This window comes from Scleropages formosus, chromosome 6 (assembly GCF_900964775.1).
Source record: "Scleropages formosus chromosome 6, fSclFor1.1, whole genome shotgun sequence".
Classification (NCBI taxonomy): domain Eukaryota; kingdom Metazoa; phylum Chordata; class Actinopteri; order Osteoglossiformes; family Osteoglossidae; genus Scleropages; species Scleropages formosus.
This window is the reverse complement of record NC_041811.1, coordinates 10207687-10268634: the sequence shown is the minus strand read 5'-3', so window position 1 is coordinate 10268634 and position 60948 is coordinate 10207687. Positions and strand designations below refer to the sequence as shown.

General features: G+C 43.3%; 2 protein-coding genes and 1 long non-coding RNA gene across 5 annotated transcripts in view; 1 reads left to right on the top strand and 2 right to left on the bottom strand.

The window, feature by feature from the left end:
- Window positions 1-8619: 8619 nt before the first annotated feature.
- LOC114910763 (uncharacterized) lies at window positions 8620-26706 on the bottom strand. Of its 2 annotated transcripts, none has more exons than XR_003797774.1 (3): window positions 26610-26706; window positions 17606-17673; window positions 8620-8680 (listed from the first exon to the last, which is right to left on the bottom strand). It is a non-coding gene; the product is annotated as an uncharacterized LOC114910763 (long non-coding RNA). The 2 variants fall into 2 exon arrangements; XR_003797775.1 differs by lacking the exon at window positions 26610-26706 and adding an exon at window positions 26200-26435.
- A 26737-nt stretch (window positions 26707-53443) lies between these two features.
- On the top strand, window positions 53444-56804 carry LOC108927207 (rab9 effector protein with kelch motifs-like). Of its 2 annotated transcripts, XM_018740333.2 has the most exons (8): window positions 53444-53657; window positions 53736-53796; window positions 54067-54221; window positions 54403-54558; window positions 54954-55115; window positions 55239-55388; window positions 55788-55937; window positions 56200-56803. In XM_018740333.2, exons 2-8 carry the CDS (start codon window positions 53744-53746, stop codon window positions 56418-56420), a joined length of 1047 nt encoding a protein of 348 aa, XP_018595849.1. In that variant the 5' UTR covers window positions 53444-53657; window positions 53736-53743; the 3' UTR covers window positions 56421-56803. The 2 variants fall into 2 exon arrangements, with proteins under 2 accessions (XP_018595849.1, XP_018595848.1); XM_018740332.2 differs by lacking the exon at window positions 53444-53657 and having other exon boundaries at window positions 53708-53796; window positions 56200-56804.
- Window positions 56805-56816: 12 nt separating this feature from the next.
- The window catches only part of LOC108927206 (endoplasmic reticulum chaperone BiP-like), a 4572-nt gene continuing 440 nt past the window's right edge, over window positions 56817-60948 (bottom strand). Inside the window, exons 2-9 of the mRNA XM_018740331.2 lie at window positions 60510-60640; window positions 60102-60333; window positions 59844-59978; window positions 59629-59741; window positions 59055-59445; window positions 58249-58486; window positions 57950-58117; window positions 56817-57835 (exon numbers count right to left, since the gene is read on the bottom strand). Coding sequence (XP_018595847.2) covers window positions 57267-57835; window positions 57950-58117; window positions 58249-58486; window positions 59055-59445; window positions 59629-59741; window positions 59844-59978; window positions 60102-60333; window positions 60510-60640 — 1977 coding nt within the window. The 3' untranslated portion in view covers window positions 56817-57266. The remainder of the gene's footprint in view (window positions 57836-57949; window positions 58118-58248; window positions 58487-59054; window positions 59446-59628; window positions 59742-59843; window positions 59979-60101; window positions 60334-60509; window positions 60641-60948) is intronic.

The following is a 60948-nucleotide window of genomic DNA, read 5'->3' as shown; positions in this document are numbered from 1 at the left end:
CGTCTGCTACATAAATAAATGTAAAATTGTAAAAATGTAAATGTTGTGGGTTGGTTGTGTGCTGGTTGGAGGGTGGTCAATGGGTGGTTGCAATGGGAGACTTTTGACGAATTGAGTCACTGGGACTGCGCCGTGAGCATCGAGGGGGGAGGGTCGGGGATGCCAGATCTTGCTGTTGAGCGTTCTGGAGGTATCATGGGCTCAGTTCGATGAAACGCTGATGAAGGAAGGTGCCCACTTGACAGCCCCAGAAAAGTGCTCGCAGTGATCCCTGGTGAGGAGAGTAGTGTCCGTAGCTGGTGTGCAGGTGTATGGAGGTATTCTGAAACGGTTTAGGTAGTATAGATAGATCAAATAAGATGGTTGGTGGATTGAGATGGTTGGTATGAGTACTGAGAAGAAAGCAGGCACAGTTGATATAGTTAGTAGTTTGTGTCCACCCCCGTAATTTTAGCAGAAGGGTTTTTAACATCTTACCCTGTGTATTATTGTATTATGACAGATTCTTTCTTTGTTCAGCAACTTGATATTGGTAATGCAGTTTCAATGGTAGACCCCTGCAGTGCATCAAGCCCTTTTTCATCACCCACTTATGCTCCCCCACCACTTACTCTAGAGCACAGCCACTCCCTAAGGAGCAAAAGTTTCGAGAAAGCTATAAGTTAACTGAAATCACATTATGCTTACTTTAGTTTCCTTCTGTTTAGACTCCCAAATCAGAAAAATCCACATGCAAAATTTTGGTCAGGGTGATCTTCATAAATTGAGCTGACCGCTGAGGACAGTGTGCTACAGAAAAAGCAGTAAAAGAAACAGACAAGGGCTCACCTGCACAAAAATGGGGAAGATGAGTATTTTGGGCGCCAGCTTGACGTAGGTGCCGTAGTTTGCGTGGGGTAGGTGGGACCTGACAATGGTGCAGTTCTGGTAGTTGGCGTAGTTGCAGTTCTGTTGGTAGCCAGAGGGGGGTGGTGCTTTGGAGGTCTTGCTACTGGTGGAGCGTCTCAGGAAGGTGGTCCTCCCATGGGGGGCGGTGCTGGGTGGAGGGGCGCTGGCCTGCTGGGGTCCGCTGGTCTGGCATGTCTGATATACCCTCCCTGCTGGGAAAGAGCGCTCTGTAACCAGCAGGTTGTGGGTTCTGGCTCTCAGCTGTCGGGCTGCGCTCGTCACCTTAAAGAATGTGTTCATGTGCCACTGAGTTGCTTCACCAGCTGGATATGGATAAGTATAAACCGAAATAAATATAAAAAGTTGGGCTGATAACACTACATAGCGTTCATCGGAAGTCACTTTGGAGAAAAACGTCTGCAAAATAGACAGATGTAAATGTAAATTAAACAAATTTTGATTTGATCAAAATTATTTGATATTCAAACAATATAGATGTTGTAGCACATGAGTAAGAACACCATGGTTTTGAAAAAATAAACTTTGTTACTTTGTTGCTTTCATTACTTTGCTAATGAAGGTGTCTCAAAGCCTCAGCTTGAATCAAAATTCACTTTCAGCTCATCTGTCTTCATTAATAATAGAAAACACATTAATTTATTTTAACTTACATTTACTAGGGTTACATTTATCAAACTTCAGCCTCTCATGATTTAGGCAACTATTCATTCACTTTGATGTAATTCAGGGTCAAGTATAAAGTGCAACTAACAAGAAGTCTGAAAAATTAATAAAACATAAAATAAAACATTGAATATGGGATCACATTACTCCAAAGCTTTACCAAACTGTAACCTTGGAAATGTTTTTTTCTGATGTATATTTTATGCTTCCGCTTTGAAACAGTCTGTTTTTTTTCCAGTCGACACTCAGCTGAAGAAGACGTGGACAGCAGAAGGCTTTCTTTCCATCTGTTACATCAGGGACCCCCTTGTTGCCAGAAGAAAAAGAACTCTCCGGAAGATTTAGGAAGTGAGTGTTTTATCATTTTAAAGTCTTCTGTGACAGTTTACCGTGAGCCTGCGGGGGTGTAAATGGTCGTGTGACTCCTTGAGCAATGCTGCCTTTGGTTTGGGTCAGTTCTGAAGAACTCTGGAAAATAATATCGTCGGAGCCACAATGCTATCAGGGTTTAAGGCCTGACCTTTGGATGTACAGGGCTCAAAGGAGCACAGAACAATTTCCACATGGGACACATAGCAAAGTCTTCAGCAAGAAAACACTCTTCTGAATAAGTCAGCAGTGTAAAACTATTGTCTTTGTGTCTGAGACTACAGAAATCTTTCCCCTCCTGGACCATAAGTTTAACTAATCCAGTTAATCCATTTTAGCCTGTGTGAAGTGTGTATGTTCTCTCAGTGTTTGTATGGATTTCCTCCAGGTGCTCTGGTTTCCTCCCACAACTCAAAGACATTATTTTCAGGTGGACTGGGGAACCTACAGTTGACCTATGTGTTTGTGTAGTTGGAGCGTATGGATTAGTAAATCATAGTAAATCATTGTTAGAAGCTTAGTATATACACATTACTGTAAGTCATTGTGGGAAAATGTTTTTAATTACCCGATAACATTAAGATTGAAAGCCTTTCTGTCTGATGCGAACTGAAGATGTGTTGCATACAGTGCTGTTTGAAAGTATGAACCCCCCCCCCCCCCCCCCCCCCCACGTCCCTTAATTTTACGACAAAATGGTTATTTAATGAGAATCAGCCTTTCTCATGTGATATAATACGTGTGTAATGACCGATTCCATATGTTGCTGTAGAGGAAATCGTGTGTGTGGTAGAAACACACAAGTAGTGCAGGTGCAAAAATAAGCAAACCCCACCAAGTTGCACTGGTTGCACCAAGTAGGTAAGTAAGATCAGGTGTGTAAATCATAATCATCTATCAATTTTCTAACTTCATTTTAAGATTTAAGATATAGATTCTATAAGTTTAATATTTTATACAAGAATAATGACCATCCCTGTAGGGTTCACATACTTTCAAGCAGACAGCCAGAATAAAGTGAGGGTTCAAATGTTCAAGTCCTGTCAAGGAAAACTAGGCAAAGTTAGTGTCGAGAACTTCCAGTGGAGTTAGCAGGTGCAGAGACATGGGAACAGCGACAGAGAGTGCAGGACAGATGCTCGGTTAATCTAGCGCTGAGACGGGCTTACCGAGCGTGCCGATGTTGTCCTGATACACAGGTCGTAATATCTGAAAAGCAGGAACACACAGGAGAAGAGAGAATTAAATTGTTGACAGGAGTGTTCAATCCGCAGCCCCTATCTCCACCAGATGTCAAGTCATGTATTCATTTACACGGGAACATTGCTTTCCCTCTCTGCAGTTATTAGCTTCCATTCTGCTGAATCATTTAACAGCTGCACATCAATGCACCGCAGTGCTGTCCTGTCATCTTAAGATGCGGACGACTCCTTTCTCGGTCCACAGGTTGGAAATGTCCTTTTTTCAAAGAGCTTTCAGCTAATTTTCTGTGTCGTGGTGAAGACTGAAACATGCCGGATGCTTTAAGTGCCAGAAGGTCTAAATGCATTGCTTTGAACGGTGCCTAACTAGAGCAACGGGAATTAGAGAACCACAGTGACGATGCACAAATGCAAAAACACAGTATACACTGGTTTTCTCAACTGATACCAGAAGTCTGCTATAAAGAGATTTGATCATAAATCCAAAGTCACTTTTACTGCTTAAAGCCAATAAAAGCCTGATAATACAGATTTCCCTCCATTTATTTTCAGGCTAAGCAAAAATTACAGGTGTAGCAATAAAACATTTTTAAAAAAAAAAAACTTTGTGAGACTTTTTAATATTTGTATTACCCTCAAGCTACACGCACACGGACGCATTTTCTGAACTGCTTGCCCCATATGGGGTTGCGGGGAACCGGAGCCCACCCAGCAACTCAGGGCATAGGGCCAGGGGACACACCTAGGACGGGACGCCAGCCCGCCGCAAGGCACCCCAAGTGGGACTCGAACCCCAGACCCACCAGAAAACAGAACCCAGTCCAACCCATTGCGCCACTGTGCCCCCCACCCTCAAACACCCTTCAAATTAAAATATTGTTTCTAGTCACCAACGCTAATGAACACCAGACTTCAGCAGTCAACATTTAAAGTGAGTTGAATTAGGACTTTTCTGTTTGGGTGAACCCGTCCTGGGTGTGTCCCCTTCCCCCTCCGGCCTTCCGCCCTGTGTTGCCGGGTAGGCTCTGGCTCTCCGCGACCCCGTATGGGACAAGCGGTTCTGAAATGTGTGTGTGTGTGTGTGTGTTTGGGTGAGTTTTACTAACACCTATGGACTGGTGATGTAAATGCAGGTGATGGTTCCCTCTAAAACACAAGGTTTAGGGAAAGATATCCATTGCAAGTCGCTTTGGGGAAAAGCATCTGCTAAATAAATAAATATAAATGTAAGATGAAGTGAAGTGAATGTAGTTAAAAACACGTAAATAAACTGGTGAATCTTCGTATCCTCAGAAGTCATAATTTGGCTGTTGGTAATGCGAGGATTCAGTGTATCGACATAAAAGCAATGTTGCCAGCCTCCAGAGAAAAAATTAAATTTGTATATACTACCCTTTCAAAATGTGCCTTGCTTTAGCGCAAACTAACAAAAACAGCCTGCATGCTCTCGCTCCATCAGGAACTATTTAACTTATTAACCAGTTTTGTTAAATGTTTCATGCTTTTGGCAGTTCATTAGTAGATTTCACCATGTAAATACTGATAAGTACTAATGATCTAATATTTGTCCTTTTCTGAGAATAAATATTGTTCAGGCAGACATGTATGTAGTCTACATCCCATCTGCAGCCACCTTCATGATGATCTAACAGCACCACAATCCCTGCACTTCTCAGCAATTCATCAGTTATGAGGCTTTAGGCTTTATTCTCATGGAAATTGACCTGATACACATTTAGGAGGGATTTGATCTTATTCACTGTAAGGTCAGAAGGTTACAAGACGTTGATCGCAATTCCCTCCCTTTTCCCATAATTCCCAGCATGAACCAGGCTGACTTCATATTTCCAGAAAGAGCTGCTTGGGTCACCACGTGAGGACCAGTTGAAGTCTACTGGATGGCATGATAATTGTGTACACTGTTTTATTTATATAACGCTGATTACTAGAGTTTACAGTCAGCACCTGTAAGTGTCTCCCCACACTTGTGACACAGTGGGGGTTTAAGAGCTTGCCTGTGACATGAAACCCCCGACCTATGGCAAGGCTGCCCACACCACGAGTGAGAGCACCTTTATGAAAAAACACCTCCAGCTTTATGCCCACTCATCTCTCTATGACCCCAGCAGGGTGTCATATATGTATTTGTACCACTCACCTGTTCCACTAAAATGTTACTAGGGGAGTCGTGTTGTGAAAAGGAAAACACCCACGAACAGTAGGTCAGGTGTATGGTGACACCCTGGGAACAGGCCAGGGGACCACTCCTCTTGAGCGGTGGAGTTGCCGGGTAAATTCCTTTAAACTATTTATGGTTTCAAGCTTTGGGGTATGTTTTTAGTGTTTTAAAGGTTCTGTCATGCAGTCTTTATATTTCCCATGAGACTGCTGGGGTGTCCAAATCCAGGCATGGAAATATAGCTGGGGTCATTTCCTTTTACAACACGGCTGTGGTAGTGATGTCCATGTCCATGATGGGATGTAGTATTACATTATATTACATTACATTCAATTCCTCACTATTTCTCTATTTTTAATTTAACAGAAAATGGGTTGTCTCTACATTCATACAGAAATGGCCATTGATCAGCAAAGGGGATAGTTGAGACAGCCCTATAATGATCCACCCCGACTGTTTCCCAGCAGAATGAATGTTAGTAATTAATGTTGTAACAGTGCTGGCTTTGTGGTGCCCCGAGGAGCACTGATCGACCTGTGGTTTGCAGAGACCAGGTCAATGGGTCAGGTCTGCTAGTGCTTAAGGCACTTTTTGCACACTGTCACTACCCTCGTGTGTCCAGCAACACACAGCACCCCAATTCTCATCAAGCTTTGCCTTTCATCACTGCTCTCGAGATGTCCGCAATGAACTGCTGCGGCTAGAGATGTGCATTAGCGATGACCAGCTACAATTGCATTTATATCCTTTCAGCAGATGTGTTTCTCCAATGACACTTATAGCTCAGGGTAAACAGAAGTGTACTTCTCCATGATTTACGGGTGCAGACACGCAATTCTACAAGCACTTTTGTTTGATGGATGTCATCGCTTTTCTTGCCGCACATGACACGAGTAGCCGTGTATAGAATTGATAGGAAATGCAGGGATCTGTGACAGATGATACAGTGCAGGTTTATGGAGCAGTTACAAGATGGGGAGAGCTGGTCCAAAAACAGGTGAGTTTTAAGACTCATCTTGGATGGTGAAAGGGATTCAGCAGTTCTGAGGGAGAAAGGGCGCTCATTCCACCACACTGAAGCCAGAAATAAGAACTAAACTCTGCTCTTTTCAGTCCTCGCCCAATGCACTGTCAGCTGCTATAAAATCGGTGTCCTGCAGAAATGATGATCAGAAAGTACCAGGTGACCCTTATCCACAAACAAAGCAAGCTTTCAGTCAGATAAATACCCGGCCTGTATTCCTACAGCATAAGGCCACAGCCTTAAATCACTCCTAAAATTACTGAGGTAGTTGGATTTCTTTAGAACAGGTTATAGGAGGTCGCATGGACATTTAACTGGTAGACATAGAGTATGGTGTGGGTACCTGGCTTCCAGGGTTGATGGGGGCCAAGATGATGTAATTCTTGTCACCTGATGTCGAGGTGACTCGGGTGCCCTTGAGAGTCTCTGTCCTCGCCTTGATATCCGAATCGCCCGGCCGTTCCCCCCAGAGACTCCTCAGGCCACCCCCGCCCCCACCACCCTCCGATCCATTCACCAGTACGCGGCGACTCTGCCGATGGTGGGTGGGAAGAGGTGGTACCGGGGGGGTCTTGTCCCACCGCCGGGTGGGGGGTGATGGGGGATCACGGACAGGGGGCTTGTAGGACGGCCTGTGGATGAGGCCCTCGAAGGCAGGCTTGGCGGCAATGCCCGTCCGCCACACCACCACCGTGATCTCAGTGTGGCTGTTCCTGGAGTTGGAGAAACAGGTGAAGATGCAATGGGTGAACTTAACTGGCTAACAACTTCTAGGTAAGTAAACTTTAGCTAACCAAACACTGCTTATTCATTAGGCAAATTCTCCTGAGCGCTTGAAGGGCCTCTGCCTTCAGTCTGGGATTCTCCAAGGTTGCAGATCACAGTGATGTCATAGGTCCCTGATTTAAGCAGTCCTTCTTCATTCTCTTCCAAAAGCCTTGGTTAGGTGGTCTTCCCGTTTTATCAGGTGACCTTCCTGCTCTTCTTCAGATGTTCCTCAGGCACCATTTACTGTCTAGTTAACATCCATCTGTTGTCTTTCTTGCTATGTGACCTTTCCATCTCTTCTTACTGCAATATCACGTTTCCAAAACTTCAGTGCCCCCTGATTTTCTTTTTATTCATGAGCGTCTGATGTGGTCTATGTAGTTTGTGTCAGAAATTCTTCTTTCTCTTGGTTTCTGGGTGGTGAAGATAACTTTTCTGTTTAGCTAATGTGGTTTTTGATGTCTCACAGCCATAAGTTACAGTAAGGAAGATATGGTTATTGTGCAGACAGGGTCTGGATTTAATGTCTAATATCTGGTTCATTATTGCATTTATGCGGTAATCCAGTGAAAAGACTTCCAAACAGTTCCTTTTCTTTGGCCACTTTCTAAAACGATATCATTATTCATTCTAATTAGCTTATCCAGGTACAGATTTTTTTTTTTTTTTATTTATGTAACTGTTTAGGTGTATAGTGCAGTTTATAGCTACATAGTGTCTGTGTGGGATGTAGTGTATATAGTGTAGTTCTTACATGTTTTATTTCTCATCCATTTAGTTTTTTCAGTGTGTGTATTTCCATTCCAAATGTTTTCAACATTTTGGCTACTTTTATGTAAATTTCTAGCCCTCATGAGTCCGAAAAAATCAGGACTAGGCCAGCAGCAGAAAATAACGTGTTTAGCGTTTCACCCTCTGTGTTGCTGCCCCTCTTTAGGTCAAGTTTGTTTTAGGGTACCATAAGAGTTTACTGTAATAAAATTGGCCAGATCACATCTTCTGGTTGACTTCTCTGTTTCAATCAATATTAAAGGGATTGGAGAAAAGTGAAACCAAAGCAGAAAATAGGCAATCTATGATATAAAAAATATGCAAATACTGGGAATTTTCCCTTACCACAGTTTCCACAGCCAGGTGAGCTGATCTGGCCTCAAGTGGTAGGTATTTCAGCTGGACAGGTAAATGTACAACTTGGGGTGTCCAGGTACAATCCCCCGGCATACCTGATCGCATGGGCCAGGTCCACGCACTTCCACTGCTCCACAGGTTGTCCATTGAGCTGCAGAAGAGTGTCCAGCTGCCGCAGTCCAGCACGCTCAGCCGGTCCACCTGCGGAAAGCAGACGCAAAAGACGGCAAAGGGGTACGGTCAATATCCCTTCCATGCCTTCAACTCTCAATTAAATGAGGACAGATATATACAAACTCAAACACAAACGTTCTTGGGCACATAATGAGCGACATGTGGAGGACTAGGAGGCTTGCCTGGATCGACAGCCTGGACTCGCACTGGGGAGTCGGAGCAGATGGTGAAGCCGTAGCCGTCCTTTCCTCGAAGGATGGTCACCTGGAAGGAAGAAGACGTGTGCATTGGTGCGCTGCAGTGCCACCCACTGGCGATGACCTCCTACTGTACCCAGAGCTCCACGTGACACGCGTGGCTCGACATCCACATTGCAGGCGCACACCGGCACCCATAAAGATCGCAGATGACTTGTATCTCTGTCCCATGTCCCCGGAACTTTTTCCCAACTGACACCCCCTGCACTTTGTTTCTGCAAGGCAGAGCAAGGCGTCTGTCCTGTTCCGCTCTCCCACCTTCTTTCCAACAAAACAAACCGAAAAAACACAGAGTGAGGGCAGTTGGGCTACTTCCATGGGTAATTCCCATCCCCAATTGCGAGTGGACTGGATGCCAGGACCTGCAGCCACCACCCCTTCGCGGTTTGTCTCGTTGGGGGTCCCACATGAGCGGCCAAGCGGAACGCTGCAGGCCTGAGTCATGTCAGATTTCGGGTACGGATCCAAAACAATCACTGCTTCCACTCTGCTGACAGCCACAGCATAGATTCGGTAATAATTAACCGGAGTAAACTGAACAAACATTTAAATCAATTGAAATAAGTCTCTTTGTATTAGATCCAGGTAGATGTAATCCTCTATTTATCCATCAGCTCTGATAATTCCAGAATATGGATTTAACAGCCAAGCTTTTTTCAAACTCACTTCTTGGTACTTTCCTCCTGTCATTTAGTTCTTAAATTCACTTACTTATCAAACACCATTTACTAGAAGATTTTTATTGTTACGTATTCATTTAGTTCACAATTTATTCCAGAATAATTTACAATGTGAGGTTTGTACACTGAGCTACTTACAATGATTTATCCATTTATACAGCTGGCTGGTTTTTACTGTACCAATACAGGGTATGCAGGGTGATCAAGGGTCTACAGTTCAAGCCTTCATGCTTGAAGTGAAAGGCAGCGGTTCTAATCACTAGGCCACCTGCTGGTCTCTAGAAGCTGAACATGAGCCTCGGCATTCGAAGCACAAAATTCGCATTTCAGTTTGTTGTTTCTGAAAACATTTTTAATTCCGGCACAGCCTCAATTTCTTTCCCAGGCTCCGATTCTTCGTTCCTGCAGCCAATGTCACTGCCATGCACAATTCTGCCGTCTTCCTTTACTCACTGTAAAAAAGTAAAACGGAGCGAGTCGGGCTGTGAGCTGCAGAGCTGCACAACGCAACAGACAGAGACACAAAGACACGGGAGGAGCTCCGTGTTGCACAGCTTGCCACGCCACCATGCCAACGGCACCATCTGAAACCCCCATCTGCTGACCGCCGCCTGACCTGCCAAGAGCCACCGACCCGCTCTGCGGGACTTCCTGCTGGGCGTTACGGGGTTAAAGCACGGTATTACTGCTTTAATTCATTCGCTCAGTGGAAGCCCAGCGCTCAGAAAAAGCCAATATGGGACATCCAGCAGTCCAAACAATACGACCTCTCATGAGCCCATCTCTCAGGACTGTAGTTAAACATTCTGTATTGTATCCACTCTTTGCGCTCTTGTTGACCGTCTCTTTGGGTCTCACTGTGTTGCCATGTAAGCTGCTCTCTGCGTAAAAGATGTCTGCCAAACGCATAAATGATAGTGAAAATTAAAAAATAATATATCTAGTTTTGCCCTGCCGTCTCCCAGGGGACACTGTAGAGAACTGTCAGGCTCCCCTTCTTGATTTCTCAAGCCATCTATTCTAACGACAGTGCCCGCCATGTCCCCCCGCTGCCCTCTCGAACTCGCACTGTGAAAATCACAGGAGGGGGGCTTGTTTAATATGCCCGCTGCCTGGCTACATCGAAGGGCCTGTGGTCAGTTCGCAGTCGGCGGGCGGCATGGGAGAATAGGGGGCTGCCCTGGGAAACTGGGAAAACTGGCGGGCATCTTGGCGCCGTAGAGGAGGGGGGCGGCAAACTGGACCATGGGGTGGCCGGCACCCTGCCGAGCGTGAGAGCCGAACAGCATCAGCGGGCAGCTTCAAGAGGTGGCATTTGCACCAAAGGAGCGGAAAACGTGTCCGAGCACCATGGATCTGAGCTCTGAGCTTCCCATGTGCTAAGAGAGTGACTGTCGAGCTGGTGTCAAACCAACAGCTCTCGCCACGGAACAGCTGGTTGGGAGCGGCCATTGGGATGGTTCGGCACAAATTATTCACGTTCGGTTTTGACCGGTTTTCAGAAATTCTTCATTTACCCTCTGATCAGGCGTCAAGGTCCTTTGTTCACAGTTTGGCCTTCACAGATCTTCAGTCCACAGTGAAACTGGAATTCACAGGTCCTTCATTTACTGTCTAGTTGGCCTTCATACAATCCTTTATTTTCTGTGTCACAGGTCCTTTATTTAAACTGATTGGCTTGTGTGGGTTATTCAGCGTCAATCTGACTGGCTTTCACTGATTCTTTGTTTACAATCTCAGTGGATTTTGTAAATCCTTCATTTAAATTGATTGGCTTTCAGAGGTCATTCAATTTCAGTCTGACTGGGTTTCACTGATAGTTCATTTACGGTCCCAATGGCCTTCACGCAGCCCTCATTTTGAATGCTACTGGCCTTTGCAGACCTTTCATTCAGAGTGTGATCGGTCTTCACAGGTCCTTGAATTACAGTCTGACCGGCCTTCACAGATTCTTAATAGATCATTCATTTACAGCCAACTACAACTGTGAAAACAGGACCTGCACTGATCCACAGCAACAGTTACTGCAGCTCAGAGGATTCCCTAAATGATGCAGGTCACACTTCAGGTTGAAGCATTACTGTTGAGATTTGAGTATCTAGCAGTGTAAGTCACCTTGGTGAATAAGGTGTGTGGGCTGATAACACTACATAGTGTTCATTGGAAGTCGCTTTGGAGAAAAGCGTCTGCTGAATAAATAAATGTAAATGTAAATTCAGAGGTGTGCATCATCGCAATGGCTGTTCGTCTCTGAAAGGGATGTAGTCACAGCGGCATCTGAAAAATCCACCGTTTTTCAGGCTTTATATGTGATGCATCAGCTAAGCAAATAAGTAATGTGTGGCGTTATCGTCAATCTCAGAGTGTGCTGACAGCACAGTACAACTTTAGAGATCATTCTCGGAAGTCAGATTGAAGCAGGAGACTGAAGACTGCAGGAAAGGATTTCCCTTCACATTTCCTTTTTATCCAGACCTCAGCGGACAGGAGACTGTTCCACTCAGCAAAGTCTAAATAATTTCCACTCGCCTTTATTGTCATCTCAGCATTTTTCCAGGCTGTACTAGACTTGCCTGTACAATAAACAGACATAATTTTTCAGTTCAAGTTCAGACGTGTTTCCCCTTTGTGCCCCATGTGAGATTCCCAGTAATGCGTTTAATTGTTTTGCCAGTTTATCTATCACAGGAGTATAATGTGGTGACAAAGCGTCTAGGCTCCTACCACAGTCAAGCTTGTGGTACAATTCCTCGTCAAGAAAACAGAAATCCGTTCAACAGTGCCATCTGTAATCATATCAACACACACTGTTGTGGAAAAATCCCTTCCCAAGACAAATCAAGGAGTGCAGTAATTCCTTTAAAAAAATTGCTAGATGCATGCACATGATAAACACAGAAAGTGCAGTGATTTGCTGAAGGTGCTGAATTAGACTAATTAGATGTGAGGGATGGAATTTATTTCTTGTTCCATCGCACTTTTGTAAGGCGGGGGGTTCAACATCAAAATGCAGCACAAATTCTGCTCTTGTTCTTGGCATGAATAAAGGAACAGCTGGAACGAAAGTAGGCTGGAACGCTGGGTTTTTTGGGCAATTAGCCATATATCTCTCAAGCTGTAAGTGCCAGGCTGCTCCATCTGATCTCAAGACTCAATCACAAGTCCTGCAGCCCAAAACATCTGATCTTCAGGATGAAATATCCAGTTCCCCAAGCGGGAACATTGTATCTCCAGGGTGGAAAGGAAGGGCTGACAGAAGGAACAACGGATCTCTAGACTTGAACACTGGACCTTCAGGGTGGATATAAGGAAAGAGGGGTACAGTAGACATACATCATAACCCCAGAAGAAACAGTTTCTTTCCACCCAACTTTGAACTAATGTTCACACTCCACTCAGGTCCCAGTGTACCACACCTATGCAACCAGAAACACACAAATACCCATACAAACCAATGATAGATAGATAGATAGATAGATAGATAGATAGATAGATAGATAGATAGATAGATAGATAGACCCCAAGTATATATTTAGTACAACCACTCTACTTTAATCTGTCTTCCTCAATACACACTACAAAGCAAGAGTTTCCCCTGCACCCACTTTTCAGCATGCAGACAACATCTCGAGAGCAAGACCTTTTTTCTAATCGCAGCGCCTCATTTATCTTGCTTGTCCGTCTCCTTCTGACTCTCTACACAAATTCAAACAGCAGCGCAAATGGATTAACCACGGAGTCCTCAATTCTCTCGGTTTGAATGATTAAGGGCTGCGCATTCTTTCCCATCAGTAACTAACAGAAAGATTCATCACAGACCCCCCAGAGAATGCTGGGGGGTGAAGCATTTCCAATGGAAAAAAAAATTAAGCGGTTAATGACAAAAGTCTTTGAACACCTCTGTCAGTGATCCGGCACAGAGAAGCACAGCATTTCACAGCACTCACGAGAATCCATTTACAGGTGGTGCCTTCAGGACTATCGCATGGAGAGTCCAGTCACAACATGCCCTGGGATCCTGAGCCAAACCGTGTCACTACAAAATTTTGTAACTTGTCTAACTGTCCAGACCCAGTAGTGCAGAGTCTCTCTCTGCCCAAACCCACCGTCTAGCATTTCTCTCTGCCCCAACCCTGTAGAGGGTCCTGCACATCTCTTCATGTCCCATCTTGACCTGCTTTGCCCTGGACCAACCTGCGGCAGTGTCCGCTCGATGCAGGTTCGGCAGAGCCCGTGGATGGTATGCATGGTTCCGGTCCGTGTGCGCATACGCATGTGTGTTTGGAAGGGCTGCGTGGTGCCCACAGTAGATAGTGTCCAGGAGCCCAGGGTGGTAGCCAGTGCGCAGTGTGAAGATCACAATGCCCCTCCTGCCTCTGTCGGTTCACGAGAGACTGTGCGCACAGGACCGCTCATGGGAACCCAGCTCAGCAGAAGAATGACAGGAAGCGACCCTTCAACCCCCCGCCCCCACCTCCAGCCCCTGGCTGGGATCTGTGTGCCTGAGCTCGATAAGCCAACGCACTTCCTGGCAGAGCAGCACCAAGGTGGGAAAGAGGCTACTACGTCTCGGGAAAATGAGCACTGCAGCTCCCCGCCTCCATGACGAATTTCAGTATGACTCCTATAAACATGTACACTCAGAGGGGGCATTTACACCAGCATGCCTCCACTGCTGTTACCCCACCATCCAAAATCACAGTCTTCCTGAACAGGCGTAGCCCAAACATCTCTGTTGATTTTCCTTACTGTTGCTTTCCACCTTCTCATTCTTTTTCTTCCCTCACTCACAGAGGAAGTGCTTGTGACGTGCTTGTCACAAAGGTCTTTTTATTGTTTTGAAGTATTCTTACACGTTCTCCCATAAAACGAAAAATCGAGCAAAGCGTCAACAAGAAAACAAGGCAAAAAATAGCATTCGAAAAGTCCCGGTTCAGTCGGCCGGAGCCAGGAAACGCAACTCCCTGCAACCCTGAAACATTAAGTAGAGTTATTTATCGTCATAAATACAGTCACTGTATCAAATCAATCAGCGTGAGACGTTGACAGTGGTAGTAATTCAGGCCCTGTCACAATACGGGTTCCGGGTTGACAGTGAAGAGCTCGAGGCCTTTGTATGTGCCCACCAGGACCTCCAGAGGGGCTCCACTTATTTCGACCCCAAATCAGACGGCAGGTCCAAAGTCTGGCAATAAAAGTGTGCCCCACTCGCTCAGCTACCTTTAAGAAATAAAAAGAGCCCCCTGGGAAAAGGTGCCTGCTTCTCGGTATAGGACCCAGGCAGGTGGATTAATTTAACACACAGAAATCTCAAGGCTATGACCCTTTCTTGTGGCTTTAGAAGGAAACCAGTACACTTTATACATGCACTCTAGTATTCTGGGTATATAACATAAATCTGAATACGTTATTCTGGTACTGGACAGTTAAATGGCCAGAACAGTTGCAGGGCTGCGCATTCGGACATGAATTGAAGTCTGGCCTAGTCTGTGTAGAATTTGCATGTTCTTCCTGTATTTGCAAGGTTTCTGCCATGTGCTCTGTTTTCCATCCACAGTCCAAGGAATTTTCAGGAGAACTGATTCATCTAAATTGCCCTAAGTGTGTATGTACATCTGAGAATGAATGTGTGTGATTGTCTTATGATGGACTGGCATCCTGTCCAGGGTGTACCCTACCTCACATCCTATGCTTCCAGGATTGGTTCTATATTACCACTATCCAGCATTAGGAAAAGCAATCATCATTACTGAGGTTAGATTCTTATTTCAGTGCTTCAAAGGCACAGCTGGTAGTGTAGTGGTTAGTGCTGCTGCCTTTGAATTCATAGGTTATGGGTTCACTCCCTACCTCTGGCTGTAGTACCTTTGAGCAAGGTACTTACCATGAATTGCTTTAGTAAAATCACCCAGCTGCATCAATGGGTAAATAATTACAACCCTAACATCATCAGTCACTTTGGAGAAAAGCATCAGCTAAATGAATAAATGTCATGACTAATTTATTAGCATTTTCTTTAAACATAATTACCAGTGATGTTAATATAATTAAGAGAATTTCAGTGTGCTCAAAAGGTTTCCAACATTTACATTTACATTTATTTAGCAGGCAGGTTTCTCCAAAGCGACTTCCAATGAACTCTATGTAGAGTTATCAGCCCACACATCTTATTCACCAAGGTGATTCACCAACATATGGCATATCTGACATTGTGACTTGCTTTGTCTTATTTCTTTTAGATTTATCACTTCAGTATTAAAGTTCTGTCATTGTAGCCGACTGTATATCTGAATATTCCCCTGTACAACAACATGTGCATAACCTTCTTTCTTCTTCTTTAGTCCTTAGCTGGCAATTTGGGGGGCAGGTCGCCCTCTCAACCAATACGCTGCAGTAGGTGCCGCTGGATTCCGTATGTCATTCACGGTACGCTTCCACTTCTGGTGATCGGTGGCAATAATTCTAGCCTCGTTGATGGTCGGTCGCTGGTTCTTTAGGTCTTCCTCAACATGTTTAAGCCATGTTTTCTTTGGCGTTGCTCGTTGAACCCTCCAGTGGACAGGTCGCTCTTGCCAGAGGAGCTTGTGTGGCAGCCGATTGGTGTTCATTCTGCATACATGGCCAAACCATCGCAGTCTGCGTGTTTGGATTTCCTCTTTGATTGAGGGTTGATTGTCGCACTTTTTCCGACCTAAGGAATGAATTTTCTTTTGCTATGAAAATGAATTAATAAGCTGCATTATAATTTTTGTGAATGCTGGACTCCTTCGGATGGCGCAGTTCCTAACTGACTTTATATATAGTGTGCAGATGTGTACAGGTTAGCACTTGTACAGGTGTACAGGCTACCGCTAGTGTTTTTATATTGCTGTGATCTAGCGTTGCTAAGGGAAATTGAAAAAAAGGAAAAGTGGTTATCGATAATGAGTCAATGAACAAATGAAAGGACAGTTGGAAACCTGTGGCTTAGTTCATACCGTGGATTAGCTTGATGCTAACAAGCTCTCCTCCCAGTTTGAGACACTGCCTTTCACAGCTCTACATTGTTCTGATGACACACACTGTGTGCTTCTTACAACAAAAGTTCTCCTTCCACAGCAAATTTTGAGTCACTTTCCTCTAAAAAAAACATTTCTGGAATGAATGCACCACCAGCTCACATCTGTGCAAAGCGGGTGTCGTCAGCACTTCCCATTCGCAAGTTTGTGGTTGGCGGTCATCTGCGATGGTTGAATATTTGGCTCCAGGAAGTTTAAATTTCATCCCCGTGTGAAAACACCCAAACACCAGACAAGCGCCATGTCGCACTCCGTCACCCGGACGGAATGAAGACGTCAGAGGGTTTTTGAGAAGATTAACCCCCGCGCTTCAGCGGCTGAACTTTATGGAGTAACTGAACAAAACCCCATTCAGGCACGTGCTCACCTGCAAATACCTCTCGCTTAGTTAATGTCACTAGCAGGAGTTCCTTTGCTTTGGACTCACTGTGCATTGCGCAGTTAAACCAATTATGTGTGGAAGAAGGGCAGTTTCTGGAAGAGGTGAAATCAGATGGAACAGAGCAGAGATCAACTTCCCTGCAGTAGCTTTGCAGGACTTTCCTATTTCCCTTCTCTCATTTTCGTCTACCGAAACATCCCAAAGACTGCAGAATGATGAAAAGGGTGTGCTGTGTAAGTGGGATCCAAGCCACTTGATCTGCATCCATATTTTAGAACTATCTTTTAGTCCTTCTGCATACACCTGTTGCAGCTTCTCCTCCTCTCACACTTTCCCCTGGGTGCTTCATATAAATTCTTCAGGAAGCTTCTTGTTCTTATAGACTTGTTAGACTTAGATATGCTGAGCCCTCTCTAGCGGTTTATAGTCATCTTCCCCTGGGCTGAACTGGTGTTCAGACGAGACTTAGCAGGCAAAGCCCTCACATGGAATCATCCTTAACAGCCAGCTCTGAAGAGGCTCAGTAACACATCCATTTAAGTTCTTGTGTGGAATTGTCATGAAACTTCCGATCTTTGGTAACTCATTCCTTACTCCAGAACAGCAACCTTAGGTTGACAAGTTAGAAAAGTTCACAGGGCCACAGTTGGTAATAAAAGATGCCTAGACATGTCCAAGGGAGAACTCTCGGGACTGGTTGGACAGAAATTCATGCGATGCCCTGGCTCACCAAAACATTCATATACACACATTTACACACTCTCAGGGAGGCAGCAGCAAGGAACTTGGAGACTAAGCACTGAAGTACTCACCGTTAAGCATTGCATATTCTCTGAGCTTGTGGTTGGTGAAGCAGCACCATGGTTTGGCAACGCGGCTTCTGAAAGAAAGACAAACGAGTCACGGGCTGAGACGCTGCCTTGGGAAAACATCTCCTCCGGGATGGAGTTTGAGGATTTGAGCACCGGGAAGAGACCGCGAAGGGAGAGGCTTCTGAGGAACTCCAGCCAAAAGAGGGCAAGCAAGAAAAAATTATGCGTGTGTGGTGGGATGGGGGGGGGGGGGGTGGAGGGACTCCTCTCACTCCATTATCCCTCGTCCATAGGCTCCCGCAAGGTTGCCATAGAGACTCCTCCTTGCCCAGGCCACAATGTCCCTTTAAACACTCCTCATAAAGGAGCCTTTCAGATGGGACACAATGCTTCTGCCTCCGGTCTCGCGCACTCTGCCTCCCTCCTCATCCTCCACAGCACCACAAGAACCTCCCCCTTTCTGATCAAACTTCATCCCATCACTGTCAACCCCCCAATTACAATGGCCACAGCTCCACAGCCCCACCATTCCACTCCAAAGTCTTTCGCCCGGAAAACGTGTGAACAGGGTGGCTTTCTTGCATCAGACACCTTTGATTTACCAACCTGGTGAGGAGTTACTTTAATCACGTTAACTTCAGACACACAGTGAGGAATTGTGCCCTGTCACCCCCAACGTTGCTCGCCCAGTCCCGCCCAACCCCACCCCCATCCGCATTTTCGCACAGGGAAGAGCAGTTTGCCGGGGCAACGATGCAACATCCAACGTGTTCCAAAGAGTTATAGTTTAATTAAAGAGCTGTGGCTTAAAAGGGTAGCGCTGGCTCAGACAGCAACCCGCATGGCTGCCAGCCCAAGGGCTTTCTCTCATGAGCTGTAAATCAAGAGTGAGTCAGGGAGCTCCTGGCAATGAGGAGGCAAAGCAGCTGCATGACAACAGACGAGGAACACCCACCCTGCCCTCGACAACCCCATATAAAGAGGGGAAAGGACACGGGGGGAGCAGGCCAGGGACTCCGGGACTCTATCCACTACTCACACTCAGCCTCATTGCAGTCCAGAAGTAATCCAAATTCACTTTCACTGGAAACAAAACAGGACAAAGGAATGACTGCCACCAACACAACGAATTGCACTTGACTCTCCTGGCTTCTTGACGGACTACAACAAATAAACACTTAATGGAGAGCAAGAGGTTAGGGGTGTGGGGGGGGGAGGCTCGAGCAGTGCTTTACGTTCAAGCGGAAATCTCTCTCGGCAGAAAACGCCTTGCACCGCCAAGATGTCAGCAGGCAGAATGATGACGAAAACCATTGAATAAATTGAAATGAAGGCAACATCCTCTGCTTTATCCAGCTGCCAGTGCTACAGAAGGGGCAAATCCTCCCGTGCCAAACATGAGGAAATACAGCAATTCGATAGATGTTGCTTTGGTTTTCTCTTCAGCAGACTGATGACTCATCTTCCTAAACATTCAGTGTGTCATGTTAGATATGCTTCACTGCCCTGGTGAGCAGAGCATGACTGCGTTCACTATGAATGCACTAATGTAAATAATGAACGTGCTAATAATAAAAAAGTCGTTACTTCCAATGTTTGTCACTCCAGAGTCTTCAAGGCTTTGTAAATGAGACTGTTCCGATTCTGACAAAGGGTTTCATGAACCTTTATTCAACAGTTTGTGAATTTAAACAATTTTCATAACATTGCAGTACTGTGCACTTGTACTGTTCATAGCAGCTCTACCATTTCTTAATCTGGAGTACAACAAGTGGCTTCCCTAAGTACTTGGCTTCTAAGTACTTCCAGGATTTTAGCCAAAATATAGAAAATGCCAGTATTTGAAAGAATCTTTATGAGAAATGTATTTAGTGCCTTCCTGTGGAACCTCTAGGATTATCGGCCATGGCTAACTAAATGATGTGGGTCAGGTGCTGCCATAGCATTTAAATGGACAGGAGCTCCTTACACTGATGCGGACACTGATGCTACCCAAAGCTCCTGTTTTATGTCCTTATGTGTTTTTCCTCTTTGTTTTATATTTGTAATCAACACACTCCCCATGTCCACATTGTACCCCATCATCCCTGGTAACTCCCTGAACCCAGTGCTCCCAAAGTGCCAAACTCACATAATGTAAAGAGGCAGAAGTAACCAGGATTTCAGTTTTACACAGAAAAATAAGAACACTGGGGCAAATTTACTTGATGGAGAACAACCATCAACGGTCCACCGTTCCGAAGGGAAGGGCAAACAGAATGGGTTTGACAGAATCACACACCCCCTTTGTGTCCTCGGGCCTGCTACTACACAACAGCTTGGATCAGAGGAAGAACGGCCAACAGTTGGAGCAAATCTTGGCTTTTTTAGGTCAAAGTAGCCCTAGATCAAGATGGTTTTGAGGAACTTGTTGTCAGCTTACTCTTCACAGGTCAATTTTCTTTACGTCAGTCTACTCCCACGGCTTGTCGCTGCAAATTTAACTGGCGATTAAAGAGGTAAAAATAGTCGTATGAAAATTTAAGCTTCTGAATGGTTGCTCACGCAGCCTGGAGAAGCTGGACTGATTGCTTCTTTACAATTGGGCGTACCAAGAAACCTCGCTAATGCAAAGCGATGGAATGAAACAATATCACCCTGAAGCTGAAAGTAACAGCTATGCCTGAAAGAGGAGAAGCAGAGAGGAAAGCGAATGGAGGGGTTGGAAATCGAGCAACAACCAGGACAAAATCAGATTTGCTTATGGTCGAGTTGACTGCACAAAAATGGCTCACTTTGGGAGCAAAGTTGAAAGGAACTCTGGCCCAGCGTATGAAGGGCGCCACTTCTGCACCAATTTCCCTGGCGTGAAGCACAGCGGTGAGTCATGCATGAGCTCCTCATTCCACCGGGCATGTCGGATAGCAGGCGGAGATTTAGGACAAAAATCTGCACTATCCGACTGCCACTTCACCGTCTCACCCGCATCCTCCTCTTTCTCCCTCGATGGGACAATCGCCTATGTAGAATTATGGATAACATCACTGCAAAATAATTATTTCTCAACAAAAATAAGTGCAAAACCCAAGTCTGCAGCATCTTTTGACTTTGAATTAGAGACAAGGCATCATGTACCCCAGCCGCTGAGGAGCATTCCAGAATCAGTCCCACCATCATCAATACTCTGCCGACCATCCACTTCTCCACTTCTGGAGTAAAAATAGAACAGTATCTACTAGTGATTCTATGACCAAGAACATATCCTTAAGAGGTTATTGCTGAAGCAATGAGAGTTATAACCAAAAAACTGGTAGTTCAAAGTATCGAAGAGACCCTGCTGTTGCCCAGATGATGGTATTTAAATTCTTTAAAAAAAACTCAGCTGTAAATATTCTGTGAATACCGACAAAATAGAACAATTAGCAATTCAAATTTTTGTTCATAAACTGTCCCAGAGCAGCTCAGGCCGAGACAAATTGTGGGTTGTGATAAACTGTGTGTAGGTTTTTCTCTGAACAATTTGAGGATCCCAGTTTGCCTTTTGATGTAATTCAGAAATTTACAATATTGTATCTATCATTCACAGTGAATGAACAAAGCCCAAAAACACATTACAGAAAAATAATAACCTGCTATGAGTTTTCATTTTGCCATGCTCACAGAGGGAAAAAACAACTAAGTCAGTATTTTTTCCTGCTTTTCTACAATGATAAGATTTTGCACCATCTGAAAACTGTGGCATGTTATTGCTATTATGTTTTTTAACTCTTTGAAAATATTGTCAACTTCGAGTGTTAGTAAAAGCAGTTATGCCCTTTAGGTAAAGGGAAAGTTTAGGCAAACTGGGCATCTAAACTGAATACACCCCGGTGCCTTGCCTGTGAAGTAGGCAAAAATAAATCCGTAATAGAGGGCTGTGGGGCAAGTCGGCTTCAAATCAGGCATTCGCTTTGGATTGGGATTGACGCTCCTTGAGGCCAAAGATGCCCTTTTGTCAGAGAGCCAAGATCACAGAGCTGCACCATAAGCACAGAGAATTTAGGCCCCTCCCCATCTGTGTGTCACCAAGGTCGGCAATCATGACACCTTTTACAGATGACACCAACCCCTCGCTTGCATGGGTCATGGCTCCCGACAGCACGTCATCTTCGTTGGCAACACCGTCTTCGGATTTGTTAGTCAATTTTTTGCTCTTTCGGTCACAGTATTGTGATCTGCCTCCTACGCCGTCATTCTACCACTATGACCGAGTTTCCGAGCGGCTGAGCGCGCCGGGCTGTGTTCGCATGCGATGAACCGTGATGCGGATGCGAATGTGTCTAAATGTTTCAGTGCATTTGGGAGAAAAGGGAACTCTGGGACTCCAAGAGGCAGACTCTTAAGTACCAACCCTCAGCACATGCAAATCATACATTAAGCCAGGGAAGTTTGCATAGTGCTGCAAAAGTCACAAAACCATCACCTCTACCACATCCTCTCACAACACAAGCCCAATCCCACACAGGTAGCTCAAGATAGATCCGCAGACATGATTCTCACCTAAAAATCATCATTTTCTAAGTGTCTTAATGTCACCAGCCCTTAAAACATATTGTATATGGACTGTGCCAATACATATCCAACAGTGCCCAGCGGCAAAAGTCACGGCTGTTGGGATTAGCCTGTCAAATGCAGTCCAAAACCTTGGCAGACTGTGCTGACCGCCAGAGGGTCTGAGCCCCAGGGGGACCCAGAAGAGATCTCCAACCACCATTCAAACACTGAAACCATGACTATAACATAGTGCTCAGTATGGCATCACATGCACAGGCTCATGAAGAATCAAGTTCATACCATGCAGATAAGAATCTTTTTTTAACTCTTCTCCAATGCCTGGATGAACACCAATTCACACTTAATCAGGTTGGGATGCTTTTGTCACTGAATCAGCACATTAAGTACGTTTGTCAAAGGAACAACAGATCTTTCCTTTCTGGCACTTGAATCATCTGCCTTTTTGGGGTTAATCTTGACCAGGGGTTGGTAACCTTTTTCCTGACATGGACCCCGTTGGTAGTCCGGTGAAGCCTATGGACCCCTTCTCAGAATAATGCATTTAAATGCATATAATGCAATACATAGGATTAAAAAGGAAACCAGTTATATTGAAATACAGTTATCAAAATATTTAAAAAAGTAATTTCCAGTATCATAATATATGTGGTTCTTTATTAACCCATTAAAGAACAAGACTATATATTTAGAGGTTATGGTAAGTAAAGATGTAATTATTTCCTATCCAAGTTCATGGACCCCCTGAAATTTATCCAAGTACCCCCAAGGGATCCATGGACCCTAGGTTAAGAACCCCTGATGTGCACTGTTAATTGCCCTGAAGCTGCATACATCAGTATGTAATTTTCATTCCAAAGTGATCATTCAGCAAAACCAAGACAATCATTTTCAGATGTTTTCTCCATTTGCTCAGAGGATAGTTTTTTTTTTTATTCCTGTTGGAAAATATCAGTCAAGTGTTTGTGATAAATTTTTAGGACCAAACTGCTCCTCCAAATAAATCTGATTTAATTAGATCTGATATGAATCACTATAGATGCCAGTCAGTGTCACCTTTTCTGTCAATCTTTTGTAACTCAGATGTGACAGGACTTCAGAAACAGACTTTCTACCGACAGCAGTGATATAAATTAAAATTAATAAATGTTAATCATCTTACATTTTAAACTACCTCAAATTTCAACCTCAGTTTGGGTTTCTGAAAGGTAACAGCTGCAGGTACTATAGGTTATGGATATGAACTTGTTACCTGGAAGTTTTAGGTTTGAGCCTCATTACCCTTACTGCTGTAGTACCCTTGAGCATGGTACTCACCCTGAATTGCTCCAGTAAAATATCCAACTGTAAAAATGGGTCAAATACTGTAAGTCATGCTGGATAAAAGCCTCAGCTAAGTAATGAATTAATAATAATAACTTGAGCGTAATGGTTATGTGGTGAAGGCACAGTGTCCAGTGTGGACCTGTTTTCATTTAGTCTATAAAAAAAGTCCCTGTAACGAGTGCAGAAGAATTTTACCAACAGCAACAGGATTTCAAGCATCTGCGAAACTCGTACACTGAGACATGACGTGTTCCAACCTCGGAGCTGTCTGTTTGTCAATGCAAAATTTTGCATCCTTAGGGCATTGCAACTTCCCCTTGCCCTTTCACATGGATGAGGGATAATGTTTGACTTTGGTTGCAGAAATGTTCTGGTCTGCACACTTGGAAGTGACCAAATCCAATGTATTGAACAAGTTGTTTCTCCTGCTATCGCCCTCTCCAGCATTTCACCCCCTCTTTCCATCACTCTCCTCCAGCTGATGACCATCTCTGCCTCTATCCTCATTCACAGCTTTCAGCTGCTTTATTTAAGTCACTAACTGAACCACTGAACACTTCACCTGGTCACCTGGTGCTAATTAAAAATTTGTCTTCCTCCAGGTAACATAGAAATAGAAACAACCACCTCCATTATAATTCAGTCACGTGTAGTATTAATCACATCTCAGCGTGGTAGGATGATGTCTGAAGACCAAAACTTCCAAAGTGCAATGGTTACCTTTGAGAGGTTACAAACTGAAGTCCAAGAAAAGATGAGTGTGACATCTGGTGAGGTGGAAGAGATGGTGGCAAAGCAGTGCAGACCATGTATTGAACCTAATTTAAAGATTGTAGCTTCAAGTCCAAGAATGATCTCTGCTGTTTTACCCGTGAGAAGAGTACTTAACTGTACATAAGGTCGTTCCATAAAAGTAATAAGGTGCATGAATGACTCAGCTGTGTAGACTGTGCAAGTTTCTGAGATTAAATTGCTCTTACTGAGCAACATAAGAATAATAAATATAATGGAGGTTGACGAGAATGAGATTCGATTTAGGGTCAGTGACCCCAGTACCCTAAATTCTCAGTGAGGTCAAAGTGGAAAACAAAAAATCTAATTCTAAACAGATAACCAGTTCCTAGAGCACAGTGGAATTTGGACGGTTGACGCAATCATCGCTACGGAAAACAGGCTGGTAACACTTTTACAGAAGCAGACGGCCAGTGGCAGCTGAAGAGAAGAGGGCTAAAGCAAAGCCCTCATAATCGTCACTCTCTTCTTTTGTTTGGTGCAGTACCCCTCTACACAGCGGCAGCAGCAGAATGAGCTTAGAGCATTAGTAACTGCATTAATATGTACACAAGTGAGAGTAATACTCCATCCTAACAGATAAATGTGCTGTGGTTTCACGCAGTAATTTTAGTGTTGATCCACAAACAGATTCGCGCTCAGATTAATAGCAGAAACCAGATTTATACTGGCTGTACGGGGCATCAGTGAGATTTAGGACAAATTTAGAAAAAAAACACAGAAAGAAAGAAAGAAAGAAAGAAAGAAAGAAAGAAAGAATGGAACAACTACTCAGATTGCAAGATACAAGAGATACAATAAAAACCCAAGAATTTAAATTTTCAAATCACATCTCGGATCACGAGAAACAAAAATAATTCCAGATATAAAATTTTAAAATCAGATCTTAAGTTCATGCACTGACTGAAGGAAAATAAAATCAATAATAGTTTATAATATACTAGCAGCAACAAAAGGGTTGCAGGAGGGCATCGATCTCAGTGTAGATGTAAGTACGCTGAAGTGACAGGGATGAATGTGAGACTTACAATCCAACATTAAGAGCCACACAGAGGCTGTGGTTAAAAAAAAAAATACTTAATTAAGTGAGAGAGTCGACCAGATGACCCGGATTGAGCTCGGGGTCTTGGAGTGCAGCGCCTGCCCTACATTCAGGGAGTCGCTGAGAGCTACAGTTCTCAAGCGATGAAGTCAGACTTCGATGTCACCATCACCCCATGTTGTGCAGAAATATTGACCAGCAGAAGAAGGAGAACCTCAAGCCAAGGTTTAAAAACCTGCCTAACTTAAACCTAGTGGTTGATAAGGCAATTCAGATATTGGTTAATTTCTCCAATGTTTGATTGAAAAAATAAGGGGAAAAAAATCACATTCTTTACCAAATGTCATCTGTTGGTTTATTTGGTTTTAGGAATTGTATATGTAGGCTGGGTTTTGGCTGATTGAACCGCCACACCATGCCGCCCATCTTGAACCCAGGGAAATGTATGACAGCACCTGATACCCTCCAGCCCTTCTCGCCACATAAAACCCAAATTCATATGGTTCAGCCAGAGATTTTCAAAATTGCATTAGCAGCAACGATTGTAGTTATGATCAACATGCAAGCAGTTAATGAGAACACTACTGCATCAGGTTAAATCTACAAAAAAATAAGTGAATTGAACTAATATAATGTTAATATTATTTTTATGTAACCAAAAGGCAGTTAGTTACTCTTGGGGACCCATAGGTGAAAAGTCACTGAAACAGGCACATGTAGAGAACCTGAATGTCAGACACTACGAAAGAAAGTCTCACATCATTGCACCCTCAGAATTTCAGAATTCCCATATCGCACTTCACAGACAATATTCCCGAAATGGCCACTGCAAATGAATAATGAAGCGCTGCCTGTCAGTTCCAGGGGTTCTTTCGGACCATTAATAGCAGAAAAGACCACTCACCTAGTAGTGCCCAATCCAAGGGCTGAAATGAATGAGCATTGCCCCCCCGGGAGAACAGCAGTGTGGACGGGAGCAAACGGTGGAAACAGCGGCACAGAAGTATGCGTGAGGGAGCGTTAAAAAAATGTAAAACGGCTAGAGGCTGAAAGAACAGTTTCGTGGACGCACGCCTCCCGCGCTCCGCAGCTGCGCACAAACACCAAGCAGTTGCCAAAGACCCCAGCACTCACAGCCGGTCCACCCTCTTCATTTGCTGCCCCTCCTCTCCCTGCAACCACTCCCTCCCACCCTGGCCCCTATAATCCTCACTGCTCTGCCCAAATTCTCCACCCCTCCAGGCACCCATCCATTCCCGATAAACCCCTAAACCCCTTGGCGCTATAATGACACGCGTGACCCGATCCACTCACGGTAGGTCTACTGGAGACCTTCCTTCAGGTGCTCAGGCTTCCCCAAGTGCTCCTTTGGCAAGTAGGGTTCTCCGTTGCTCTCAAAAGGAACAGCCAAGACAGCGCTGAACCAGCAGACTGGAGACAGAAAGAAAGGTTGTTTGTGTGACCGCGAAAATGCGTGTATGTGTGTGTGTGTGTGCGTGGGAGAGAAAGAAAAGAGAGAGAGAGAGAGAGAGAGAGAGAGAGAAATGGGAGGGTGAGAGTTTCTTTTTAGAGCCCAGTCCATTTTTAATCACAGGGCCATTGTGCGTTCCCAGTGTGGGACAGGGCAAGCAAACCAAAAGGGGTAAGTGTATTTTGGAATCAGAGTGACCCACCCCTCTAGCCCCTCATCCCATCCCACCTTCACCGTCACTTTGCACCCCATGTCTCCACCTCATCAGCACAGTAGATGGTGGTTCGCCCCTCTCCTTCGGACTCCCCTCACTGCCCCCCGGCCCTCAGCGAGCCAGATGGCTGCATGTTACATAAAGCCAGTGCTGTCGGTGCAAGGCAGGTCTGACACTTAATCCCCCCGGAATGCTGGTAGCCTTCAACGGCAGAGGTCCCACGCGCAGGGCACATGCACACACATGCACACACAAAAACAACAGACGCCCGTCGCACAACGGCACACACAAGTAGCAAGCACCCACATCCCTATGTCCAGCCTCCTCAGCAATTGCATAAAATAGCATAAGGGAGGACAGGATTTCCCATACTTCTTGTCCCTGTTCTTCACAATACCCCTACTTACTGTTTTTTTAGCCCCTGGTCTCAGCCCTTTGTGGCAAATAGATGTGATGGGATGCTTTGCTCGTGACAATAATCAGAGATAAAAGCATCTTAACTCCAAAAACGGATTTCGGCAGGCCACGGGTGTGGTGAGCTGGGGGGGGGGGGCGGGGGGCATTAGCTGTAATTCCAATTTAATTGCAAAGAAATTGAAAATGCAGAGCAGAAACAACCAGAAGGAAAGTGAAAGGGAGAGAGGGGTGGAACAGAGATGTTCGCACAGCAGGAGAGTTTCACTTCCTCATTAGCATAGTAAGCCAATTAAATATCAATTACACTAAATGGTGGATAAACTCATGCATAAATACGTACATAATCATGTGTATAACACACAGAAATATCCGTAAAGCAACCTTTTACAGCGAGGTGTGGTAGACAAAAGGAAAAGACATGACACACATGCAATACGGCTAGAGCACACCTGCAACACGTGTGCGACATGCCTGGAACATGGCTACGACACAACTGCAACCAAGCTGAGCTCAGTCACCACAGCTCCCATAGAGAGGACAACTGAAGAGCGGCCGTTTACTGTTATACCATCCGCGCACCATCCAAACCTACGATTACGCAGCAGTCCAGCATGCTGGAAACACTGCAAGTTGTGTATTGGGTGGAGCTGAGGGGGTGCAACGTTCGTTTTTTTAAAAAACTTTTCCAGAAGGCGGACGCGTACTTGTGGCTGGTCTTTCTGTGAGCCATGGTGCAGTGGTTTGCAGGAGTCGCTCGGGGACATGGCTGGTTTGTGGTGGACCGTCCTGGATCATGGTGGGTCATGTTGGTTTGGCCTTCGTTTTTCAAGGCAATCAAAATTTTCCCATTCATTTCGAACTCAACCGAAAAAAAAGAGCAAGCAGTCGAAAAGCGTGTCGAGAGCGTGATGTCTGAAAGGCAGGGGTCGGACGTACGAAGGCTGCCCAGTGTTAGGGACTTCAAGAAACGACAGTGGATGAAAGGCCAGAGTGAAGAAACACCACGGAAAAGGAATTTGTAAAAGCATCTCCTTTTGAAGCTGACTTTTCAAATTCCTTTGCTTCCATCTAAGCAAGGGGTGGAATTACAGAGACGGCAATACGGGCATTGTAGTGTCTTCCTGTTTCCGTTCCGACCTGAGTAGCGTGCCGGGCGAATGCGTGCACACATGACCTGCCATAGTGAAAGGCAATTTTAGCACCGTCGCTTTGCTAATGGGGCTAATTGGTCACACCGTAGGACATGGCGCTTACATCACCATGTAGAGCGTACACAATGCACACAGGCAAAATGAAGGCAATTACCACATTGTCAAATTCGTTCTGTCACACAAAGGTCTGACTGCGTCCTGTAGGTTGCTGTACAGATCGGGGTTCAGGGCTCCACATGCACACAGGCATCCGCACATTTTCTCAAGTCTGCTTATTCCATAAAAGCTTCCTTCTGCAGAGAAGTTTGACGAGATGGGCCAACGGGGCCCAAGTATTCAGGCAGTTCCGCACGAATCTAATGTGTGCATAATGAGATTCAAACTTGGGCAAAAACAAAACAATAAGCATAGCAGCAGCCAACTCAGCTCTGCAACCGCAGTAAAAGTCAAGTCCCTCCAAGTCCAGCCAGTGTAGCATTTGTTTATTGTAATTTAGGCTTTTCCAGGAAACTTCTCAGTTCTGCGTGTCTGTGTTTTTCTCACGTAAGACGCAATTTTTCGCACTCGTTCCGTAACATTGCGGTGGGGGGAGTACGATTCCAGAGCCAAAATGCCATTCTCTGCAGTGTTTACTTTACATTGAAGCCACGGTCACCCAGGTGAAATTTAGCTACGCCCTATTATTTGGAACCAAATGAACACGTTCCACCGTCTGCTGAGCGGAGTGATCCCTCCCAGCACACTACCCACTTTAATCCCCATCCCTTGGACAACATAAAAACCACAGCTAAAAGAACAGCCTCCCCAGAACCCTCCTGGTCGGTTCTGGTTCACAACACACCATGATTGAAGACAAGAAAATAACCGTAATGGAACATAAAGAGTTGGATATGCGTGTGCGGAAATGAATAGGTATGAAGCTGGCTTAGGTGGGTGGTGGGGAATCAACGCTGAGGGGCACCAGGCCTAAATAGGAGCACCAGAACTGCAAGGTCACATGGGAGGGCACATCGAAAATCCCTGTAGACCTCCATCTGCCTGCAGGGAGGGGAGAAGTTCATCGTGGGAGGCAGCTCATCTTTTTTTGCCATGTGCAGCAGATAGGAACTGCACTGTCAAAACAAAAAGACAGAAACATACAACCAGGAAACAATGCTGACAGATTCTTAAACACGGGTGAAAGTGAACCTGTTGTTACAACAAGAGCCCCTCAAAGACTGCTGTACATTTGCTTTGTTATAGTGAGACAGATCATTGTAATTTTACTGCATCAGGGGCTGGGAGACCTTTGGCAGCAGGTCACATAGTGGTTACAGCCAATGCCCTGCGGTCAAAGCACTCAGGTTTAAATCTCACTCCCTCTGTTGCATCATATATCAAGGTATTTACTCTGAATTGATAGAGTAAGAATACCCTGATATATAAATGAGTAAATAACAGCTTAATAAACAAATCTAGCAATGTAAGTCACTTTCAACTGATAAGAGAACAATGAATTGATAGTAATAATACATTACATTTACATTTACAATTATTCATTTAGCAGACGCTTTTCTCCAAAGCGATGTACATCTCAAAGAAATACAATTTGTGCATCACATTAGGCGAAAGAGAAATACAGTTGCAGACATGTGATTCTTACGTAAACTTAGTTTGTTTCTTTCCACTTTATGCACCGATATTTATCGCATGAGTAGGTGCATAAAACTCAGAATAGACGATTCCTGATCACCTTCCAACAATTTTTTTTTTTTGAAATGTAATAATAGTTCCCACATAGGGAGGGAGGCATCCGGCCCATGCAGACAGTGGCCAGGGAGCATCAAGCTACTAGGACACATTCACAGTTCCACCCACTCTCAGTGCACGGAAGTGGCCCAAACAGAGGAAGCAGCAGGACAGGGACGCACGAGGAGACAGTGTGAAGAACTTGCTCATCGTGTCATTCAGTTGCTGTGAAAACTGTCATACAGTCCACTTCTCATGTGCTGCCCTGAGTCATCAGCAGGTTGCAATGAAAATTGTTATGCGTTATTAGTATAATTAATTTGTTGTTTAGCAGACACTTTTTTTTCTCAACTCATACCTGTAGCTTCATAGTGTTCTGTTATATATATCCACCTTCATGTGTAGTGGTTAGAGCTGCTGTCTTTTGACTCAAAGGCTGTTGGGGTGAATCCCACTTCCAGCTGCAGAAACCCTTAAGCACGGTACTAACCCTAAATTGCTCCAATAAAAAATTACCCAGCTGTATAAATGGATAAATAATTGCAGGTAGCTTAACATTGTAAATCACTTTAGAGAAAAGCTAAATGAATGAATGTGAATTGGGACATATAACAACCTAATTATGCATAGAATAGCAGAGCCCCTCCTAAGTTTTCAGCTGGACATGTTTGGGTTTATCTTTATGACTTTATTAAGACATCATCAAGATATTTAGTTTTTTTTTTTCTTTTAGTAAATATTCAAAAATAATTTCTCCTATTTGAATTCTATTCCAAAAATAACTCACATTTTTTTTAAATCTGTTATTGCACTCTTTGCACACACTTTTACTTCTTCTTGACAGGTTCCTATTCATTGCCCACTAATCCTCAGGTTTTTAGAGTTCTCTTGAGTTCTCTTCAGTTCACTGTGCCTTGGGTATAGGAGACCTCGAGCAGTACACCCTACTTCAGATAAGAGCCCCCAGCTTTTAAACGCAGGTGAAGGGAATGCAGAAGGCTGTCCACGGGGAGCTACCCAGGGGGGTCTTCTTTAGCGGGTTCTTCACATGGGGCTCTCATCTGTACCAAGCTATGAAGAGTCTCTTCCCATCTGCTTCCCTTCCTCTTTTCTGACCCCTATCTCATAAGTCTGTTTAACAAGCTCTAACTTTTATCTTGACAAATTTTAACTAGTAGTTCTCTATGACTTCCTTTGTATTTTTTTGCACCTGCTGTGCCTACAGTTTTCTCGCTTTGCCAGCATTCCAACATATTTCTTATGAAAGCTAGAACACCTCTAGGCACTATTCCATGGGCGGATAATGACAATGTGAAGACCACGCCAGGCTTCTGACAGATGTGGACGGAGCCATAAAAAGTTCAAATAAAAATAATGCATACACCCCATACAGTGGCAGCCTGACAGTAAAACAGGCAGTATAATACATTTGACAGCAGCTGGTTTTCCTTGTTGCTCTCCTTTTCTACTGAATGTAATGCCAGGCTTTAAAGACGTGGCCCTGCAGCTGCCAAAATTTTAAAGTTACTTCCTGCTCAATCAGAATAGCTCTTAGAAAAATTTCACGCAAATTTCAAAATGGAAAAGGTCAAACCTGTAGTGTGTTCTCATGAAATAATAACTTTCATCCATGGGAGAATGGTGTTCTTTACAGTGACTTATGTTATGAGCAGTTGTGATGCAGCCTAATGAATAAATGTGAATTGAAGCAATTTGGGACATTCTGTATAACAACTAAGTTACATTAATCTGACACTTTTCTCCAAAGCAATTTACAAAGCTAATGTATTTACATTTATTTACCCATTTATACAACTAGGTAATTCTACTGGAGCAATTTGGGGTAAGTACCTTGCTCAAGGGCACTATAGCAGGAGATAATATTTGAACCTGCAACCTTGGTGTCCAAAGGCAGCAGCTCTAACCACTACGTGACTGGCTGCCCCGTTATACATAGAATACATAGTTAAGCATAAAATTTGTTATACTGTACATAAAATAGCAGAGCTCCTCCTAAGTTTTCAGCTGAACATGTTTAGGTTTATCTTTATGACTTTATTAAGATATTATCAAGATACTAAGTTTTTTAAAATTTTATTTGAGTAAGTATTCAAAAATAGTTGATTCTGTTTGACAAAAGCTGTGTGAAACTCTTATGACCCACAGACACAGTACCCCTAGTGACCAGAGGAGGCGCTACTTGGCTCCATTAGTCCAGACACCTGTTCAAAATTTGGTAATTAGTCACATATAAAAGGAAACAACAGCAGACAACTGAGGCAAGGTTGTGTATTATTTATTAATGGTCTGTTGTGATTTCTGTGCAAACCTTTGTTATACACTTGTTTTCCCAAGTCTTGCTCCATAGACATTTATGTTCCAGTCCCTATAGTGCCTGTCCCATCTACTCTTGCCTTCTGTGCTCCTATCCAGGTCCAGTATTCCAGGCCGGAATTCTATCACACCTCCGTAATCAAGTCCCACTCACAGATTCATGTTTCACTTTTCATCTTTTGGAATACACCGTACGTCTCCTTGTCCCATGTTCATCATTTCACCTCTAAACTGTACTTCCCACTTTGCACTGTGCACTTATAAATACACTCTGCATGTGGGGTCATTATGCTTTATGTCTGTGTCCGGACGTTACAGCAATACGAGTCCATGTCGGACACGACAGAAACCGATACTTAAAACTCTACTTTTGGCTGTTCTGTTCCGAGTTCACCATTCTCTGACCTTTCATTTAGTATGTATGATACTTAAAAGGCAGTATTTAAAGATTTAGCCCCAGAAACTGTACTGTGGGTTGTTCCCCATAAGGGCAACACTGTGAGCACAGATAATGTTAATTAAAGCAATACACTACACGTTTATCCTGGATCCAGCTTCATTCTGGAATGATCTTCAACTTATGTGAAATTCATAAAACTACCAAACACTCTCTGGCACTAAGAAAAAGAAGGATCCATAATTGAAAACATGAGATGAGATTTTTTTTCTCACAATCCCGTACTTGGCCTGTTGTTGTTTTGCGTTTTCCTGCTCCCACAAAGTGAAACATTTTTTGTTTTTTAAATTTCTATAAGTGATGACAACACCCTAAAAACTGTTGCTTGCATATGATAGTACTGATGACCATAGCAAAAAATGAAACTAAAAAACAGCAAAGATGAATAATATCCATCCATCTATTCATTATCAATAGCCATTTGTCAACAAAAGGCTCTGGTGATCCAGCACTTATCGGGGAAGCATAGAGCATGAGGCATGGTATACCCTGGATGGGATGCCAGTCCATTGCCAAAGATGGATAATGTGCTAATGATAACTAAGCTTTAGTAATTGTAGTTCAAGTAACACTGCAGTGTAGCAACAAAATAAAACCGTGAGATTTAGTCACAATTTCACACTTCAGGCCAAAGCCCTTTTTATTGTTTCCTATTACCAATACAGCTGTGAATAAGCAAAGAAAAGCACAAGTTTCTTAAGTAATATCAGAGTCGCATCAAGAGACACCATGTACACATCATTGTGGGTGACACAGCAAAAGCTAAAAGTCTGACATTCTGTTGACTATGAATGATACACCTGGGATTTATATTTGTTTAAATTCATGGTCGCTCCAGGCCTCTACAGTAGGCCTCCAGAAAATAGAACCCATTCAAATCCTCTTTTCTCCACCCTAGCTGCCCTTGAATTTTCCTGTCTCAGGAAACCTTACAAAGAGTTCAGCCAACAGTAGCCACTCCAGAGGTCACCGGTTCCCCAAAAGAAATAAGTTCACCCTAGTCCTAAGTTCATTACCAGACCTCGACAGCATGATGTGGCATATCATTGCCCATGTGTCAGTGCAATTGTGGAGGCTGGAGGGATATAAATACAGGTTACTGGGATTGGGACCATTAGCACACAGGGTCAGCAGCCCATGTGTCCAGACATGGCCTTTCACTGTCTGTGCCAAGTCATATGGATTCCAACTCATAGCACAGAGGCTCTGGGTTCACTGCTTCATCCTTCCAGCATGCCAGTGGCTGTGCTCTACATTTTCATCACAAGAGTCATAGCTGTTGAGTCACATGTGACCTTGTTTGCTCCCAGTTGCTGACAAGAGATTGAAGTTGTAGAGGTTGTGACACACATCACTCAGCCTTCTTATAAAGAACTAAATGGGTGTCAGAAGTTAACATTCATTCAACTGAATTTTAGCAATTCATCTCTAGGGTTTTAACCTCAGCACAATAAAACAAGATGTGATGAAAAGAAGGGAATAAAATCATATTTTCATGCACTGAGGGCTGTCACTAAAAGCTGTATTGAATAAGAAAACTCACAAGATGGAAGTTGTGTGAAAAATGTGATTTTTGAAGCTAACTCCAGGTCTTGTGTCCTGGTTGTTCTCATGATCACTGGAAGGAACAAGTTCCATCTGACAACCAAACACAGACCCATTTACTAGCAAGTGCATAGTCGACTCGCATCACCATGTAGTCAAAGGAAGATGCAGCAGTCAGAGAATATAGACATCAGCCAGCAAAACAATATTTATAACCATATTTAAAAAAACATTCACTAGTCAGGGGTTTTTAAAACTGCACAAAAATCTGTCATGCTACTTAAGTAGTGTTGACTAGACCAGTTGACGAAAACCATCCGAACAAGACATACGATTAGAATTTTTCAACAAAGATTCAGTAGTGACATTTTTGGACCATCCCTAAGCGGCTGATCAAACCCTATAAAAGTAGAAGACAAAACAACCCAGAAATCTCTGCATTCTGGTGACAGCTTCTCCCTGCTTTTCCCTATCCCTTACTGTGCTCTGACAGGTAGATCAATATCCCTCAGCCAGAAAGCCAAGTAAGATTTCCCCAGCAGGCCCCAAACCAAAATGATGTACCAACCAAATCCTTTGCACTTTTATGCAATTTGGGCTAAAATGTTTCCACATATTGATTTTTGTCGATAGCGGCACCCTGTGATTTCTTCTGGCTGTTCTGCAGTTTTTATAGGTAATGCAGTGTCGACAACATTAAGTCTTGCGTGGAATGGCTGGAGGGCTTTATGGTCATTAACACTCATAACCAACAAAATTGCACACATTCTACTGAGCACCAGTAAATCCGCTTATGTGGATTTTGTTGGGATGCAGAACAAGATAAAGGTTTTGTCAAGATTTGTTAAGTGCTAATCTAAAATAATAGTCAGTGATAATCTTGTAAAGGCCATCTGTTGAGCATTCTCCATTGCATTAATGAATTTCTTTATGTGACAGAGGCTATCAGAAGCAGACTCCTTGGAACAACTGCAGATTTAAAAGTATGAAACAAGGTAATAGTCACTGTGAAAATTGCTGACATGTCTCAGACATCTGTGTAATAAAGCACAGCCATCTCACATCAGAAAAAGTCATAGATACCGTAGTCATCAGCCCAGGTGCATGTCCTTCATACTTCAACAGTCAGAAAAAGGTAACTGCAGCTGGGGCGAGGGCTTAAAATTTTCAGAACACCTGTTTTGAAATGCGATTGAAATGTGAAATGATAAAATTACACAGACTGTAAAAGCTTTGTGGAACAGTGCATAAACATCCATTATTCTGTTCTAATGCTTCCAGTTTTCCCTCTTCACAAGTGATTCTCCTACAATTCTTCAGACACCCTGGTTATACCATGAATAAGGTATACAGTTCTGCCCCTGATGAGTGCACATCCCGCAGAAGGATCTTGAGCAGATCTGAACAGATCTCGTGGAACCCTCGACCACTGACCTCATGGTAACTTGGGTTGGATATACCTTAGGGGAGACTTGAGAATTCCTAAAGCTGCCCTGCTGTAAAACCCCACACTTTATCTTTTGTGTTACCGAGGCCTCGAAACCTTTCCTACCCCCACTCTGTGTCCTTTTTTAAAAAGTCACAGAGACAGAGTCAAAGCTCCTCTCTCCAGGGGCCACAGTGGCACCAGATACCATGCTTCTTGGCTCTGGCTGACAGAACAAACACACAAAGGCCCCTTTTTCTGCATGGCTTTGACAGTAATTCTCTTTGAGGCTGCCCACGGGCCTCTCAGTTCCCACCAGAACTCAAAAAAATCAAAACAAAGCAAAGCGGAATGAAAACAAAAGGCGACATGAGCCACTGTACAGGCCTGAGCCATTGCTAAGCCCTTATTAAGTACTGTGTGGGCTTTCAGACTGTATTAATGAGCTGAGGCCAGTACTTAAAGGTGGGACCTCTCCTGACCTCCATAAAGTTCAGAGGTCAAGAACTGGCACATCTGACTTTTCACACTTGCCCTGTAGTCTAGCAAAGGAAGCAAGCGTGCAGTGAACAACAGAATTTCAGTAGAGCAAAATTATAAAAAAAAACAACATTTTGTGTAAAGTTCTTAATCAGGTAAGTAAAGGAGTGTAACCTCTCTTTTCCTACTATTTCTTCAGCATGAATGATCTGTAAACAAACTTTCCAACAAGCACTTATACATAGCACCAACAGAACAGAAGAGTGATAACTGAGATGTAACACTGATTGCCATAGCACAATCACTCATGGTGGGTGACAAAATACTACAATAAAGTGCAAATTAGTCTATTTCAGTAATACAACTATTATCAGCACAACAAACAATAACACAACACACAATTATTTTCAGCCTAACTCAGACAACAATCAAAACAAAAATACACTACATTGCAAGGGATGATGGGAAGGCTCACTTTACCCATGGTGATGGGAAAGTTACATTATAATTTCTGCAGTATTTAGATTCGTATAAAACATTACAGTAAAAATGTTACATTAATTAAGAGATATGACTATGCCTTTTTTCACTTAAGTAATAAATTCTTACCTGAAGCATTGTGGATTTGTCTCCAAATTCTAAAATTGACCACGAAGCAAAGGATTTGTCAGGTCACAAGTTCAAACTTTTTGGGTCATTGTTCCTCATGACTGTTTTAACTAGGCATGTCATAACTTGTCATGATCAACAGGAAAGCAGTTCTTATTTTTTCGGAAGTCGGCAGGGTTCACAGAACCCATAAATCATGTTGCCAACTAAAACGTGCTGACAGGGTGTATAACCTTTAGTCATGTTGTTAGCGGTCAGCTTGAGCTCATGCTTGCTCCATGGTCAGTGGTGCTTTCTGTAGGCATTGCACACCATTCAAAAGGGCTATTCAGAGGTCCTGGCCCAAATAAATGCTCTTCTCTATAATTACATTCATTATCCGAGTTGTCGGCACAGGGTGATTGGTGATGTCCCCAAGTGTGTTCACAGAAGAGAGCCACGGTGGGAGGGCGGATCACGGAGGTGGCGCGGGGTAGGGGGGCAGTTACTCTCCTAAATCCACAGACCCGGTGCTGGCGCAGAGGGAAGAATTAATAGAGCGTGGCAGATGAGGGAGGCCTGTGGCTCAACTGCTGCGGAGCCCGCCGGGGGACCAAGAACACACACCATACACACAGCCACTCCAGCACACACATACTGAGATATACGTATGCGTTTCTGTTCCCACACAAACAGCATCAAAATACTCAGACATAAACACACATGAAAATAATGGACTCAGCAAATATTTACAGCAAAGCAAAAATGCACACATACCCACCCACATACAAACGCAGCCATTAACCCACATGGATTTTTTGGCATTTTCCTGACATTCCAGCGCTTTCAAGTTGAATTCCAAGCACATTCCCTTACATTTAAACACCACTTTGCTTAAGATGACTATTAAGATAAATTTGTTGCTCTACAAAGCTATAAATATAGCAAACGTGGGTGCAATCTTAACACAACTGCATAAAGAGGGATGAGATTCCAGCAAATAATGTCTGTACTCAGGCATACCTGATGCAAACAATGACCTTTCTCATCCCCATCAGCACACATTGCACTGCCCCTCTCACCAAACACATGCTTGCTGTATGTCCTTATACACCCTCACAAGTTCCCAACCACCCGATCAGGATGGTAAAATAAAAAAGGTTGCCGCTCTGCACATAAAGAAGAGCAGAGGGAGCACAGACACACTCCAAACACAGCGTCGGGAACTAGGGCACTTTAAATTCACAATCAGGAGACGGGCAGCCAGTGGAGGGGAAAGTCCAGTCTGGAGAGGCGGGCATGGGAGTCATCCCATAATGGAGCTCAGATGGAGACAGGGAGACAGCGGGGACACATCCGGCCCACTTCAAGACCTTGTTGTTGGAGCCGCGAGCCCAATTACGTTTGGACGCCCCGGTGCCAGTCTGCCTGTCTCTGGCAAAGAAGGGCACAGGGCAGAGCACGGTGCAGGGCACAGGCTGGCATTCACGGGGGGGCCAACCAAGCTGCATTCCAGACGAATTGTGTGCGCACACATAGTCCATAGACTGACAACACATGGCACAGCACTGAGCACACATTTACATTACATTTACATGTATTCATTTAGCAGATGCTTTTCTCCAAAGCAACGTACATCTCATAGAAAATACAATGTGTGCATTGGCAGAAAGAGAGAATACATAAAGCGTCCGTCTCCCAATTATCAAAAATTTTACGTAACAGACAGCCTGTGAATTGTCTGGTGGATGTGTGCTCCTGTCGGGTTAGTGCACACTGTTAGTGTCTTTGCCTTGCTGCTTTCACTGCTGCCATTTCTTTTTACACTCTTAAAATTTATAGAACACCGGCACAATCTACACATTTCAGTTATGGTAAAAAATTTTAAAATTTTTATTGCACGCAAAGCCTCTTAGAAGTCATAAGGTTTATTGGAGCAAATGCCATGAACACAGGAACACACAGATACGCTCAGCGTGGATGTAAACTTGTACAGCACCGGCAGACAAAACACAACACACTCAGTAAGTGCAAACACACCAACCTGGAACATTTATGCCATTTCTTTAATTTTCACAGACACACACACACACACACACACACACACACACACACAGACACAGACAGACACACAAACACACAGAGACAGCCCAAAGACAGCAAAAGCAAGAGTAACCTTTAAACAGACAGAGAGCTGATGGCCAAAGCCTAGCCTGCAACGTGTGTTGAATGAGCGCACACACACACACTCCTGCGCAGAGTCACAGATGGCAAAAAATTCCCAGTGCCGTCTCTGCAAAGTCAGATTGCTGAGCCTCAGCTAATGAGGAGCCATCCCCTGCGATGAAACAGGATGGTGCTACCTCAGTCAAAACCGGTTGGCATCATCTGAGCTCTGTCAAAAACCCTGGGCTTGCTCATCATTTATACACCCGCCCCCCCACCCCATTGTTTTACATTTCGCAATGGGATGCCAGGCAGTACTTAATTCACAATCCAGAGGAGGGACCTGTTAACATAATTTGGTGAAACGGAGACAGAGCACACAGGTAAATTAAGAGAACAGAGCTTGGGTGAAAATCGCATCTGTGTGTGCGCGCGTGTGTGTGCTCGTCTGTGTCGGGGAGCTGGCGTTTTATTAACTCGGCAAGAAACATTATTCATGCACACATAATTGTAAAACTCAGCCACAGGCAACAGCCGCAAATTTACAATTTTTTTTTTCTTACTTCCGTATTTAATTGTTCCATTGCTTAGCAGATGCTTTTATCTGAAACTACAAATCGTTCTATTTATATATTTGCTTTAGGAGCAATCCAAGCACAGCTCCATGTGTATCATTCTGTGTTCTTTTGTCATTATGCACAAGTATATTTACGTTTACGTGAATTCATTTGCCAAAGTGACCTACAGCTCAGAGTAAACAGAAGTGCATTTCACAGGACACAAACTATGAGGTACAGCTCATCACTGATATTTGTGGACTCCACTCTGTGGACTGGCTGCTGTTGAGGAATGTCATTAAAGAAGGGGACACCAAGTAGTATAGTAGTTAGTGCTGTAAAGTTGAATGCAAAGGATGCAGGTTCAAATCCCACTCCTGCTGCAGTATCCTTGTTCAAGGTACTTAAGGTGAATTGAGCAGTGGGAAGCTGGCACCACAGGGGTTAAAAGTGCTCCCTTTGTACCAAAAGGTTGCAGGTTTGAATCCCTCTTCCAGCTGTTGTATCCTTGAGCAAGGTACTTATCCTAAATTGTTCCAGTAAAATTGCCAGCTGTATAAGTGGGTAAATACTTGTAAATACCTTAACATTGCAAGTTGCTTTGGAGAGAAGTGTCTGCTAAATGAATAAATATAAATGCCCCAGTGCATTATCCCAAATGTATAATGGAGTTGAAATTCTTTCAAAAGCATACCTGGAAATGCAAATGTCCCATCAAGGTGGTCTGTCAATGTGACAATCCATAGACATCTAGTGCACTGCCCTGCTTGATTGGCCCCTCTATGGTTGCAGTGGGTCCTGAGTGGAGGTATCGTGGTCCATTTACCTTATTTGGGGCAGCTTTTAATGTAGTAGTTGGTGCTGCTGTTGGACACATAGGTTGTAGGTTTGAATCTCACCTCCAGCTGTAGTGCCCTTGAGAAAGTACTTACCCTAAATTGCTCCAGTGAAATCATCCAGCTGCATAAATGGGTAAATAATTGTAAGTTGCTTTGGATAAAAGCATCAGCTAAATAAATAAAGGTAAATAATTGTAAGGCACAGCTAAACATTGTAAGTCATGTTGAAGAACAGCATCACTTAAATGAACGAAAAATAATAATAGAGCACAGCACAGTATCTATTTCCTCTAGTCATTGTGTTCTGCACTTTCTGCCAAGTGTCCACCTCTCTCATTCTCCTTCAGTAAGGACTAAAGAATGCCACTGTAGAAAATGTAATACATCTGCTTAATTTGGAAATGCATCCAATTATAACACAACATAAGGGTGTTTAGTGGAGAATTTGAGTCCCTGTAATGACATTCAGTTTACCACCTGTTCCAAAATAACAGGAAGGCATATAAACAAAAGCCAGGTTAACATACATAGATGCCACTGTGTGAAAGGAAGAATAAAGAGCCCACTGAAACATCTCTTTGCTCTGAAATATTTATGCAGCTCTGAGAATCAAAGATCCAGTCCTAATTTGAGGAAATCTCTCGACATGATCATGGTCTTCACGTGGGTGTTCGCTGTGTGTATGTGGGTGTAAACCAGACTTCATTTTCAAGCTGAATTCTAGCAAAACTTTTAATTTTTTTACAGTCGCACACTTCGAGTGTTGAAACACATTATTTATTTAATTCATTTGATATATTAGTATTTTTTTTTCTCAACTACTTGTCCAATGCAGGGTCACTGCGGTCCTGAGCCTGTCCTGGAAACACAGGGAGAGATGCGGGGAGGAGATGACTGTCCATCACGAATGCAAATTTACAGAGGAAACTCATGAACATGGGGAGAATATACAACCTTCAGCCAGATTGTGCCAGATTCAGATAATAACATTAAAACCTGCTGCCATAAGTCACAGTATTTTCACCTACTAAAATGCGTATTTGCTTTTTTCTGTTTTAGAATTGTGGGGGAGATATGCACATGACTGAGCACTGAACACGGCACCCAGTGACACACTTCTCCATGACTGAGCCAGGCCTGCAGTGCATGTATATTCACCGGAGATGTCGGGTGAGAACCTCGCTGCAGTTTGTCGCAGGCGCCATTCTCCTAAATAATGAAAATCACAAAGGAGGAGCGCAGACTGGCACGCGTGCTCGGCGCACGTTGCACGTCCCTGTCCGGCATCCGCGGGCTGCCATCGGCTCGTCTCCACTTTCTTCTGAGCAAATGTGCTGAAAGATCCTGCTCCGACACCAATTAGGATGATGCTGCACACTCATGGCTTCAAGCAGAACTTCTGTCTGCGTCTGCTTATCAACCCCTCTCTCTCCAAGACCCCAGCTTGGAGCTGACATCTTCAACTTTTTTCCCTTCTCTTTTTCTCCCCCCCCTTGTGTTTCACCTTTTTCTGTGCATTTCTCTTCCCTTAATGCATTCTCCTCAACCCCGGCAATCCCTCGGCCTCGCCAATGTGCCGATGAAGCATTCAGAAACGGCACAGCTCTTTTATGTTACCTAAGTTCTCGATAGCTTCAATATCATCCCAGCAGGGCTCAAAATGCTGCCCTCAGCAAAACCCACCAGTGCAAAAGTGGCTCCCCAACCCCATTTACCCAAGAAAATCCACTGGACGAAAAACATCAAGCAAGACCTTAAGAGCCACTTAATCCATTAATCCTAATTGTGTATTCACTGTATTTGCAGCTTCTAGTCCAGAAATGCTTCCGCTATAACTTCTTCGCAGTTGACAAATGATTGAAAATAATGGTCAGTGGTAAGGTCACCGGAGTTACACTTCAGATACAGACATTCTTAAATAATTCAGCAATTATCAGAGGGTTTTCAGGTATGGCATTTACAGCCTTCTGTTCTCATGACATTTAGCCACAAAATAATTGAAACTGTCAATACCATGAAGTCTAGATATTGATTAGCCACTAAGGTCACTTAAAGGTAAGCAACTAGACAGCAACAAATCAAAATATGGAAACATACAGAAGGAAATAAGAAATTATTGCATTTTCTGGACCAAATTATTTAATTGGATATGTGGTGCCTCTAGTGTGTTCTCTGTAGTGCATAGCAGCACAGTAATAGACACATCATTTTTAATATGGCATTTCAAAAATTACGAATTACTAAAGCACTAAAATATTTATCCTGATCCCTTAAATCATTCATTTAAAAAGGCATTATATGCAGATTCAAATCATTATTTTAGCCCAAGTGGCAATGCATGACAGCAAAATCTGCTGAACAATATTCTGTAAAAAGCCAAGCACAGCTTGGAGTTTGTAAAGTGCACTTACTGCTTGTTATTTAAGAAAATAATATTCATGGTGTGCAATATGAAAACCATGCTGGAAAATGTCAGCATTTTACATAGCCATGTGTGAAAGTTTTGTAGATCCGATTCTGCACATCATTCTCACCATGTGCCCTTGTGTATGTGAGGCTATCATTCACACCACATATACTGTCCAAAATCTATACTGTTTCTGCTTTTCTAATTTTCCTCAAACTAGTTGGGATGTTTGAAATGTACTGTATATAAGTGTTACTCTGTTAATCAAGGTAAACAGTTAAAATTGTTTACAAGCACACTGAGTTACACAGGTACTACTTCTAAAGTTCAATATGAATATTGCCATTTAAGTACAAATGCCATTTTCAGGAGTCATAGTGTACAGTAGGTCAGATCCTTAGTGTTCATAAGAACACAGTTTCTTCATTTAAAAATTTCTTTTGTTTACCACTTTTGTTTAAACCCCCTTTTATATCAGTGCACAGCTGCATCACAAGAGACAGAAATCCCCTTTGTTTCCCTGATGTGCTTAGGCTGAAAAATGTACCCTTTAAATGACTTGCTGCAGGTTACTTTGTATGCATTGCACTAAACAGTATAGAATTACACATGTGCACTACCTTTGTAACTCTTGCTTTCTGGTATAGTTTTTTTGTGATGGAGAGTTCTTTGGTTTCATAAAACGTCAGTACTCTCTCTCCTCACTCAATGAGATGATTTGACCGGACGATCAATTCCACTGATAAATTAAATCAGAGGGGACAAAAAAGAACACCTCAGCTAAGAGGGATGAGAAGAATGGTACCCATAATGGCCCCAAGTCATTGATGTTTGTTGCTGAGCTTGTGGATGCTTTTCCAATTCCTTTTAGATGCTCTTATTCTGTCCTAGCCCCGCAGTGCTCAGAAGTGATCCACCCGCCTCTTTGGTATGGCTGACCTAACAACCTCATTCTGAGTTTCACTGGCTTTCCCAAGGTTTGTGGTACTAATGGGGGGGGCCCTTGGCAAGGGATGGCCATGTAAAAGACAAACAAACAAACAGAAAGGCCTGGGGGGTTGCAGTTCTGGAACAAAGGGCAAGCTAACCCCTTGTGACCCCACATCATGCCAGTTGGCCAATGATCCACACTCACATTTTCATGCCCAGAGCAGTCCTCCTATATGGTAGCACATACTGAAGCAATCCAAAATAATCTCAGATCCAGAGTCATTCCAAGCAGCAGGCATCAATGTGGTTTCTTGCTCCCCTAGATGCTCAGCTTTAGTGCAGGAAAAATATCACTGAACAAAACTGCTGAACCACCTTTAATTCCGAGTGGTGTTAGAAGCTTCCAGCTTGGTAAGAGATATATAAGAAATTGCATGTTGAGAAACAGAAGAGTACGTAATCCAGGTTTAAGGCAGAATAAGGTCAAAGGGTTACCAGCTTGATTAAGGATTTGCTGGTTTTATTTCTTTTTTATCCATTAAATAAAAAAGAGACAAAAAAACTAAACGGATTAGCGGTTAAATAATAACCTTTCTGATTAAACCCCCTTTTATATCAGCGCACAGCTGCATCACAAGAGACAGAAATCCCCTTTGTTTCCCTGATGTGCTTAGGCTGAAAAATGTACCCTTTAAATGACTTGCTGCAGGTTACTATTAAGTGGAAAAAAGTTGCCATGTCTAATAACTAAACCTTGGGGCTGGGGATAAAGTATAGGATGTGTAATTGGAACTGGATTTGTAGTGTGGAGGTCTGAATGCAAGGAGGGCCCACTTCACTATGCCTTCACACATTATTTGATCTTCATAATAAATCAGCTATCTGCACCTAGACCATACTGTATGTGTTAATGAATATAATGTACTGTTAAATGCAAATTTTATTCATTTATTCTTCATAATCACCATGTCCAATGCAGGGTTGCAATTGTCCAGAGCCTGTCTCAGAACCATAAGATATGAGGAAGGGTACACCCTGGATGGGACATCAGTCCATCTCAGGGAAATCTCACACACACACACACACACACACACACACACACACACACACACACACACACACACACACACACACTAATGGCAATGAAGAATCAACAATTCACCAGAAAAATGTTTTTGGACTTTAGGAGGACACCAGAGCACCTGGAGGAAACCCACACAAAAATGGGGAGAACATGAAAACTTCACACAGACTTAGCTGGATTCCAACCCACACGTAAACCTGCAGCCCAGGAGTGGTGAATCACCAGCTTTAGTTATCTTTCCTTAATAAAAATTAATCTTAATAAATTTACTTTTTTCTAAAAGCCACGTGTAATTTTTCATAAAACTTCAAAAATATAGGACTAACGCCTGGAGTCTTTTGTGAAAACTTCTGTCCTGCTGGGATGGATTCTGGCAGCAAGGAAGCCCTCCAGAATGAACAAGTATTTCCTCTGAAGTCAACAACCATTTTCTCCCTCAATCATCTCAGATTTATAGAAATAATTAAGCACCAAAAGATTCAGGAATCGATTTCTCCTAATAAGCAGCACTACTGAATGAATGCCTCTTTAACAACTTTAACATAAGCAAAAAGAATTCTAGAGGACATGAACTTTGTTATTGCAGATGCATAAAAACTACTGATTGCTGAAAAATTTAAGAGCTGTAACACCGACACCAGACTGTCTTCAAAACCAGATGCAAGACATAGATATCTGAGATGAGTGCCGATGCACAATGATTCACCTCCGGATGGAATACCTCTGCAAGGCACATCTGTTCATGGATGAATCTTTAGAGTGCTGGGATTTGAATCTCCAGTGCAGCGAAAGCAACACTCTGGCAATATTACCCCATATACAGCTCCTAGTCATCTACACAAGCTCGGCAAGGAAATTCTGAATCTTGGGGGTTTTATTACATTTTTTTTGCTTAGGTTAATCTTTTTCATGTAAAGTGGCTCTTATGGTCCCCTGAATATCAGAAATTCCTGATGGAAGAGGGACATCAAAGCAGTGAAGATGAGGTGAAATTAGGAAGGAGGATTCACCAGCAATCAACTCAACTAACATCTACAGAAGGAAGGAGAAATCACCAAGCCACAACTCAAGTAACATCAAGAGATGGAGGAACAACTCCCATATAACTCAACAAAACATCTACAAAAGGAAGGTGAAGTCCATAACCCCTCACCATATATCTGCATAAGGAAGGAGGACTCTTGGGAGCTTGAATGCTCCTTGGCCCAGAGACTCATTGTGTACAATGGAGAAGTCCATAACGGAGCAAGCATCTTCCAGAGAAATACTAAAAGACCTGAGCCTGTTCTCAGCATATGTAGGACCAATTTATAAGATAAATAGTGAAATAAGGAGAGGGGAATAACAGGACATAATGAAACTGAGGATCCATGTCCATCTTAATTCTTTTTTTACACAAGGGAATAAGGCAATACTCTCTGACAGTGTGTATTTGATTAGGGAAAGGTCAAAGAAAAATACTGAATGCAGCTTTATTTCTCAAGCTGCTGTTGGCATTGAAATGGCTTTTAAAAGATGACTTGTAGAAGAACTTCTGATCGGTCATGGTCAGTGAAAGAAAGAAACTGAGGGTGCATGTCTGTGTGGGTTTCCTTGGGGTGCTCTGGTTTCCTCCCACAGTCTAAATACATGCTGTTTAGGTTCACCCATAGTGTGTGAGTGACAGACAGAGAGCGTGTTCCACTGATGTATGGATGAGTGACCCATTGTAAGTAGTGCATCTAGCAGTGTAAATCACCTTGGTGAATAAGGTGTGTGGGCTGATAACACTACAGAGTTCATTGGAAGTTGCTTTGGAGAAAAGAATCTGCTAAGTAAATAAATGTAAATGGTCAGATCAGGCTTTCTAGGCTTCTCAGTATGGTGACTTCTTTCTTTGGTAGAGTGGGCAATGACTCCATTTTGGTCCTTCTGCAATCAGTTCTTTTCTCCAAATCAGTCCATCACGTTCCCAAACATAATAACATACAGATTCCAGATTCTTTAAGTGTTCATTTGGTGTCTACCAGGAAAGATTAAGGAGACTAATGATAATCTGAAGTCTTTTTAATCCAGCAGTATTTCGTCAGAAGATGCATTTTCTTTCCCACTTCAGAAGCTCATCGAGTCTTTAAAATCCTTATAAACAAGACAGCCTTAGTTGCCTTTAAAGCTCAAAAGAAGCTTTATTGTCTTGGCAATGCCCGGCAAGTATTGCTCTTCTCATCATTAGATTCATCATGATAGTGTGTTTATTTATAAGTGATGGTTTACAGCTAAAGATTTTTGGAGCAGAAAAGAAACCATGAGTGTGAGCTGTAATGCACTATATATCTTTTTTTGTGTGGAGAAGCCATAAAATGGGCAAAAATGTGAGCATCTAGATTTTTCATTTCCTTGTATTGCTCCATGTAGAAATTAACAATACAGATGTTGATATTTAATTCATTCCCATCCATATTTTGTGAAAGACCAGATCCTAAGTACGTTATAAATTACATATCAAAAAGAACTGCAAGTGATTTTTTTTCTTACTATGTTTTACCTCTCTAGTACTTCCCACAGTCCTGGGAAACCTTTTTCCATATTTTATTCTTATTGATTCAGCTCTTTTTCTGTAGTTCGATCAATGAGTCTCCTGGAAACATCTGAAAAAGCAATGACCTATCTGCAGAACAGAGGACCACAATCCTGACAACACCACCATTGTTTCTTAGAAGGGCTCAAAACACTGCAAACTTTTGTAGAAGGGTTTGAAAACTTTGGGCAGCATCTCTGAGATGGAACACTTTGCTTCTTCCATGGGTCCACCTGAACAAACAGTGTAGAGCATGCCCAAGCGGACAAGCACACTGTCAAGTAAACACATACATGGAGTTAGTCACTGAGAAGCCTTTCTGAAAATTAAACACACACACACCCAAAATCCACAACATCTATCCCCTCATACCTTGAAGTCTAAACAGGAAACGTCCACATACGGACAGACTCATATATTCACCGAACTTCTCAGTCTGTGGCCAAGACTACTCCTGGGAGGATGCCACGTGCTGTATTTCAGTATTTGTGAAGGCAGCAAAGATTGGTGTTTAATGTACTACTACTACTACTACTACTAATAATAATAATAATAATAATAATAATAATCCTCAACTGAATCTTTAACCCCTTTACTGAACACTTGAACACTTCTACACCACTGATAGGTACTTCATGTGAATGTCGGCTTAAAAATGTGTTTTGACATGGTGGCCCAGCTCCTAGGCTGCATTTTTGGCAGTGGGTCCAAATCGGATTCGAATACCACTCCACAGCTTGTGTGGCATTTGTGTGTTCCCTGTATGTTCAAGTGAGTTTCCTCCAGGTGCTCCGGTTTCCTCCCACAGCCCAAAGACGAATTTCAGATTAACTGATGTCTCTAGATTCCTAAGCGTCCGGTAGCTTCCACTAGTGTGTATATGTGCGAGTAAATGAGAGTGTGTGACCGCCTTGTGGTGGACTGGTGTCCTGTCCAGGGTGTGCCTTGCCTCACACCCAGTGCATCCAGGACAGGTGCTAGACCACCATGACCATGAACTGGACAAGAAGTTATTAATAATGGGTGGATGGAAACATAAAATGTCTTATGAAGCTTATGTTTCATTACATTTTCTTAATTAGCCCTCATATCCAGAACTGTATTGGTAATATTTATGAAAACATTATGCAGTTTGACTGTATCAGAAGCACAGTCACAGATCCAATATGTGAAAGATGAAAGACCAGGCTTCCAAATGTCTTCTTCCCCCCGTCTGCTGGTAGACTGTGTCCATTATTAGGCACATATTCTATCACCCTGCGAGAGCGTGAGGAAGTGATGCATTTGCACTTGGAAACGCTTAAAATAATTCCGGATGCTGTGGAAGTGATTCTAATAGGAGCAGATAGCACAGTGTCCATCTTTGGAAGGCGGTATGTGTGTATATATGTGTTTCCTTTTGGTGCCTGCTCAGAGACCTAGGATATCCTTCCTGCTGTCACAGTTCCTTATGATGGGAACATTGACATGTGAGGCTGAGAACCTGGACCCTTCAGCAGGGCAAGGCGTCTTCCTGTGAGCCCCCTGCTGCCCACAACCTGCCCCACCTTGGCCTTTCTTCCTCTTGGAGGGTGAAGGGCGGGTTTATCTGTGACAAATGAGCCTCCCGATCAGAACAGCCCCCTACAAGAACCGCCGCGCCGCCGCCGGATCTACGTTACCGGTGCTTGCCAGTCACAACACATGCTGGGTTATTTGGAGAGACGGGGGGAAAGTGGCATGTGGGAAGGAGAAACATGTTAGGACTTTTTTCCCTTCACTGGTTCCTCTGAGATGGTTCTCTGACTCAGTGCTCCTTCCCATCTGGCCGTCCAGCAATGCAGAAACAAAGGTACGGCAATAAGTTTTATACTGGAGTACACGCACTGCCAAAGTATTGTCCGGAACTTTCCTCCAAAATGGCATCAGGCGGTCCAGTGAATTTCAATCTCCTAAAATTTTTTTGAATTCATGGATTTCTTGGTCCCGCTTAAAGGGATCATTCGCCCATCCATTATCAATAAGTGCTTGCCTAGTACCTATTCCACTGGGTGTCAAGGTGTACCCTGCCTCACACACTCTATTACTACCCTACTACTGTACTCAAAGGAAACCCATGTGAAAATGCAAATTCCACACAGACTGAGTCAAATTTTAACAACCCACCCTGGACCTCCAGCTGTGAGGCACCAGAACTACCAGCTACAGCATCGTGTCACCAGAAGAATCCATTCAAACTTTATCCCACATAGCTGCCCTGGCCAAACGTCTCAGAAAGAGAATGTGGACGTTCTCATTTGAGGACCATGCTCTTCGAGCCCTAAGCCAGAGATATACAGGCCCATCTGGACTGGTGTATACATGGAAGTTGAGGGTAAGGTTCTGCGAGTGGACAGAGTACGAACGCATGAGCCTTCGTGAGATGCTGGGGTTTATCCGGCTGTCTTAGTCTGTCCCTTTAATCCAACTGAGATCCCTCATAAAGTCCAAAGGTGAGAAATTAAAATGAATATTATTCAAAATTCTGCCTGAGATAAAGAAACCTGCTAGTTGAAATAATCTAGGCCAGGTCTAATATAAAGGCCAAAAGGTTCTGCACTTAATTTAATCTGGAAATTGAGCCTGAAGGAAGAATTTGCTACAGTACTGGATTGGACATTTCACATATTTTTTATGACTTGCATTAATTTAATCTCTCAATATCTAAATAGACATAGTGAGAAGGAATAATTTGGTCACTAGTTTATCTCATGTCTGTTGGAAAACTTGTACCAGAAAAGGTACTTAATGTGAATATAGGTTTAAGGAAAGTTTAAAGATGTCTTCAACACAGAGCTACAGTGGTTTTTGCTGGTTTGATCACTTATCAAAATGTTCCTTTTCACTTTATTTGACATATATTGATACATTTAATTCTGATAATCAAGCTAGTGATAAAAACATTCATATGTGGATCGTTTAAGACTACAGTATTAAAATTTGAATAAATTATTATGGTGACTATATAACATTTTTTTTTCATGAAAATGACCTCCCCAATAAAGGACTAGAAACCAGACATTTAAAAATAATAGGTTTTAAATGTAGGCAGGATAACATTCCAAACATTCCATTTTGATGATAGACATATAGCACAAATGGACAATGACCCATTTGCAATAGCCAGCACTGTACAGTGGAATGAGGATTATCTTGTTTTTCCATATTTGATAGTCATAAGTGGAAATTATTATCATGTTTTCAGTCATTTGTTTTACAATTCAGAAAAAGGGCGATAACATCCAGAGAGCCATTATAATGTATTCTCAAAATGTTATCTGAAAAAAATGATGAATCCAGGTTATCATATTTTTCCAGGATACCCCTCCCTAAAAAGAGATAAATATTTGATAGGAACTGCTAATAGGCCTTCGCCAGGATTTAAACAACAATTTGACAAATTCATTTTTTTCGGAAATTGTAGTGAAAAAAGCTATAAGAGGAAAGCATGTCTATCAAAGTTTGGCCTAAGGAAATGGACTTACAGTATAACCTAAAGGTTGTTGGTTTGAGCACTACTCCCTGTTACTGCTGTAGTGTCCATGAGTGAGACACCAAGTTACTGAAGTAAAATAGGCAGCTAAATAATGCGTGAAATACTGTAAGTCACGTTGAATAGAAGCTCTGAAACTGCAGAAGGTCTTTCTGATATAATCCTATAGGATTAAAAAAAAAATCGATCAGTCTTCAACCAGTGTCCTTTAGGACCATTTCATTTCATAACTCGTTTCAATCGGATTATTTTGATTGGTTATAAATTATGATAGGAAATGCTGCAGAATTTTTTTGTACCCGGGACTCTAAAGGATTTTCAACCAGAGGACGATTTAGGAATAATTATGAAAGACATGCTTCCCTTCGGGGTTCGTTACCTGTCTTTGCGTGCCTGCCAGCGTGCATCATTACGGAGGAAAATAAGTTTACCGGAGGGAGCAAGTCAGGATGTGCAGGCTCTCTAACCACCTTGCCGGAGCACCAGAGAAGGACAAAGACGGCTGTGACAGCGTTCCCCGCCGACTCGGCCTTTCAGAGTCGATGCACCTGAAAGCCATGGACGATGACATGATCTAATTACAAAGCACATGGAGCACCGTCGTTCAATGCTATTTCTAGAAATGCAGACCCTGCTCATGTTGTTTCTCCAACTGCTGAGTCAAAACGTGGCCTTCATTTCAGTTTCCCTGGCACAGCAAAACAAAAACCTTCCTCAGAAAAACATCTTGCCTAAAATGTTAAATTCTGCATCAGAATAAGCAGTCACGGTAATAAAACGAATTTGAAAGATTTGAAGCAAAACCACCGATGCATGAGTGTCTCACCTTGCAAAACAGGGTCCCTTTCAAAGCAGGAGAAACACAAGAACATGGTGAATCACTCAGTATTCACCATGTTTATACAGGTAATACAGTAATTAATGTTTGGGGTTGGCTGTAAATATTTCTGTTCTAAATCTGTTGTTAGTAATATTTCTATATTACTAGAATATTTTACTGTAATATAACACCATGTTCTCTGTTAAAATATATACAGTATATAAGAAAATAAAATCCCTCTCTCTCCCCCACATGGGGTGGTGTCTTCCTCAAGCTCAGGTCCTCTACCAGAGGCCTTGGAGTTTGAGGGTTCTGTGCAGTATCTTAGCTGTTCCTAGAACCACGCTCTCCTGGACAGAGACTTCACATGTTGTTCCTGGAGTCACAGTCCCGAGTGCTCCTATTACCACTAGGACCACCCTGAACTTCACCTTCCACAGCCGTTCCAGTTCTTCCTTCAACCCTTGGTACTTCTCTAATTAATAGGGAGCTACCTCCCGCTCCGGCCTTACGCCCTGTGTTGCCGGGTAGGCTCCGGTTCCCCGTGACCCCGTATGGGACAAGCGGTTCGGAAAGTGTGTGTGTGTATATTGTGGTGCACAGCACTGTAGGTTTGGATGGGACAAGGAAAGATGCAGTGGCAGCATTCATCTTCAATATTTATTTGAACACTAGCACATAGGGAAATAATGCTCTCGCTACAAGAACCCACATTTCTTCCAGGACCTGCACTCCAGCTCACTCTGTTTAGTATTCCCAAACCCTTTTCCAACATGTCCCCAAACACGGTCACCCCATTAGTTTCCCCCAGAAGCGCCCCAAGTGGTTGCACACTTACATATCACATTTTTCCCCATAATGCAACTATTTACGTTGAACAGGTTTCCCGCCTAAACACAGTAACGCGCGTTGTTACAATATATGTCTCTGTCTATTAAATATAAAGTTGCATTTTTCCATATGCTGTAGCATAAGGCATGGAGGATATTAGTTTTTTGTCCAGAGTTGATCCCTTCAGCCTTATTTCTTTTGCAACGATGACCTCACGTGGTTGCACGTGAAAGCGCACAGGAGGAGGGCAAATTTTGCTACTCTTCAGGAATTTCGGCAGAATTTCACATTACCGCGGTTTCGACTGTTCTATCAATATAAGCGCGGTATCCTGTCACATTTATTGTTTCTTCTGCATTTTAGAAATGCATATCATATGATATGGTAGGATGCCGTTTGGCTCGAGAGACGACTGTCATACGAGAGCTCTATACAGTCCATAATCATGTCATTTTCATTGACTGTATATACTGTCTGTATATACAGTCAATTAATATTACATCAAGTTTATTATTAGATCTTAACTACGAAATAGGCCCACGACTGAAGCGAAATGTTGCCTCGGAAACCAACTGGCGTTGAGACGTTCGCTTCGATCGACACTGCGCATGCGCATTTCCAAATCCGCGCATGCGCTTCTCACAAATCGCGCACGCTTTTTGTACGTGCGGTCGCGTGTCGTTGTACGCGTGCGCCCGTCATACTCCTAGTAAATATAAACGACTATATAACCGATCTAGTTTATGTTCTTTTATTAACAGTTCTTTCACAGGCATGAAGGATGGATTCAGTACCTTGTATCTCCCTTTAATTGGGAGAGTTTGAGCTCCGGCCCGGGATCCTAGATAGGTAAAAACTGACACAGTGACAGCGAGTTTTTACTTCTTCTATGATTTTCCATGTCTAACCATAAAAATGTATCTGCAGTGCAGAGGATGGAGCTTCTTCCTGTCCTCGAACCAGAAGACAAGCCTCAAAAGGGCATATGGTAAATACCAGGATTAAATTTATTGTTACCATCATTTGGAGATACCCTTTTAATAAAATAAAAGTTTTATGCAGTAAGGGTAATTTTTACTCATCAATTCAGGGTAAGTACCCTTGGTACTACAGCAGGAGCATGGCTAGTTTGGATTCAAACAAACAACCTTCAGGTTACAAGTCTATGTCTTTCTACACGTTTATTTTCCATCACTTTTGGAATTGCATCCCAACCCAGAGGATCATCTGTGTAGTTTCTGTGTCTTCCGTTCTGCAGGTATGCCCTGGTCCCCCGAGGAGGGGCTCCTGGTGTCAACGTGGGACACACGTGTACGTACGTCCCCAGCAGTGACGGAGACAAGGGCAAGATTGTCATCGTCGGAGGTGCCAATCCCAGTGGGAGCTTCGCAGATTGTCACGTTATTGATCTGGGTAAAAGTTAGCCCTTTTTACCTTGCAGGGTGTTGCGTTGTTATGTATTTGCTGCACCTGCGTCGGTCAATTCATGAGTCAGACAGCTTTGCTGGACATTTTAGTAAGGGAGGGAAAAGTGTAAAGGGAACAGGGAAAAATATTTGCTGATTCATGTGTCCGTTGATCAATCCCTATCCAGACCGCCACGAGTGGGACGAGCCAGAGTGGCCGGGGCTGCTGGCGCGGTACGAGCACTGCAGCTTTGTGCCCGAGAGCAGTCCACAGAATCTCTGGGTGTTTGCTGGGGCTGAGAAGAGTGGGAACCGTAACTGTGTCCAGACTTTGGACGTGACAGGTAATGGCCATGGGATTGTCTCTGCCTGTCCCTGCATGTGGCAGTACCCTGGGTGAAATCTAATTCTTCAAAGCCTATAATCAGAGTCTCTTCTGCATTACACACCGTTACACAGAGGTACTTGTGCACAATTTAAAACTTTACCTGTTGTTAATAAACCCCCTAAACTGCATATTTCTGCTTCATTAAGAGTTCAGATCATATCAAAGTAATTTTGAAAGCTGAGATGATCTTTTCACCTCAACTTGGAAATGAGAAATTTAGTACTATTTCTGCTGTCAGACCAAAAAATTAATGATACTCTTTTATTTCATATTCACGGTCTTCATAGTTTCTATTTTTGCAGCCTTCTTACTGTAGTGGAATGCGGAATGTCTGCCTGTCTCTGCCTGTAGGTGGCCCTATATGGAGGAGTGTGCAGGTGAAAGGGAAACCCCCATCACCCCGGACCTACCACACCAACTCTGCATGTGTGGGGGAGAGGCTCTTTGTCTTTTCCGGGGGAGACGCAGGAGCCACACCAGTCCCAGACCCCCAGATCCATGTCTTTGATGCAGGTTCTTCTGATTAAATTCATATAAGCTCACACGTTTCAAAAGTATATCTAGAAGAAGTATTTAAAAATCATCTTTTTTGTGTCATTTGAGGTTGTTCGTATTACCCTCTTGCCCTGTTTGCAGTGTCTTCTACCTGGTCGCAGCCAGAGTTTCACGGGAAGCCCCCATCTGCAAGGCATGGTCATGTGGTGGTTGTCAGTGGATCAAAGCTCTATGTTCATGGAGGGCTGGCAGGGGACAAATTCCACAGTGACATGTTCTGCCTGGACACCGGTAAATCTTGCTAGACAACGTGCCCCGTCACTTCTTGTAGTCAGGTTGTTTTCAACACCTGACACAGTTTTGCTTGACTTGCATTAATTTGCATTTAAGCCACACATCACATACCATAGGGCTGGATCACAGAAACATAATTCACTCCCGGGTATTTCAGGTCAGGTTTATTTGTGCTTCGAGCTACCTCGATAAATTTTGGCGTCTTTTTATTGCACTTAACACACTGCAGTGGTTAGAGAGATCGGGCAATGGTGTGGATTAAATGGGTAGATAAATATTCTTAAGATTTGGAGTGGGCTCCACCACTGTTCCACACAGTCCTTGTTACATAAGCTGAAATACAGGTAGTGTGAACTGAAGTTCACAGACAGTGTATGACTGGTAATTATTCTTCAGTGACTATGACGTGGGAGCGGATTCGAGCGAAAGGAGACGTCCCGCCAGGCATGGCTGCCCACTCGGCACTGGCCTCTGGAAAGAACATCTACATATTTGGGGGCATGACTGCAGAAGGGGCAGTGAACTCCATGTACAGATTCCAAACTGGTGAGGCAAACATTGTGAGGTGGCAAAATACTACTCTTCAAACTTAAATATTCAACATTCATTTGAATACTGTCTCTCATTTATGAAGTCCATGGTAGTCAAAACATTTATTTTTTTTTTGACAGCATAAAGAAAACTCTGTACCGTATTATCAAAACATGCATGAATTCTGGATAACACATCACTTATTGTCGTCAGAGAATGCAATTATTAGGGCCACTCTGATTTTTAGCATGTGGTAACATTTCTTTTGTTTGAGCAGACCAACAGTGCTGGACTCTAGTGAAGTTCGAGGGTGATCTGCCCCCCAATCGACTGGACCACTGCATGTGTTTAGTGCCGTGGCGTACGAGGGCTGAGAGCGAGGAAGGGAGCCAGTCTCACGCTGCTGAACCAGGGACCGTGAACCTTTGCTTTGTGTTTGGTGGTATGGATACACAGGGCGTAATCCACAATGACTGTGTTGTTACTTTGCTAACATAGTAGTCTTTTTTTTTTTTGAGTGTCAGGTTCTGTTTTTTTTTTTTTAAGTTTTTAAATTAAACACTTCTGTGCTTGCTTATCCACAAGATGTTAACTTGTATTTTTTAATTACAGTTTAAGTAAAAAACTATCCACAATCTGTATGTAAAATAATTCAGATTATTGTGGGTGTTTTTTTTATTATTCCCAGTGGTTTAAACTTGTTTTCACATTATCCAAATTTGGGTACCAGTGTAATAAAGGTATTCAAGTGAGAGACTACAGTATTGAAGGTTCAAGTTCAAAGAGGGGCATGACTGAGCCATACATTTTGTGGAATGGCATCTGTCATTCATAAATTTCAAAAACTGTAAAAATACATACTTGGTACAAAGATACACAAGTAAGAATAAAAGTGAATGGTAAGATGTCATTAAGAATTTTTTGACTTAGAAACCTTTAGTTATAATTAATGTCTACAGTTGTGCAACAGCAGTAGGAGAACAAGTTTTATAAATTAGCTGTGGGACAGTACGAGGAACACATCAGGGTTTAGACAAAGTATAAATGCCTCAACTCAGAACAAAACAAACATTCTTTGCTGCAAAATAAGATGCAGATAAAATATAGCTTTTTGTTAGCTACTATAACCACTCTGCATGCCCACAAAAAATATTTCACAGTCAGAATAGCAGGAGAGCCTTATTCCAGGCTGATTTGAACCTCCACTTTGCAGCAAAGAGAAACTATATTTTTACTATTACAATGAAGGTTGTAACAATCACTCCACCACTTAGTCTCCTCTCAGTAATACCATCAATGGCTATGGGAGGTATCAAGAAAAATTGTGAAGGAGTTGTGAAGATCCTACAACTCATCCTTTGTGTTTAGTTTGTCTTCTCCCCCAGCTGGTGGTGGTCCACCTACACTACCATAGAGCTTGCTGATGATTGGCTGGACCACCTCCTCCAGCTCTTTCTTTTTTGCCTTGAAGTCCTGAACAAGTGCATCCTGGTGTGACTCCATCCATTCAATCTTCTCCTCCACAGCCTTCTCAATGGTTTCCTTGTCTTCCCAGGACAGCTTGCCCCTCAGCTTCTCCGTATCACCAATCTGGTTTTTCATAGAGTAGGTGTAGCTCTCCAGCTCATTCCAGGCATCAATGCGCTCCTTCAGCTTCCTGTCTTCATCAGCGAAGTGCTCCGCATCATTCACCATGCGCTCGATGTCCTCAGGAGTCAGGCGGTTCTGGTCATTCGTGATGGTAACCTTGTTCTTGTTGCCAGTGCGTTTGTCCTCTGCTGTTACTTGAAGGATGCCACTAGTATCGATTTCAAAGGTTACTTCAATCTGTGGGACACCTCGAGGTGCCTGAGGGATTCCAGAGAGGTCAAAAGTGCCCAGCAAGTGGTTGTCTTTGGTCAATGGCCGCTCACCTAAGGAAAGGGGACATGTGAAGTGTTGATTGTTGATACAGGTCATAAAGGTTTACTGCTTAAGTACTCTGATACTTATTTCATTTCTTCGCTTTTCAAGAAAAAGCAGCTTGCCTTCATAAACCTTGATGGTAACAGTAGGTTGCTTGTCAGAGGCGGTAGAGAAGACCTGGGACTTCTTGGTGGGCACCCCACTGTTCCTTGGGATCAGTTTAGTCATCACACCCCCGACAGTCTCAATGCCAAGGGTCAGGGGACACACATCCAGAAGAACGATCCCTTCTTTAAAAAAAGAAGTCATTTTAATATTAAGAAGGAGCTCCTTTTCATACTGTGGACTTACAGTCAGCCAAATTTGGCCATCGTTTACGTCACCAGAATTCCAACATCAATACCCTTGAACCCAGACTCACCTATATCTTCCTGTCCAGAGAGAACACCAGCATGCACAGCTGCTCCGTAGGCCACAGCTTCATCTGGGTTGATGCCCCTAGAGGGCTCCTTGCCATTGAAAAACTCCTTCACCAGCTGTTGGATCTTGGGGATACGGGTGGAACCGCCCACCAGCACTATCTCATCAATTTCTGACTTCTTCAAGTTAGCATCTTCCAAGACCTTTTGCACAGGTTTCAGAGTGGAGCGGAACAGGTCCTATATGGAGGGAACAGTGCTTTTTATCAGCTTACCTGACCTGCAGTATGACACACTAAAGTAATATGCAAAATTTTACATTCATTACTTCAGTGCAGTGCACAAAGTCTTTAGCCAAATGGTCCAAAGCCTACCTAGGAGTCATAGGACACAAAGCAGGTGACACCCTAGACAGGTGCCTGTCCATGGCAGGGCAATCTCTCTCACACACACACACACACACACACACACACACACACACAATGGAAAATTTAGAGTCACCAATTCACCTCAAACACATGTTTTGGACTGTGGGAGAAAGCCCAAGCACCTGAAGGAAACCCATATGAATACAGGGAGAACATAACTACTCTACACAGACTGAACTAGTTTGAAACCCATGTCCAAACTCGGAACCCAGGAGATGTGACACACCAGAGCTGCTCACTGCCCTACCATGTCACCTACTACTCTGACATTAGTCACTGTATTCTACATAATGTGAAATAAACAAGCTACAAACTGTTTCTGTCCATTGGACGTGTACAATTATGTTCCCTCAGCTTAACATGTTCTAGGCTGCACGTACTATGTTGAGGTCCTCAAACTTGGCACGGGTGAGAGTCTCTGAGAAATCATTTCCCTCGAAGAAAGACTCGATCTCAATGCGGGCCTGGTGCTGGGCGGACAGCGTACGTTTGGCTTTCTCCACCTCACGCCGCAGCTTCTGCACGGCACGGTTGTCCCTGCGCACATCTTTGCCTGTTTTCTTCTTGTACAGCTTGACGAAGTGCTCCATGACACGCTGGTCAAAGTCCTCACCCCCCAGATGGGTGTCCCCATTGGTGGCCACCACCTCAAACACACCATTGTCAATGGTGAGGAGAGACACATCAAAGGTGCCACCACCTAGGTCAAACACCAGGATGTTCTTCTCATCTTCCTTCTTGCCAAATCCATAGGCAATAGCAGCAGCAGTTCTGAAGGGAAGGCAATAAGAATGAATGGTAATGAAGTTAAAATTGATTGTTTTGTTAAAAGAATAAAGTTATATACTTAGGTCTTTTACCTAGCTGGATTCACTGCAAGATTTAGGGTAAAAAACATTGGTTATTTACTTTCCATCTTAACAGTACACAGGTTTTCAGTAGAACAAAACGCACGGTTCATTGATGATCCTCAGCACTTTGAGTCCAGCAATGACACCTGCATCCTTAGTGGCCTGGCGCTGGGCATCATTGAAGTAAGCAGGAACAGTGATCACAGCATGGGTAACCTACAGTAAGCAGGAGAAGAAAGTTATCAAGGTGCCAACATTTATTGTAACATCTCCACAAGAAGTCCACATCTGACACATGTAGAGCCGTCATACACATGCCTTCTTTCCCAGGTAGGCCTCTGCAGTTTCCTTCATCTTAGACAGCACCATGGCTGAGATCTCTTCTGGAGTAAAGGTCTTCATCTGACCACCAATTTCAACCTGAATATGGGGCTTGCTCTTCTTCTCAGTTACCTGAAGAACACATAAGGGACAAGACACTTAATTTTAAGAGAATGAAACAAGGCGATTCTACATGGCAGTTTAGGCATCATACGTTGAAAACGCTACTGTTAATTTACCTCAAGGGGGTCTTACCTTAAAAGGAAGGTACTTGATGTCCTGCTGCACGGAAGCATCAGACCAAGTGCGACCAATTAATCTCTTGGCGTCAAATATTGTGTTCTCAGGATTGGAGGTCAGTTGGTTCTTGGCACCATCACCTATGAGACGCTCACCCTTTGCAGTAAAGGCCACATAGGATGGGGTGATGCGGTTACCCTGGTCGTTAGCGATGATTTCAACACGCCGGTTCTTATAGACACCAACACTGTAATCCAGAAATTAAACTACGTGAATGAAGACTCGAGTCAAGGTTAAGGCCTAGCCTTGCTAACCATGTCTTGCTCACCTGATCCGAGACAAACGTAAGCATTTAGCCACCTCAAATGACCATCCTGCCCCATTTTGCTCTTTTGCCCCCAAAACAGAAAGCAATAAGCTCACCAAGAGTATGTTGTCCCCAGATCAATCCCCACGACCGTGCCCATGCTTTCAATCGTCTCCTCTTCCTCAGCAGCAAACACACTGCCAGTGATCAGCAGTAACACACACAGGAGTCTCATCCCTGAAGCAGTCTGTGGGAAACAACACCACTTGGTTTACCTTCAATACAAATCAATTAGTCGTGCCCCTCTATCATGTGCAATGTCACACCTGGGTCAATGGACAGGTGTCCATTTCCAGGCAGGACTCGGAGCATTCAGCCACAGTAGGTTTAAGTTATTAAGCAGTTAGCAAAGGATAGTAACCTTGCTCTGGTTTCAGATCAATTGATTAACACTTCAAATGGGATTCAGATTTACTTTGCTGCTGGGGTGAGCTGAAGAGGACAAAGTAGTTCAAAACATGAGTATTCAAAATGGGCTTCTTCTTGTACAGGAGC

What these genes read in the sequence shown, in the direction of transcription:
- LOC108927207 (XM_018740332.2), top strand. Translation starts at nt 53,708, where the DNA reads ATGTCTAACCATAAAAATGTATCTGCAGTGCAGAGGATGGAGCTTCTT. An exon ending in TTGTCACGTTATTGATCTGG is followed by an intron (nt 54,222 to 54,402) that starts GTAAAAGTTAGC and finishes ATCCCTATCCAG; the next exon opens with ACCGCCACGAGTGGGACGAG. An exon ending in GATCCATGTCTTTGATGCAG is followed by an intron (nt 55,116 to 55,238) that starts GTTCTTCTGATT and finishes CCCTGTTTGCAG; the next exon opens with TGTCTTCTACCTGGTCGCAG.